Genomic DNA, 72,089 nt, shown 5'->3' with positions numbered 1-72,089 from the left:
TCAATGGGGTTTAGGAGGCTGAAAAGTAGGTTGGGCCTGAAACGTGCCGAACAGCTCACGGGCCGGCAGCAGGCCGAAATAGACCCTGACCCATGATTGTGCTAATCACATCACAGGCCGTTAACAGGCCAAAATTGTCTCGGTCCTTGTTTGGCCCAATCAGATTATCGGCTGTGAGCAGGCCGGATGCAAACCGGGCCGTAGTTAGGCCTAACTATATGACGGGCTTTTAACAGGCCGAAATAAATATAGGGCTGAAATGTTAAATAGGCCTTTAACAGGCCGAAACTAATATCAGGTCGAATTACTAAATGGGCCTTTAGCAAGTGGGACCAAAAGCATAGCGTCCAGTTGACGGGCCGAATCTAATATGGGCCATAATTTAGCCCAAAGCCTCTTAAAGGGCCGGATCTGATCTGGGCCGTAATTGAACCCAAAACATGGTAGGCTTTTAATGGGCCGGATCTCATATGGGCCTTTATTGGGCCCGGAACATGGCATGTTGTTAATGGACCGGATCAAATATGGGCCAGCATTTTGCCCAAAACATGGCAGCCTGTTAACGGGCTGGCCCACTAGTTTCCTCAAAATCTTGTGGGCCTTTAGCTGGGCCGACCCATTATGGTCGGCGATATCTTGTGGGCTTTTAGCTGGGCCGACCAATTATGGTCGGCAAAATCTTGTGGGCCTTTCGCTGGGCCGGCCCATTATGGTCCGCAAAATCTTGTGGGCCTTTAGTTGTGCTGGCCCATTTAATCTTTATGGGCCACTTTTGGGCCGGTCCACGTGTCAACATATCATAGGCGCATCTCGCCCATTAGATGAGTGACACATGTGCCAATGCGGAGCTGACACATGGTTCCGTCGGCCAATGAGAATTTTACACGTGGAAAATCATCATTGGTCATGGTTGTTAGCGGGTTATCGGATCCAAAACCGGACCCGATAGCTTAACGGCGACCTGTTACGGTGGATGCCACGTGTCGGTCACCCTTGATGAAAGCACTTCCATGATGCGGCATTTATCGTCATGGAAGCGAACACTTCTGTGATGATAATTTTGGTAATGTCATGGAACACTTCTACGACAACACATGTATGACTATCTTGATTCTGTTATAAAATTGTCATGGATGTACATGCATGACAGAAAACGTGACCTACTGTGACAAACACGTATCATCACGGAAGTGTATTTTTTTGGTAGTGATGATTGGCCGAAGTGATACTCTGCGCGCACGTGCTCACCAGCAATAAAGGACGCGGCGGCGGTCTCGAGCATGGGCGGCAGCACTTCTCTGGTGGTACTCCAGCAAAGGCGAGGTGACGGGAGAACGTGGAGTGGAATGGCAGTGATGATGGTGTGGTATAGGGCGTGGCACATAGCTAGGGAAAAGGTGCTCACCCGAGCAGTGGCCGGAGACGAGGTTGATGATGGCGGTAGTAATTGGGCGTGGATGGTGTAGCCTCTCCGGTGGTCCGTGGGGACAGAAACATGTTTTGGCGTTTGCTTCGTGCGAAGCAGGAGACTATGGTGGGGTCGGTTACGTCCGCGGGGTCCTCCTGTGACGGCTGGAGCAAAGGCGACAGAAGCTTGCTTTGGGGCGAGCTTGAATCCGAGCATCTGCGACGAGGGAAGATGGTCAGGGAGAGGACTGATTGCGGCTTGAACTATGTCGGTATTTCCTCAAAGAGGAAGGGATGATGTAGCACAGCGATGGTAGGTATTTCCCTCAGTGATGAGACCAAGGTTAACGAACCAGCAGGAGAATCACGCAACACTATGTAAATAGTACCTGCACACAAAGAACAAATACTTGCAACCCGACATGTTAAGGGGATTGTCAATCCCTTTCGGGTAACACTGCCAGAAATTGTCGAGTTGACATGATAAAAATATGATAGATTGGATAAATAGATCGCGAATAAATGCAAAATAAAATAAAGTGCAGCAAGGTATTTTTAGGTTTTTGGATTAATAGATCTGAAAATAAAATCGAATAAAAATAGATCTTGAAGGCAAATATGATAAAGAAGAGACCTGGGGGCCGTAGATTTCACTAGTGGCTTCTCTCGAGAAAAATAGCATACGGTGGGTGATACGTCTCCAACGTATCTATAATTTTTGATTGCTCCATGCTATATTATCTTCTGTTTTGGACATTATTGGGCTTTATTATCTACTTTTATATTATTTTTCGGACTAACCTATTAACCGGAGGCCCAGCCCAGAATTGCTGTTTTTTTTGCCTATTTTAGGGTTTCGAAGAAAAGGAATATCAAACGGAGTCCAAACGGAATAAAACCTTCAGGAACGTGAGTTTTGGAATGAACAAGATCCAGGAGACTTGGACCCTACGTCAAGAAACCAACAGGGAGGCCACGAGGTAGGGGGCGCGCCTAACCCCCCCAGGCACGCCCTCCACCCTCGCGGGCCCCCTGTTGCTCCACCGACGTATTTCTTCCTCCTATATATACCTACGTACCCCCAAATGATCAGATACGGAGCCAAAACCCTAATTCCACCGCCATAACTTTCTGTAGCCATGAGATCCCATCTTGGGGCCTGTTCCAAAGCTCCGCTGGAGGGGGCATCGATCACGGAGGGCTTCTACATCAACACCATAGCCTCTCCGATGAAGTGTGAGTAGTTTACCTCAAACCTTCGGGTCCATAGTTATTAGCTAGATGGCTTCTTCTCTCTTTTTGGATCTCAATACAAAGTTCTCCCCCTCTCTTGTGGAGATCTATTCGATGTAATCTTGTTTTGCAGTGTGTCTATTGAGACCGATGAATTGTGGGTTTATGATCAAGTTTATCTATGAACAATATTTGAATCTTCTCTGAATTCTTTTATGTATGATTGGTTATCTTTGCAAGTCTCTTCGAATTATCAGTTTGGTTTGGCCTACTAGATTGATCTTTCTTGCAATGGGAGAAATGCTTAGCTTTGGGTTCAATCTTGCGGTGTCCTTTCCCAGTGACAGTAGGGGCAGCAAGGTATGTATTGTATTGTTGCCATAGAGGATAACAAGATGGGGTTTTCATCATATTGCATGAGTTTATCCCTCTACACCATGTCATCTTGCTTAAAGTGTTACTCTATTCTCTTGAACTTAATACTCTAGATGCAGGCTGGATAGCGGTCGATGTGTGGAGATAGTAGTAGATGCAGGCAGGAGTCGGTCTAGTTGTCTCGGACGTGATGCCTATATACATGAGCATACCTAGATATTCTCATAACTATGCTCAGTTCTGTCAATTGCTCAACAGTAATTTGTTCACCCACCGTAAAATACTTATGCTCTTGAGAGAAGCTACTAGTGAAACCTATGCCCCCCGGGTCTATCTTCATCATATTAAATCTTCCAATACTTAGTTATTTTCATTGCTTTTATTTTAGTTTGCATCTTTATCATAAAAATACCAAAAATATTATCTTATCATATCTATGAGATCTCACTCTCGTAAGTGACCGTGTAGGGATTGACAACCCCTTATCCCGTTGGTTGTGAGGATTTATTTGTTTTGTGTAGGTGCGAGGGACTCGCGCGTAGCCTCCTACTGGATTGATACCTTGGTTCTCAAAAACTGAGGGAATACTTATGCTACTTTGCTGCACCACCCTTTTCTCTTCAAGGGAAAACCAACGCAAGTGCTCAAGAGGTAGCAGTGGGTAAACAAATTACTGTTGGGAAATTGATAGAAGATCAAATAATCATGACTATATCTAGGCAATGATCTTTAAGGAATCACGTCCAAGATTAGTAGACCGACTCCTGCATGCATCTACTACTATTACTCCACACATCGACCGCTATCCAACATGCATCTAGTGTATTAAGGTCATGGAGAAATGGAGTAATGCAATAAGAACGATGACATGATGTAGACAAGATCTACTTATGTAGACATAGACCCCATCTTGTTATCCTTAATAGCAATGATACATACGTGTCGGTTCCCCGTCTGTCACTGGGATGAAGCACCGTAAGATTGAACCCATCACGAAGCACCTCTTCCCATGGCAAGAAAAATCGATCTAGTTGGCCTAACTAAACCAAAGATTCGAAGAAGAAATACGAGGATATAAGTAATCATACATATAAGATATCAAAAGACTCAAATAACTTTCATGGATAAAAACATAGATCTGATCATAAACTCAAAGTTCATCGGGTCCCAACAAACACACCGCAAAAAGAGTTATCTCCAAGAGACCATTGTATTGAGAATCAATATATATATATATATAGAGAGAGAGAGAATAGAGAGAGAGGAAGCCATCTAGCTACTAACTACAGACCCATAGGTCTACAATGAACTACTCACGCATCATCGCAGAGGCACCAATGAGGATGATGAACCCCTCCGTGAAGGTGTCTAGATTGGATCTGTGGTTTCTGGGACTTCTGGCGGCTGGAATTGATTTTCGTCGACTCCCCTAGGGTTTATGGAATATTGGGGTATTTATAGAGCAAAGAGGCGATGCGGGAGGCCACCGAGGTGGGCACAACCCACCTGGGCGCACTGCCTATAAATACCTCTTTGCTCTATAAATACCCCAATATTCCAGAAATCCTAGGGGAGTAGACGAAAATCAATTCCAGCCGCCACAAGTTCCAGAAACCATAGATCCAATCTAGACACCATCATGGAGGGGTTCATCATCCTCATTGGTGCCTCCCCGATAATGCGTGAGTAGTTCATTGTAGACCTACGGGTCCATAGTTAGTAGCTAGATGGTTTCCTCTCTCTCTCTCTCTTGATTCTCAATACAATGGTCTATTGGAGAGCCATATGATGTAACTCTTTTTGCGGTGTGTTTGTTAGGATCCGATGAACTTTGAGTTCATGATCAGATCTATGTTTTTATCCATGGAAGTTATTTGAGTCTTCTTTGATCTCTTATATGCATGATTGCTTATAGCCTCATATTTCTTCTCTAATATTTTGGTTTTGTTTGGCCAACTTGATCTATTTATCTTGCAATGGGAAGAGGTGCTTTGTGATGGGTTCGATCTTACGGTGCTTGATCCCAGTGACAGAAGGGGAACCAACATGTATGTATCGTTGCAATTAAGGATAACAATGAGCTCTATTTCTACATAAATAGAATTTGTCTATGTCATGTCGTCGTTCTCATTGCATTACTCTGTTTTTCCATGAAATTAATACACTAGATGCATGCTGGATAGTGCTCGATGTGTGGAGGAATAGTAGTAGATGCAAGCAGGAGTCGGTCTACTAATCTTGGACGTGGTGCCTATATAATGATCATTGCCTGGATATCGTCATGATTATTTGAAGTTCTATCAATTGCCCAACAGTAATTCGTTTACCCACTGTTTTCTATTTTTCTCGAGAGAAGCCACTAGTGAAATCTACGGCCCCCGGGGTCCCTTCTTTATTGTATTTGCCTTCGTGATCTACTTTTATTTGCTTTTATTTTCATATCTATTAATCCAAAAATACAAAAATACCTTGCTGTAATTTATTATTATTTATTTATCTCGCGTTCCTGTGAGATCTATTTATCCAATCTACTACATTTTTATCTATCTTTTTACCGTGAGGGATTGACAGCCCCTGTCGGTGTCAAAACCGGCGGATCTCGGGTAGGGGGTCCCGAACTGTGCGTCAAGGCCGGATGGTAACAGGAGGCAGGGGGCAGGATGTTTTACCCAGGTTCGGGCCCTCTTGATGGAGGTAAAACCCTAAGTCCTGCTTGATTAATATTGAAGATATGTGTAGTACAAGAGTAGATCTACCACGAGATCAAGGAGGCTAAACCCTAGAAGCTAGCCTACGGTATGATTGTTGTATATGGAGTTGATGTCCTACGGACTACAACCCTCCGGTTTATATAGACACCGGATAGGGTTAGGGTTACACAGAGTCGGTTACAATGGTAGGAGATCTTGAATATCCGCATCGCCAAGCTTGCCTTCCACGCCAAGGAAAGTCCCATCCGGACACGAGACGAAGTCTTCAATCTTGTATCTTCATAGTCCTGGAGTCCGGCTGAAGGTATAGTCCGGCCACCCGAACACCCCCTAATCCAGGACTCCCTCAGTAGCCCCTGAACCAGGCTTCAATGACGACGAGTCCGACGCGCAGATTGTCTTCGGCATTGCAAGGCGGGTTCCTCCTCCAAGTCCTTCATAGAAGATTGTAAACACCAAGAGTAGTGTCCGGCTCTGCAAAATAAGTTTCCACATATTGCCATAGAGAGAATAATATTAACACAAATCAAATCTGCTGACGTATTCCGCAGTGCGTCATCACACTATGGCCAAGTCCTTTACTCGAATCGTTTTTACTTTTCCACCTCAGCACGTTTTGCGAGGCGGTTTCCTTGGCACATCTTGTCAAAGCAGAGATCGTGTACCCCCTTTTATGGGATTCTCGTCAATACGGACGTGGGTAACCCAACCGCGCCCGTTAGCATGTTTCCTCGATTAAAGACGAGTCCCGAACGGTTACGGGGAGGGCTCTTGGTATTCAACCTCTTATAAAGAGAACAAGGCCTTACTCCTTTTTTCAATCTCAAGAGAGTTCGCCCGTCGCCTCGAGTTCCAACACCCTAGGCTCCAGATTCCAGGCGCTTCGGACCTTCGACAATGTCCGGTTCTGACCTTCAAGGCCGATGGACGCCCTCCTCCGTCATGGAGGATGACGTACTAAAGTTGAGGGAGGCTAAGTTCCTGACCAGCGAAATTTCGCATAGGTTGCCTGCTCAAGGGCAGGTCATTCCCAGTCCCCAGCCCGGTGAGAGCGTGGTGTTCATGTCTCACTTCCTTCGGGGGTTGGGCTTCCCAATGGATCCCTTTGTGAGGGGACTGCTATTTTATTACGGGCTGGAATTCCATGACTTAGCTCCGGAGTCCATCCTCCATATCTCCTTGTTTATTGTCGTGTGTGAAGCGTTCCTCCGTGTTACCCCTCACTTAGGATTATGGCTCAAGACCTTCAAAGTGGAGCCGAAGATGATCAAGGGACGGCACGCAGAGTGCGGAGGCGCTGTTATAAGCAAAAATGCTGATGCTCCATGGCCTGAGGGCTCTTTTCAAGAGGAGCTAGGCTTGTGGCAACGAGAGTGGTTTTATATCACCGCTCCCCGGAGCACCAAGTGGGTGGCGCCTCCTGCCTTTCGCTCGGGTCCCCCACCACGGCTAGCGTCATGGGTCAACAGAGGGTTAGATTGGGTTTGCCCAAAGACGTGCCCTTGTTACAGGGCCGCATTAAGGATCTCTTGGAAGGAGACCTCGGCCTGGTCAAGGTGACACGGGTCATGCTGATTCGCTGAATATTGCCCGGCAAACGTCGCTCCCTTCGCCTGTGGGAGTTTAATCCAGAGGGACCGCGAGCTCTCCAGAATTTCATGGGTGCAACGCCCGCGGAGATGTATAAATTGTTCTTCGGATCACAAGAGATGTGTCCGGATTTAACCGAGGACGCAGGCCTAAGCTGCAATCGCCCGGATACTCAAGTAAGCAACCTTGTGCCCGGACCTTCTATCCGTATAATTGTCATAAACTTGCCCCTAAAAGATCCGTCCTTTTAAACAGGAGTGGATAGCGAAGGCAAAGCTGATCAGGTGTCCGGCTCCCCTTCCCGAAACCAGGCCGGATCCCGTGCTGGTCAGGATGCTGGAGATAATGCCTTTGGAGGGAAGCAAGGGGGAGGACAAGGAAACTATGGCCTCCTCGAAGGAGGCTGCTCCGAAGGGAGGAACCGACAATTCCTCTCCTAAGGGGAAGAAGAGAGCCGCCTCTGACAACCCGGAAACGATGGCCTCAAAGCAGGGAAAAAAATCCTCGTCAGAGGGTCCGACACCGGGGAGTTCCTCGGCCGGACTACGCCCTCAAGGGGATCAGCCCTCCAGCGAGCCGTAAGTAGAGAAAGATTTTCCTTTTGAGGGATGAGGGAAATCCTTGATTTATATCTGAGAAGATTAACCGAATTTTTACCTTGTAGCTCGGACCTCAGCCCTTCTCAGCAGAGCTCGTCTTCGGGGGACCTCCTTCCGGAGATGATGGAGAGCGGGACGCCTCCCCCTGCCGTGCCGCCTAGCGAGGCGGGCGACCCTGGGGTGTCGTTGCGGAGGGTTTCTCCGAATCCGGCAGGGGCGGAAGATAGCTATGTGGCCCCCCGAGGTTCTCCGCGTCCGGCCTTCGAAAGAGGTCATGGGACAGGTCCGACACCGTCTGGTGCTCGGCCGGAGGAGCTAAAGATTCTGCTGGGGAGAGCTTCTATCTTGGAGGAGCACCGTGCATTGATGGGCATGGTGATTGAAAGGATCTCATCCGCAGAGAGCAGATTGCATGAGTCCGTCAAAAGTTTACTGACGGGTTTTGAGGTACATTAGATAATGTATACTTTTGTCAGTTGCGCATGAATAAGATGCGCCCTGTGTAGATAGTAGCCCCTAAGACTCTGCGTGTCGTCAAGAAATGACGGCACGCGGAGGATCATAATCCCAGGTCTAAGATGTCGCCTTTGAATGTAGGCGGCAGGGTGTCCGGAATCGAGCCGAACTGATGATTTTGCCGAACTAAAGCGGCAACTGGACGTGGCAGATGCCGACATCGTGCTTGTCAACAAGTGGCTTGATGAGGCTCAAGGTATGTAATTCCTTGGGCGGCATCAGGTAAGAAGAGTTTTATGCCAGTGTCTTACGATGTGTGTGCTTGACGCAGATGGTGTGGCCGCCGTGGAGAGTCTTAGGGCAGAACTTGCCCGAGCTAAAGAACAAGCCAGAGAAAGTGATGCGACTGCCAAGAAAGCCCTTGAAGAGCTGAGAGCCGAACAGGCTGCTCATTGCCGAAGCAAGGAAGAGATGGCCGAGATGGCCGAAAAGTTAAAGAGCGCTGCAGACCGTTGCAGACTTCTTGAGAAAGAAGACCAGGCGAAACAGACGGACTTAGAGAAAGCCGTTGCCAATGCTAAGGACGCGCGCTCTGCGATGAGAGCTGCGAAGGAGGAGCTGCGTCAAGCCGAACAGATTGTGGCTGGAAAGCCCTTTATGCTGCGAAGGAAATTTTGCGATCCGAAGTTTGCTCCGTTGGACCGGATGTGGAGTGTGGAGGATACCTATCTGGATTTGGCAGCGAGTGCTGCTGATGCGACCGAACACTTTCGAGATCAGAAAGATCGCGAAGTGGAAAAGCTTTTCTGGTCGCTGTTTCACAATCCAGAGCGTCCACTGGCAGTGGACGATCGTTTGGCTCAATGGGCCGAACTGAATAGGTTGTCCGGACTCGCCATGAAGTACGTCATGGGTCATCTGTGGCCGGGGAGATCGGAGCCGAAGAGTTATTTCAGCTTGGTGCAGCAAGTCCTTGACGCGGTGCTGCGTATTAATGCAATGAAGAGGTCAGCATGCATAGAGGGCGCAAGGATGGCTCTTGCCCGTGTCAAGACATACTGGGCAGAGATGGAGACCACCGTTGTTGCGTCCCGAGATTCGGACAAAAGCCGAGTACCCTCCGAGCACTATTTTCAGGAAGTCCTTGAAGGCGCTCATGTAATAGAGATGCAGTGCTCGAAAGATGCTATGTTATGATAGCATATGTAATTATAAAGTAATATTTTGATAAACTGTAGTGGCCTTTTTATACTTGTGCCTTCAAGTATTGGGAACACCTCCTGTGCGACCGTTTTAAGATATATATATATACAAAATGTGAAAGATGGCAGTCGTTGGCTTCAGCCCCCACGCACATAGTGCGGGGGTGCTCGCAGAAGACGCATTTTCACACTTAACCCAACGTCTTGGTCCTACAAAGGAGGTGATAGCGCAGCGGGCCAGGCAACCGGACTATAATGCTTTAACACTTTCACTTAGCCATAGGAGCTTGACAGTGAGACTATTTAGGTAGCCCCTTGGTGGCGACTGCGCTCGCCCGAGTTCGGGGCGCGTATGTGCCTGACCGGGAAGCGGCCCTTCATTAAAGCGGAGGAATCCGATAGATTCCGATAGGTCATCGAGTGGCTGACCAGTCTCACGCTACATTATGACAGTCAGTTTTCAGCTTTCTCTACTAAGGTGCTCGCCCGGCCGAACCGGGGCACAATCGCAGTAGTTCTCCTGGTGCTACCTTAGCCGATAGAGCGGAACGTAAGGTAGCCGAACTCAGGAGCCGGGCAACCCAACATTTGACCAAAGACATGATTCGGAGCTGATGCATATAATGCCAAAACTCGCGATGCCGACCACTCCCTAAGGTGTTCGGTCTTTATGAGTGCGGGTGAAACAACACTCTTTATTAAAAAAGCCCCTAGTGTCCAGGTACGTGCAAAAATTCTGACGTGGCCACATGCCAAGACGCCAGCCTCCTCCTTGGTTATATCAGAAAGAACCAGGGGATGTGTAGCAACGAGAGATAGTAAAAAAGGTTTACGCAGGGTCTTAATCTAAAAAGAATCCTTTAGGACAGGTCCCTACTGCACGTCTGCGCCTGTGTCTCCGTTGTGCCGTATCCTGGGCGGGCGCCGCACGACGTTCATCTGTAAAACAGAGGAACTGAGTTGAAAACGGGTCGTGCCGAACAAAAGTTTAAAATAAACAAAGTATAAAGTAAAATATATAAAATTGAGCTTTATTGTCTCTTATTGTATATGCATGGAGCCCCTAGTGCGGGGGTATATGGCCACTAAGCCTGCATCAATGATGATTTTGTACCGAACTCGTCTATCCACGTTTGTGGTCTTTAATGACCTATTTCGAAGTTTTTTGGCCGGTGAGGCCATTTTACTATGGGGCTGTCAAAGCGGCCGCACAGTCCTCCGCTTGGGGAGGCGCACTTTAGTGCTTCCCCTTCAAAGAGATGATGCCTCGTGGACCGGGCATCTTAAGCGTGAGAGATGCATAATGCGGTATTGCGTTAAAGCGAGTGAAAGCTTCGCGTCCCAGTAGTGCTTGATAGCGACTTGAGAACGGGACGATATGGAAGGTCAGCTTTTCGCGGCGGAAGTTATCGGCAGAGCCGAATATAACTTCGAGCCGGAGAAAACCCATACAATGGGTGTCTGGACCAGGTGTTACCCCTTGAAAGGAGGTTTTGCTGCGGCGGATTCTTGCTGGGTTTATCCCCATGTGACGGATTGTATCCTGATATATCAGGTTTAGTCCACTGCCGCCGTCCATAAGGACATTTGAAAACTGGAGTCCGCCAATTATTGGATCGAGTATCAAGGCAGTCCAGCCTGCATTCTTGATATTTCTAGAATAATCTAGCTGATCGAATATGATTGGCTTTGACAACCAGTGGCGGGACCCTTTGGGGATAGGTCGTGTGGTGCGTACCTTTATGGGCGCCGCACGTTTTGTTATGTGAAGTAAGTTCACTGTTTTTACTTCTTGTGGGAAGTTCTTTTGTTTCCTGGTGCTCTGCTTTTGGGGTTCGTCCTCGTCTTCGCTTGGTGTGTCGAGCCCCTTGTGTTCGGCATTGAGTCTGCCGGATTGTTTGAAAACCCAACAATCTCTGTGGGTATGGTTAGAAGGCTTCCCGGGAGTACTATGTATCTGACATATCCTTTCCAGGATTTTATTTAAATTGGATGGATCGTCCCTGTATCCTGGAGGGGCGGTTTTGTCTGATTTTGTCATGAGCCTTTGAATCCGTCATTGACTGCCGTGCTCTTCGGACTTTTTTCCTTAGTCCGGCGACGGTCCTTGTCGCGTCGCGGTTTTCTGTTTCCATCCCTAGTTTCGGATGTACTTGGGTCGCTGGGGCTGCACCTTGCCAACCAGCTGTCCTCTCCTGCACAAAAGCGGGTCATGAGGCTTGTTAGTGCGGCCATTGTTCTTGGCTTTTCTTGGCCGAGGTGTCTGGCGAGCCATTTGTCTCGGACGTTATGCCTGAAAGCTGCTAAGGCTTCGGTGTCCGGACAGTCGACTATCTGATTCTTTTTAGTGAGGAATCTATTCCAGAACTGCCGAGCTGATTCTCCGGGCTGTTGAGTTATGTGACTAAGATCGTCTGCATCCGGAGGGCGGACATAGGTCCCTTGAAAATTTGCTCGGAAAGCATCCTCGAGCTCTTCCCAACTTCCAATTGTGTTTTTAGGAAGGCTTTTAAGCCAATGCCGGGCTGGCCCTTTAAGCTTAAGGGGTAAATATTTTATGGCGTGGAGATCATCTCCTCTAGCCATGTGTATGTGGAGGATATAATCCTCGATCCAGACTCCAGGGTCTGTTGTTCCATCATATGCCTCTATGTTTACGGGTTTGAATCCCTCTGGAAATTCATAGTCCAGGACCTCATCGGTGAAACATAGGGGGTGTGCGGCGCCCCTGTATTTGGGTGTGCCGGATTCTGATGATGGCTTTATTGCATTGCTTACGAGAGCTTGCTTTCTTGGCCCATAAATGGACCTAACTGGGCCATGATGTGAATCCTTAGGTGGGTCGCATTCCGATTTAAGTGCGGTGCCGCTTGCCGCTTTATGGGGTCGTCTATCCGACCGTGTGGCTTTCTTATTTTTTGAATGCAAGGGCTCTAGGGCCTCTTCGTCGAATTCAGGCAGTAGCTTTCTTTTCGGATAGCTTTTAGTGTGGCGACCGTCGCCGTATTTATCTGCGGTATTCATTACTTTGCTCCATCTAGTCCGGAGTGCATCTTCCGCTGTTTTTAGCTTCCGCTTCTGCTTTTTCAGGCTGCGTGCAGTTGCAACGAGCCTCTTGTGGAGATTCTTCTGCTCCGTGGGTTTATCCGGCGTGAGGTCGTCCGGAATGCCATTTTCGCCGGGGGAGGGATGTTCGGTTTCTCTATCCGTGTTGCCCTGTTCGGACGGTTGCTCTAAGGCCTGCTCGTCGTCTACCGGCTCGTCCTGCTCTATGGCTGGGTTTTTATCGAGGCGGGGCTTGGGTCGGCGTTTACGCCGACGCTTTGATCGCTTCTCGGGGGGTCGATCTCCCGTTCCATCCCCTTTTTCCTCGTTGTCGCTTCCTTTAGGGGTATCCACCATGTACACATCGTGAGATGAGGTGGCTGTCCAATGCCTTATGGGCGTTGGTTCATCGGTATCTCCTGCATCGTCATCCATGCTGTCGATGTCTCCGGAGTCGAAGTTGAGCACGTCATTTAAATTGTCGACAGTGGCTACCAAGTGGGTGGTGGGTGGGCTTTGAATTTCTTCATCGTCCGTATCCCATCCTCGCTGACCGCAGTTCGGCCAGGGCTCTCCTGATAAAGAGAGAGACTTGAGAGAATTCAGGATATCGCCAAAAGGCGAGTGCTGAAAGATGTCCGCGGCGGTGAACTCCATTATTGGCGCCCAATCGGATTCGATCGGCAGGGGCGCGGGGGGTTCGGAGTCCGGAGAGGAGTCCGGATCCTCGGAGTCGTGAGTCACGCGGAGTGTGGGGCCGGCGTTCGGCTCGATCGCCTTTGAGATCGCAGCCCCCGAGGTGACGTGCAACCGCTCATCCTCGATTGACACAACTGGCTCCGAATTAAGGGTCAGAGCTGGTGCGTTTGCGGCCTCCGGGATACTGTTCGGTGACAGAGCTAGATCATGCCCTGTGAGACAGTGCAGCGCGCTTGGTTATGGCTCGAATCCGTCGAAGATCAAATCTCCGCGGATGTCTGCCATGTAATTTAGGCTTCCAAACCTGACTTGATGGCCGGGGGCGTAGCTTTCGATCTGCTCCAGGTGGCCAAGCGAATTGGCCCGCAGTGCGAAGCCGCCGAAGACGAAGATCTGTCCGGGGAGAAAAGTCTCACCCTGGACCGCATCGTTGTTGATGATCAAAGGAGCCATCGGGCCTAAAGGCGACGACACAGAGGAATTCTCAATGAAAGCACCAATGTCGGTGTCAAAACCGGCGGATCTCGGGTAGGGGGTCCCGAACTGTGCGTCAAGGCCAGATGGTAACAGGAGGCAGGGGACACGATGTTTTACCCAGGTTCGGGCCCTCTTGCTGGAGGTAAAACCCTACGTCCTGCTTGATTAATATTGAAGATATGTGTAGTACAAGAGTAGATCTACCACGAGATCAAGGAGGCTAAACCCTAGAAGCTAGCCTACGGTATGATTGTTGTATATGGAGTTGATGTCCTACGGACTACAACCCTCCGGTTTATATAGACACCGGATAGGGTTAGGGTTACACAGAGTCGGTTACAATGGTAGGAGATCTTGAATATCCGCATCGCCAAGCTTGCCTTCCACGCCAAGGAAAGTCCCATCCGGACACGGGACGAAGTCTTCAATCTTGTATCTTCATAGTCCTGGAGTCCGGCTGAAGGTATAGTCCGGCTACCCGAACACCCCCTAATCCAGGACCCCCTCAGCCCCTCTCTTACGTCGGGTTGCAAGTATTTGTTCTTTGTGTGCAGGAGCTGTTTACGTGGTGTTGCGTTGTTCTCCTACTGGTTCGATAACCTTGGTCTCATCAATGAGGGAAATATCTACCGTTGTTCTCTTGCATCATCCCTTCCTCTTTGGGGAAATACCGACGTAGTTCAAGCAGACATCAGCGGCGGCTGGAATTGTGTTTCGTCGACTCCCCTAGGGTTTCTGGAATGTTTGGATATTTACAGAGCTAAGACGCGATGGAGGAGACCCCCGTGGGCCCCACAACCCATCAGGGCGCTCCTAGGCCTCCTGGCGCGCCATGGTGTCTCGTGGGCTCCATGGGCCTCCCCTCTAGTGCTTCATTGGCTCCCAAATTGTCTTCTCACTACAGGAATTGGCTTATTTGCCATCTGCCATGGCGGACGGCAAAGGCACCAAGAGCGGACGGCAAAGCCCTTTGTCGTCTGCCACCGACGGCAAACCTACCCGGCAAAGAGAGTGGCGATAACCAGGTTATTTGCGTTCTACTTCCGCAAAGCGGACGGCAAAGTGCCTTTGTCGTCCGTGGTAGACGGCAATTGACATGGATGGTAACTAATAGGTGTTAGCCATGTTAGGTGGCTAATGGCAACCTTTGCCATCTGCCAGCAGATGATAAACATGCCACCCCTTTGTCGTCTGCCACAGACAACAAAGTAACCAAATGGTATAGCTCCCAGGTTGCACAGGTTGCTGCCATGTTGCCTGATGTCTACTATGCAACTTTATTCTTGTAGACTCGTGTTGGGCCTCCAAGCGCAGAGTTTTGTAGGACGGTAGCAATTTTCCCTCAAGTGGATGACCTAAGGTTTATCAATCCGTGGGAGGTGTAGGATGAAGATGGTCTCTCTCAAACAACCCTGCAACCAAATAATAAAAAGTCTCTTGTGTCCCCAACACACCAAATACAATGGTAATTTGTATAGGTGCACTAGTTTGACGAAGAGATGGTGATACAAGTGTAGTAATGATAGTGGATATCGATTTTTGTGATAGTGACAATAAAAAACAGCAAGCTAGCATGTAACAAAAGTGAGCACAAACGGTATTGCAATGCTTGAAAACATGGCCTAGGGTTCGTACTTTCGCTAGTGCAATCTCCCAACAATGCTAATATAATTGGATCATATAACCATCCCTCACGTGTGATGAAGAATCACGCCAAAGTTCTTATCTAGCGAAGAACATAAGAAGAAATTGTTTGTAGCTATTCTTTCCGATCGATCTATCCAAGAGTTCGTACTAAAATAACACCAAGTTATTGTTTCCGATTGATCTATCAAGAGTTCATACTAAAATAACACCAAGTTATTCTTTCTGATCGATCTATCAAGAGTTCGTACTAAAATAACACCAAAGCAAATTCAGATTCATAATACTCAATCCAACACAAAGAACCTCAAAGAGTGCCCCAAGATTTCTATCGGATAAACAAAAGACGAGAATGTGCATCAACCCCTATGCATAGATTACCCCAATGTCACCTCGGGAATCTGTGAGTTGAGTGCTAAAACATATATCAAGTGAATCAATATAATACCACATTGTCACCGTGGGTATTCATATGCAAGAAATATATCAAGTGCTCTCAAATCCATAAAAGTATTCAATCCGATAAAACAAAATCTTGAAGGGAAAACTCAATTCATCACAACAATATAGAGAGGGAGAACCACCATATGATCCAACTATATTAACAAAGTTCACGATACATCAAGATCGTGCCATCTCAAGAACACGAGAGAGAGAGAGAGAGAGAGTTTAAACACATAGCTACTGGTACAAACCCTCAGCCCCGAGGGTGGACTACTCCCTCCTCATCATGGTGGCCGCCGGGATGACGAAGATGGCCACCGGTTATGATTTCCCCCTCTGGTACGATGCCGGAACATGGTCTAGATTGGTTTTTCCTGGCTACAAAGGCTTGTGGAGGCGGAACTGATCATCTAGGGTTATTTCTGATGGTTTCTCTATTTATAGGATTTTTTGGCATCGGTTTCACGCAAAGATGGGCCTCGAGGTGAGCACAACCCACCGGGGCAAGCCGGGCCCCTCAGGCGCACCCTGGTGGGTTGTGCCCACCTCATGGCTCTTCTGGCCCTCCCACGAAGCTTCGGGGGTCTCTTTTGTTCAAAAAAATCGTCAAAAATTTTCCGCTCATTTGGAGAACTTTCATTTCTGCACAAAAAACAACACCACGGTAGTTTTGCTGAAAACAGCGTCAGTCCGGGTTAGTTCCATGAAAATCATACCAAAACCATATAAAATTGTTGTAAACATGGCATGAATGCTTCATAAATTATAGATACGTTGGAGATGTATCAACATCCCCAAGCTTAATTCCTACTCGTCCTCGAGTAGGTAAATGATAAAAGAAATAATTTATGAAGTGTGAATGCTAGCATAGTGCATAAGTTTGATCAATGATAATTTCAATCACTTTTCCTAGCATCATAACAGTAACTCTTTCTCTTAAAACTCATCATGACAAAGTAGAAAAAACACATAGTTATGATGGTATTCATGGCAATGCTAATGTATATAGGCATCACGCCCATGACAAGTAGACCAAAATGATTTTGCATCTACTACTATTACTCCACTTCAAGAGCGTTTCTATGCTTGCCTCTCTACGCATTAAGTTCATGATAAACAGAGTAATGCATGAGGTATGATGACATGATGTAGATAGAATAAAACCAAGCAATATGATTAAACCCCATCAGTTTACCCTTAATGAAAACTATAAAAATACGTGCCTCGCTACCCTTTCTATCACTGGGTGAGGACACCGCAAGATTAAACCCATCACAAAGCACCTCTCCCACTGTAGATAAATCAATCTAGTTGGCCAAACCAAATGGGTAGATCGGAGGGAAATACAAAACTATAACAATCATGCATAATAAAGTTCATAAAAGACTCAATTACTTTCAATGAATAATCTAATCATAAACCCACAATTCATCAAATCTCAACAAACACACTACAAAAGAAGATTACATCAGATACAACTCCATGGAGATCATGGAGAACTTTGTATTGAAGATTGGAGAGAAAGAAGAAGCCATCTAGCTACTAGCTATCGATCCGTAGGTCTGTGGTAAACTACTCACACATCATTGGAGGTGCATCAAGGATGATGTAGAAGCCATCTATGATCGATTCCCCCTCCGGCAGAGTACCGGAAAAAGGCCTCCAGATGGGATTGCGGAAGAACAAAAGCTTCCGGCGGCGGAAAAAGTGTTTTGGGTAGCTCCCTATTGGTTTGGGAATATTTGAGAATTTATAAGCTTGGAATTAGGTCAAACGAAGCTACCTGAGACCCACAAGCTCAGGCCCCCCCAGGCCACGCCGGGTGAGCTCGTCGCTCTCCCGTAGATCTTCCGGCCTCCTCTTGAATGTTCTAGTGTCCCTTCTTGTCTAGAAAAAATCACCGTAAAGTTTCATCGGGTCTGGACTTCGTTTGGTATTGATGTTTTAAAAAGACAAAAACAAGCAAAAAACAACAAATGACACTAGGCACTGAGTTAATAGGTTAGTTCCAAAAATGATATAAAATAACATAATAAAGCATCCAAGATTGATAATATAATAGCATGAAACAATAAAAAATATAGATATGTCGGAGATGTGTCAGCAGGATGTTTGGATGACAGATGACCAACATGTGGCTTTGCAGTATGCTTTAGACGCAATTTGATCTCATGGTGTGCAAAGAAACAACCCATTGTTTCCAGGTCCAAGAGTATAAAGCATTAGCTAATGCAACAACATATATTATTTGGGTTAAGTCCATGCTAAGGGGGCTAGGGATGAGGAATACCAAAACCTCATGTTTGTGGTGTGACAATCTAGGTGTGCATACTTGTCTGCTAATTCTGTTTTCCATGCAAGAACCAAGCACATTGAGATAGACTATCATTCTGTTCGAGAAAGAGTTGCCAACAAGGAATTAGAGATTCGGTTTGTGCCCTCTAAAGACCAACTTGCTGACGGTTTTACTAAAGCATTGCCTACATGATCATTTGATGAATTTAAGCGTAATCTAAACTTAGTCAAGTTCTGATTATGGGAGGATGTAAAACATACATGATTCTGGTTAGTTGGCGCACATATAGGCGCACATAACATGAGTAGTTAGTTGGCAGGACATTAGTATATATCCTATAATCTTATCTTCTGTTTAAACCTCTCATATACGATCTATTGGTTGTTCCTTACGTGAACACCATGTTCAATCTCTCCAATGTATGCGCTAGCAGGAGGTGTGCTGGTAGGAGCTAGGACCCTACCAGGTCTAGGGCGTAGGTTGTAGGGGAAGGAGGGGGTTGGGCGTGGCGAAGCTCGTGGTCGCCGGCGGCAAGGCACCGTCGTGCGCGAGGGAGGAGGCGGCGGCGCAAGAGCAGGAGGCGGCTAGGGATAGGGTCTGGCTCCTCTGGGAGCCGGGCAATAGATTAATTCTTATTGCTTAATTATCAAAGAGTCTTACAACTAGTATATATAACCACGATGGAAAATAAAATAGATAACTTGTGGTCTAAGCCCCTAACTAAATCTGCCCAATGGGCCTCCTACAGGCATAAGTCTGCCCGGTCATAACAACTCTCCCCGCCTGCGCAAACAGCTCGTCCTCGAGCTGAAAGTCGGGGTAGTGGTGGCGGAACTCGTCGCACTGCTCCCAAGTAGTGCCCTCCTCTGGAAGGCCGGCCCACTGAATCAACACATACCACACCCCGCGACGAAGTTGCGCCTTCAAGACCTTCTCTGGCTCTGGAAGGAGGCGCCCATCGAAGGTCAGAGGAAGCGCCAGAGGGGCCGCAGGTGGCTTCCCATGGAAAGGCTTCAGCAGCCCCACATGTAAGACGTCGTGGACGCGGGCACCCGCCGGAAGCTGAAGACGGTAGGCCACCTTACCGATGCGCTCCGAAACAACAAAGGGCCCGGCATAGCGAGGGCCCAGCTTGCGCTTCATGCGTGGGTCCAGCGACTTCGTAGAGCGATGAAGGAGACGCAGCCAAACCCAATCACCCACCGCGAACTCCGCCTCGCGATGGTGGTCGTCGTAGTAGTGCTTGGCCAGCTGTTGGGCCTGAAGGAGGCATTGCCGGACCTCGGCCAGCATCTCGTCACGGTGCCGCATGAGATTACCGGCCACCTCTATCCAAGCTGTCGCCGGATCAACCGACAGTATGGGCGGGGGCGGTCGGCCATAGACCACCTCAAATGGAGTGGCGCGCGGGGCGGAGTGATAGGAGGTGGTGTAGCAGTACTCCGCCCACGAGAGCCAATCCACCCAAGCGCGAGGACGGTCACCTCTGACACAACGCAAATGCATGGCAATCACCTTGTTGACAAGCTCAGATTGGCCATCCGTCTGAGGATGGAAGGCCGTGCTCAGGCGGAGCTTCACCCCCGCCGACCGGAAGAGATCGCGCCAGACATGGCCAGTGAACACCGGGTCCCGATCACTGACGACCGAAGAGGGGAAACCTGTGGAGGCGGACGATACCATCGAAGAAGGCATGAGACACGGATGCAACAGTGTAGGGATGACCGAGCATGATGAAGTGAGCATACTTGGAGAGGCGGTCGACCACCGTGAGAATGACCGATTTGCCGCCCACCTTGGAGAGGCCCTCAATGAAGTCCATGGAGATATCCGCCTAGACCTGAGACGGCACCTCCAAGGACTGGAGCAGACCAGCCGGCCGGAGTGTCTCCGTCTTGTTACACTGGCACATCACACAAGACAGGACCCAGTCACGGACCAGGGCCCGATCACCTGGGATGTAGAAGTCGGCGCAGAGACGATGGAGGGTTTTCTGCACACCCTCATGGCCCGCTGAGTGGGCCAGCAACAACACCTGGTGACGGAGATCATTGCGCGTCAGCACGAAGACCCGACGCCCATGAAGGAGCAACCCGTCGGCAAGGCGCCACGGCTCCTCTAGGTCACCCGCAGCCAGTTGCTGCTGAAGGAGGAGGGCGTCTGGCGCGGCCACTGTTGGCCTGCGGATGTGGGTGAAGAGAGCGAACATAGGCCCCGAGCGGATGCAGAGTGCCGCCCCTTCGGAGTCGCCCCCGGCGGTGTCGTGGTCGGCGTCGCGGCGAGGCAAGGCGTCGTCCATGGTGTTAAGGCGGCCCGGGCGGTACTCGATGGTGAAGTCAAAGCCGAAGAGCTTGTTGATCCACTGGTACCGCGGCACGGCCGAGAGCCTCTGGTCCAACAAGAACTTGAGGCTGTAGTGATCCGTGCGAATCCGAAAAGACCGACCCCACAGATAGGGCTGTTGATGGCGCATTGCCTACACCTATCCAATGAGCTCTCGCTCATACACCGCGAGCTTAAGATGGCGCGCGGCGAAGGGCATGCTGAAGAATGCGAGGGGTCCATCGCCCTGATGAAGGATGGCACCGAACCCTACACCGGAAGCGTCGCAGTCCACAATGAATGGCCGGTCGAAGTCCGGCATCTGAAGGACGGGCCCTATCATGAGTGCCCCTTTAGGGCCTCGAACGCCACGGTCGCCTCCTCATCCCAGGCAAAGGCGTCGCGACGGAGCAGGCGCGTGAGTGGAGACGCGATGAGGCCGAACTCCCGGATAAATTTCCGGTAGTAGCCCGCGAGGCCCAGAAACCCGCAAAGAGCCCGCAGTGAACGCGGGGTCGGCCAGGCAGCGATGGCCGCCACCTTGTAAGCGTCCATGGCCACCCCCTCAACCGAGATGACATGGCCGAGGTAGGCGACGGAAGGCATCCCAAATGAGCACTTCGAGCACTTAAGGTGAAGATGATGCGCGTGAAGCTCGTTGAAGACGATGGCAATGTGTTGAAGGTGCTCTGCCCACGAGGCACTGTAGATAAGAATATCATCAAAGAAAATGAGCACAAACCGGTGCAAGTACGGGCGCAGGACGTCGTTCATCAGAGCCTAAAAGTCACTGGTGCATTGGAGAGACCAAACGGCATGACCAAGAACTCGAAGTGGTCGTGATGAGTCTGGAATGCCGTCTTGGCAATATCCTCTGGGTGCACGCGCACCTGGTGGTAACCTGACCGGGGATCGAGTTTGGTGAAGAAGCGCGCCCCATGTAGCTCATCCAGGAGCTCATCGACCACCAGAATAGGAAACTTGTCCTTAAGTGTCAGGGCAATGAGGGCGCGGTAGTCGATGCAGAAGCGCCACGTGCCATCCGACTTGCGGACGACGAGTACCGGCGCGGAGAACGGCGATGTGGAGATCCGGATGATGCCCGCAGCGAGCATGAGTGCACACTGGCGCTCCAGCTCGTACTTCTGTAGTTGCAGATAGAGGTATGGCCAGACCGCCACTGGCGCCGATCCCGGCAGGAGATGAATGCGGTGATCGTACACCCGACGGGTGGAAGGCCCCGCGCCTCGTCGAAGAGGTTGCCATGCTGCTGCTGGAGGTGCTCCAAGAGTGGGTGCTCGGCCTCGGTAGTGGTCATCACCAGCTGAAGTTGGGGCATCGTCGGTGAGGCGCCCCCAACGCCCTACCACCAGAAGCGGCGGCCGAGACGCCAGAAGGACATCGTCAAGGTGTCGAAATTCCAAAGGATGGGACCGAGGGTCCGCAAGAAGTCGACACCAAGGATGAAGTCGAAGCAGCCCAAGTTGATGCCTGCGCACGTGATGGTGAAGTGCTCGTCGCCGATGGTGATGGGCACGTGCCGCGCGAGCCCATGACACCGAATACGATCGTCGTTGGCCACCGTGACCCGAAGATGCTCCCCGCCCGTTGGCGGAAGCGCTAAGCGGCGCATAGTAGCCTCGGGCAGGAAGTTATGTGTGGAGCCTGTATCCAAAAGGGCCACTAGGCGCTCGCCGTGTATCATCACTAGCAAGAGCATGGTCCGCTCATCGCGGATGCCGGCAAGCACATGGAGCGAGACCACGAGTGTCGTCGTCGGGGCGGCCGCGGGCGTGGCCTCGGTAGCCGCGGCGTCGAGCCCCTCGGCCGGGGCATCCTCCTCAGTGTAGTCGGCTGTCTCCAAGTAGAAGAGTCGCAGGCAGACATGGCCTGGCGCGTAGGGCTCATCGCAGTTAAAGCAAAGCCCCAGGCATCGATGCTCCAGCTGCTCTTCCTGAGAGAGGCGTCAGAAAGGCCACGTCGCAGCCGGGTTGGTAGTCACCGGGGGTGGCCGGACCGGTGCCGGGGACTGCCGGGCGGCCTGTCGGCCTCCTCGAGCTGGGGCTGCCTGCTGCATGGCCTGGGCACGACACTCGAAGGCACGTGCGTAATACATGGCCGTCTGGAGATCCTAGGGTCCCCGAAGCTCCACGTCCATGTGTATGTGATCCGGAAGTCCACCGGCAAAGAGGTCGGCCCGCTGCTGCGCCGTCACGCCCGACGCGTGGCAAACCAAGGCCTAGAAACAGTCGGTGAAGTCCTGCACCGTGGAGGTGAAGGGAAGGCGGCCTAGCTCAGCCAGGTGGCTCCCGCGGATCGGTGGCACAAAACGAAGGAGGCAGAGCTCGCGGAAGCGCTCCCAAGGGGGCATACTGCCCTCGTCCTGCTTGAGGGCGTAGTACCAGGTCTGTGCCGCGCCGCGGAGGTGGTAAGAGGCGAGCCGGGTACGCTTCGAGGCAAGGGTGCGCTGCCTGCGAAAGAACAGCTCATACTGGTTGAGCCAGTTGAGGGGGTCCTCCGTGCCGTCATAAGTGGCGAAGTCCAGTTTGGCAAACCGTGGCGGTGTCTGTGGCGGAGTGTCGTGGCTGACTGCCTTGGAGGTGCGAAGCAACAAGGACGGGGGCGCCTGGTCAGCATGGCCGCGGCCCGTGTAGTTCCCCGCCGAACCGGAGGGATCGCCGTACTGCAGAGTGGGCGTCGGTGGGTCTCCTGCCGACGTGTAGACGGTGGCGGTGATGATCCAGTCAGCAAGGCCGGTGTTAGGGACGGCGACGGTGGAAAGCGCACTTGTTGGATTGGTACGCCTCCCTGTACGGTAGACCCAGGCCCCGTGCTGGGCGGTGACAGGGCCGACAGCTGCGGCTGCGTCGGCACGGACCTGGGCGGTGTCGGGCGGCGCGGCGAGTGCCGGGGCCAGCCACTGCGGCCATTGGGGCGCGATAGCGGGCGGCAGCGGGGCCGACAGCTTAGGCTGCCCAGACCCGGGCGGTGTGGGGGCGGCGAGGGCCGGGGTCAGCCATTGCGGCCACTGGGGCGCGATGGCGGGCAGCGGCTGATGCGGCCAGGAGTGCTGTAGAGGCCCGATCGGCGCCGCAGTTGCTGAGTACCAGGGCAGGGCAGCTAGCTCGGTCACGGCGGTCGGCGGCAAGGGCGGCGGCTGCCCGTAGGGCCCGGCCAGGTAGAGGCGTATGCCCTTGACGGCAGTGACGAGATCATTAAGGACTCCGGTGATTTCCGCCGGGGAATAGACGGCGGCAAGCGGCGCGGTGAAGGGCGGCGACTGGCCGATGGAGGCCCCCGCGATGGAGCCGAGCGGTGCGGTGGTAAGTGATACATCTCCAAGGTATCTATAATTTTTTATTGTTCCATGCTATTATATTATCTGTTTTGGATGTTTAATGGGATTTAATATACCTTTTTATATTATTTTTGGGACTAACCTACTAACCAAAGGCCTAGTGCAAATTGTTGTTTTTTTGCCTATTTCAGTGTTTCAAAGAAAAGGAATATCAAACGGAATCCAAATAGAATGAAACCTTCGGGAGAGTTATTTTTGCAACAAACGTGATCCAGGAGACTTGGAGTGGACGCCAAGAAAAAACCAGGAGGCCATGAGGCAGGAGGGCGCGCCCAGGGGGCCAGGCGCGCCCCCACCCTCGTGGGCCCCTCGCAGCTCCATCGACCTACTTCTTCTGCCTATATATTCCCATATACCCTGAAAACATCCGAGAGCACCACGAAACCCTATTTCCACCGCCGCAACCTTCTGTACCCGTGAGATCCCATCTTGGGGCTTTTTCTGCGCTCTGCCGGAGGGGGAATCGATCACGGAGGGCTTCTACATCAACACCATAGCCCCTCCGATGATGTGTGAGTAGTCTACTGCAGACCATCGGGTCCATAGTTATTAGCTAGATGACTTCTTCTCTTTGGATCTCAGTACAAAGTTCTCCTCGATTCTCTTGGATATCTATTCGATGTAATTCTTTTTGCGGTGTGTTTGTCGAGATCCGATCAATTGTGGGTTTATGATCAAGATTATCTATGAACAATATTTGATTCTTCTCTGAATTCTTTTATGCATGATTTAATATCTTTGCAAGTCTCTTCGAATTATCAGTTTGGTTTGGCCTACTAGATTGATCTTTCTTGTAATGGGAGAAGTGCTTGGCTTTGGGTTCAATCTTGCGGTGTCCTTTCCCAGTGACAGCAAGGGCAGCAAGGCACATATTGTATTGTTGCCATCGAGGATAAAAATATGGGGTTTATATCATATTGCTTGAGTTTATCCCTCTACATCATGTCATCTTGCCTAATGCGTTACTCTGTTCTTATGAACTTAATACTCTAGATGCATGCTGGATAGCGGTCGATGTGTGGAGTAATAGTAGTAGATGCAGAATCATTTTGGTCTACTTGTCGTGGACGTGATGCCTATATACATGATCATGCCTAGATATTCTCATGAATATGCTCTTTTCTATCAATTGCTCGACATTAATTTGTTCACCCACCGTAGAATTTGCTATCTTGAGAGAAGCCACTAGTGAAACCTATGCCCCCGGGTCTATCTTCCATCATATTATTTTCCTTATCAATTTTCTATTTCTCTCGTTGTTTATTTTGCAATATTTATTTTCCAATCTATACAATAAAAATACCAAAAATATTTATCTTATTATCTCTATCAGATCTCACTTTCGTAAGTGACCGTGAAGGGATTGACAACCCCTTTATCGCGTTGGTTGCAAGGTTCTTGTTTATTTGTGCAGGTACTAGGGACTTGCCTGTTACCTCCTACTGGATTGATACCTTGGTTCTCAAAAACTGAGGGAAATACTTACGCTACTTTGCTGCGTCACCCTTTCCTCTTCAAGGGAAAACCAACGCATGCTCAAGAGGTAGCAAGAAGGATTTCTGGCACCGTTGCCGGGGAGGTTGCGCCAAGTCAAGTCAAGATTTTATCTACCGTCAACAAGCCATTTCTGGCGCCGTTGCTGGGGAGATCTACGCACAAGTCAAGACATACCAAGTACCCATCACAAACTCTTATCCCTCACATTACATTATTTTCCATTTGCCTCTCGTTTTCCTCTCCCCCACTTCACCTTTGCCTTTTCTTCGCCTTCTTCCCGTATGTATTTTTGTTTGTGTTTCCATGTGCCTTCTATTTTCTTGCATCTTTGCTTGCTAAAAATCTATTGATATGGATCCACTTAAAGTGTTCTACTTGGATCATCTTTGATCCTTATGTGCTTGTGCTGAAACCCCAACTAGCCTAGTTCATCGGAAATCTTTAGATGGGCATGCTCATTTTGTGCGTCATCATTTTTCTGAAAAGGGGAAGCTCTTATGGTATCAAATAAATAGTTTGCTATGCTATGCTTGGAATCTTTGTGAAATTTATGACTTTACTTGTTGCTCTAAGAACCCTAGAAAAAACCTTCCCTACCTATGTGAGTTTAATGATAATGAAATCTTATCTTCTTATGGAAAGGGTGTTTAGTTACTATGATATCGAACAAATTGAAGAATTTGTCGTTTTTAAGGGTGCTCATGAAGTTGCTTCTTTGATTGAAAAGTATGATATTACTCTCTACAAATCTGAAAATTCCGACATACTTAAATATTGCTATGAAAACTATGCTCACAATGCCTATGTTAAGGAATTTATTGAGAGAATGACCGTTGCTTTGGAAGAAAATAATGATATGCACAAATCTATAGATAATTATGATTCCGATGATTTGATTGAAATATCCCTTGATGAACATGATGCTTGCTATTCTTATAGCCATGATGCCAATATTTATGGAGATGAATTTGCTATAGGTCCTTATGTTAAACATGAGATCGTTGCTATTGCACCCATACTTGATAGTTCCTTCGATGAAAAACATGATTGCAATGATGCTATTATAAATTCTATTAATGTCAATTGTGCTAATAATATGCAAAACCCTAACCATGGGGTGCTAGTTTTGCTATGTCCTCTATTTGTTGCAATGATAATGATTGGGGTGATTCTTCTTTTGATCTTGAAAATTTATTTAAGACCAATGATGAATATGAGATTGATAATAGTGTTTGCAATATTATTGAAAGTGGGTTTGGAAGAGTGTCAACTTTAGATCCCACATATTTGGAGAATGTTCAATCTTATGAAATTTTTGATAAAAGTGGGTTTGGAGAGGCCATGACTTTAGTTAATGTTAATCCCACTATTTTGGAAGAGTGTCAACTTTGCATGCATGTGGATCGTGTTGAAAATATTTTATGTGATAGCTATTTTGTTGAATTTTCTTATGATCCCACATGTAATTATTATGAGAGAAGAAAATATGATTGTAGAAATTTTCATGTTACTAAATTACCTCTCGTTATGTTGAGATTGCTATTGTTTCTTTCCGCTTCCTTGCATATGCTAGTTTTTGCTTGCTATGATAATTTGTTTGCCTATAAGATGCCTATGCATAGGAAGTATGCTATACTTAGATGTGTTTGTCACGTGTTTCATGATGCTCTCTTTTTGCTTCAATCCTTGTCTTCCATGTGAGCATCACTGAAACTATCAATGCCTAGCTAGGGGCATTAAACGATAGCGCTTGTTGGGAGGCAACCCAATTTTATTTTTGTTTCTTGCTTTTTGTTTCTGTTTAGTAATAAATAATTCATCTAGCTTCTGTTTAGATGTGGTTTTATGTTTTTAATTAGTGTTTGTTCCAAGTAGAACCTTTGGGAAGACTTGAGGGAAGTCTTTGCGATCTTGCTGTAAAAAAAACAGAAACTTTAGCGCTCACGAGATTAGCTGCCACTTTTTACTGGAGAGTGAGATTGGGTTGATTCTTTTTGAAGATGATTAATAGACAAATTCCTCACGTCCACCAATTTATTTAAGAATTTTTGGGGTTACATAAGTATTCGAAACCTACAGATTACTACAGACTGTTCTGTTTTTGACAGATTCTGTTTTTCGTGTGTTGTTTGCTTATTTTGATGAATCTATGGCCAGTATCGGGGGGTATGAACCATAGAGAAGTTGGAATACAGTAAGTTTAACACCAATATAAATAAAAAATGAGTTCATTACAGTACCTTGATTGGTGGTTTGTCTTCTTATACTAACGGAGCTCATGAGATTTTCTGTTGAGTTTTGTGTTGTGAAGTTTTCAAGTTTTGGGTAAAGATTTGATGGATTTTGGAATAAGGAGTGGCAAGAGACTAAGATTGGGGATGCCTAAGGCACCCCAAGGTAAAATTCAAGGACAACCAAAAGCCTAAGCTTGGGGATGCCCCGGAAGGCATCCCCTCTTTCGTCTTCGTCCATCGGTAACTTTACTTGAGGCTATATTTTTATTCACCACATGATATGTGTTTTGCTTGGAGCGTCTTGTATGATTTGAGTCTTTACTTTTTAGTTTACCACAATCAACCTTGATGTACACACCTTTTGGAGAGACACACATGAATCAGAATTTATTAGAATACTCTATGTGCTTCACTTATATCTTTTGAGCTAGACAATTTTGCTCTAGTGCTTCACTTATATCTTTAAGAGCACGGTGGTGGTTTTATTTTATAGAAATTATTGATCTCTCATGATTCAGTTATATTATTTTGAGAGTCTTTTAGAACAGCATGGTAATTTGTTTTGGCTATAAAATTAGTCTTAATATGATAGGCATCCAAGATGGGTATAATAAAAACTTTCATAAAAAGTGCATTGAATACTATGAGAAGTTTGATACTTGATGATTGTTTTGAGATATGAAGATGGTGATATTAGAGTCATGCTAGTTGAGTAGTTGTGAATTTGAGAAATACTTGTTCTAAAATTTGTGATTCCCGTAGCATGCACGCATGGTGAACCGTTATGTGATGAAGTCGGGGCATGATTTATTTATTGATTGTCTTCCTTATGAGTGGCAGTCGGGAACGAGCGATGGTCTTTTCCTACCAATCTATACCCCTAGGAGCATGCGCCTAGTACTTTGTTTTGATAACTAATAGATTTTTTCAATAAGTATGTGAGTTCTTTATGACTAATGTTGAGTCCATGGATTATACGCATTCTCACCCTTCCATCATTCCTAGCCTCTCTAGTATCGCGCAACTTTCGTCGGTACCATACACCCACCATATACCTTCCTCAAAACAGCCACCATACCTACCTATTATGGCATTTCCATAGCCATTCCGAGATATATTGCCATGCAACTTACCACTGTTCCGTTTGTCATGACACATTACATCATTGTCATATTGCTTTGCATGATCATGTAGTTTACATTGTATTTGTGGCAAAGCCACCTTTATAATTATTTCATGCATGCCACTCTTGATTCATTGCATATCCCGGTACACTGCCGGAGGCATTCTCATAGGGTCATATTTTGTTCTAGCATCGAGTTGTAATTTTTGAGTTGTAAGTAAATAAAAGTGTGATGATCATCATTATTAGAGCATTGTCCCAAGTGAGGAAAGGATGATGGAGACTATGATTCCCCCAAAAGTCGGGATGAGACTCCGGACGAAAAGAAAAAAAAGAGGACCAAAAAAGAGGAAAAGGTCCAAATAAAAAAATGAGAGAAAAGAGAGAAGGGACAATGTTACTATCCTTTTACCACACTTGTGCTTGAAAGTAGCACCATGATCTTCATGATAGAGAGTCTCCTATGTTGTCACTTTCATATACTAGTGGGAATCTTTCATTATAGAACTTGATTTGTATAGTCCAATGATGGGCTTCCTTAGAATGCCCTAGGTCTTCGTGAGCAAGCGAGTTGGATGCACACCCACTTAGTTTATTTTGTTGAGCTTTCATACACTTATAGCTCTAGTGCATCTGTTGCATGGCAATCCCTACTCTCTCACATTGATATATATTGATGGGCATCTCCATAGCCCGTTGATACACCTAGTTGATGTGAGACTATCTTCTCCTTTTTGTCTTATCCACAACCACCACTCTATTCCACATATAGTGCTATGTCCATGGCTCACGCTCATATATGGCATGAAGATTAAAAAAGTTTGAGAACATAAAAAGTATGAAACAATTGCTTGGCTTGTCATCGGGGTCGTGCATGATTCAATACTTTGTGTGATCAAGATAGAGCATAGCCAGACTATATGATTTTGTAGGGATAACTTTCTTTGGCCATGTTATTTTGAGAAGACATGATTGCTTTGTTAGTATGCTTGAAGTATTATTATTTTTATGTCAATATTAAACTTTTGTCTTGAATCTCTCGGATATGGACATTCATGCCACAATAAAGAAAATTACATTGAGAATTATGCTAGGTAGCATTCCACATCAAAAATTCTGTTTTTATCATTTACCTACTCGAGGACGAGCAGGAATTAAGCTTGGGGATGCTTGATACCTCTTCAGCGTATCTATAATTTTTTATTGTTCCATGCTATTATATTATCTGTTTTGGATGTTTAATGGGCTTTAATATACCTTTTTATATTATTTTTGGGACTAACCTAGTAAGCAAAGGCCCAGTGCAAATTGCTGTTTTTTGCCTATTTTAGTGTTTCGCAGAAAAGGAATATCAAATGGAATGAAACCTTCGGGACAGTTATTTTTTGGAACAAACGTGATCCAGGAGACTTGGAGTGGACGTCAAGAAAGAAGCAAGGAGACCACGAGGAAGGAGGGCGCGCCCAGGGGGGCACGCCCCCCACCCTCGTGGGCCCCTCACAGCACCACCGACCTACTTCTTCCTCCTATATATACCCATATACCCTGAAAACATCCGAGAGCACCACGAAACCCTATTTCCATCGCCGCAACCTTCTGTACCCGTGAGATCCCATCTTGGGGCCTTTTCCGGCGCTCCGCCGGAGGGGGGATCGATCACGGAGGGCTTCTACATCAACACCATAGCCTCTCCGATGATGTGTGAGTAGTTTACCGCAGACCTTCGGGTCCATAGTTATTAGCTAGATGGCTTCTTCTCTCTCTTTGGATCTCAATACAAAGTTCTCCTCGATTCTCTTGGAGATCTATTCGATGTAATTCTTTTTGCGGTGTGTTTGTCGAGATCCGATAAATTGTGGGTTTATGATCAAGATTATCTATGAACAATATTTGATTCTTCTCTGAATTCTTTTATGCATGATTTAATATCTTTGCAAGTCTCTTCGAATTATCAGTTTGGTTTGGCCTACTAGATTGATCTTTCTTGCAATGGGATAAGTGCTTAGCTTTGGGTTCAATCTTGTGGTGTCCTTTCCCAGTGACAGCAGGGGCAGCAAGGCACATATTGTATTGTTGCCATCGAGGATAAAAATATGGGGTTTATATCACATTGCTTGAGTTTATCCCTCTACATCATGTCATCTTGCCTAATGTGTTACTCTGTTCTTATGAACTTAATACTATAGATGCATGCTGGATAGCGGTTGATGTGTGGAGTAATAGTAGTAGATGCAGAATCGTTTCGGTCTACTTGTCGCGGACATGATGCCTATATACATGATCATGCCAAGATATTCTCATAACTATGCGCTTTTCTATCAATTGCTCGACAGTAATTTGTTCACCCACCGTAGAATTTGCTATCTTGAGAGAAGCCACTAGTGAAACCTATGGCCCCCGGGTCTATCTTACATCATATTATTTTCCTATCAATTTGCTATTTCTCTCGTTGTTTATTTTGCAATCGTTATTTTCCAATCTATACAATAAAAATACCAAAATATTTATCTTATTATCTCTATCAGATCTCACTTTCGTAAGTGACCGTGAAGGGATTGACAACCCCTTTATCGCGTTGGTTGCGAGGTTCTTGTTTGTTTGTGCAGGTACTAGGGACTTGCGTGTTACCTCCTACTGGATTGATACCTTGGTTCTCAAAAACTGAGGGAAATACTTATGCTACTTTGCTGCATCACTCTTTCCTCTTCAATGGAAAACCAACGCATGCTCAAGAGGTAGCAGTAAGGTCGGCAGCGGCACGGTGGAGAGGGTGGCGGTGGTGGACAACGGCGAGGTGGGCAGCGGCGGGGTGGGTGGTGGAGCAGACATGATCGGACCCAAGTTACCTGATACCAAATTGATAGGAGCTAGGACCCTACCAGGTCTAGGGCGTAGGTTGTAGGGGAAGGAGAGGGTTGGGCGTGGCGAAGCTCATGGTCGCCGGCGGCAAGGCGTCGTCGTGCGCGAGGGAGGAGGCGGCGGCGCAAGAGCAGGAGGCGGCTAGGGTTAGGGTCCGACTCCTCTGGGAGCCGGGCAATAGATTTATTCTTATTGATTAATTATCAAAGAGTCTTACAACTAGTATATATAACCACGATGGAAAATAAAATAGATAACTTGCGGGCTAAGCCCCTAACTAAATCTTCCCAGTGGGCCTCCTACGGGCATAAGTCTGCCCGGTCATAACATGTGCCCTACTAGGCTAATATATACTCATGCGGGCCTTCTATTGAAGGTTGAGATGTTTCATTAATTTCCACAAATGTGACATATTGAATTTTGAGGATTGGTGTTGCGGGTATCCAGTTCGATGTCTTTGATCGAGGACAACATAATTCAAATTGACGAAGTCAGTTGGCAGTATCCAAGATATTTATTTGCTTGCTACTTGAGAATTTCAAAATTAGATAGTGATTTATGGGCAAGTCATCCTTCTTGCATTCTAGGACTTTGTGGGTGATAGATGAAGTTGATGAAAATAATATGCTCTGTTTTGGTCACCAATTATCATTGAATTTAGGTGAAGCAGTCAGTCAGTATGCAAGCAAACATATTTCTGAATTTGCAGTTCTGTGTTGATTCACAATAGAAAATTATCCTGCAAGCATTGTAGTTTTTAGTCCCTTAATATGATCTACCCTGCTGAACTAATATATTTTTCTAGCTTGCAGTCAAATGCTATTTGTAGCACGCATGAATTCTTCTTTTAGATCTAAGGTGATGTCTTCTAGATAACATATATGTAAAATCTCAGATACCAGCCTTGCTAACAGGTTCCACTCTTTATATGGAAAGATTTCTATTTATTTGACATCGCTTTTCCTTTTAGATAACAAACTATGATATCTGGACAACTTACAATCCATCTTTTATGTTTTTGGGTTGGGTTCCCATTGTTTCTTTGTATTTGATGTACCTTCTCCATCTGTCTACTGATACAAAAATGATGCAGGTCATATTGTGAGGCCATCTTCCATAAATTGTGAAGGGTGAGAAATTGTTGGTCTATTTGTGTGATGATGAAAAAAAATTAAGCATTGTTAAGAATGCTCAGATCTATGTTCGACTGGAATGCCTTTTGATAAAAAATTACTCCCTCTGTAAAGTAATACTATAAGACTTTTCAGATCACTGCATTAGTAATACTGAGATCACTACTGGAAGGGGGAGTAGTTTGTTACTTCCTTTTCACCATGACAGAGTGCAACAATTGAGATCTCAGTATGTATTAATCATTCCCAATCAAGAGAATTGTTGATCTCAAGGTGCAGGTGCTGCAGGGGGCGGAGCCGCTTTCTGAAGGGGACTCGGGGCGGGTGGCCCCCGTGTCGGTGTCAAAACCGGCGGATCTCGGGTAGGGGGTCCCGAACTGTGCGTCTAGGCCGGATGGTAACAGGAGGCAAGGGACATGAAGTTTTACCCAGGTTCGGGCCCTCTTGATGGAGGTAAAACCCTACGTCCTGCTTGATTAATATTGATGATATGGGTGTTACAAGAGTAGATCTACCACGAGATCAGAGAGGCTAAACCCTAGAAGCTAGCCTACGGTATGATTGTATGTTGTGATTGTTGTTCTATGGACTAAAACCCTTCGGTTTATATAGACACCGGAGAGGGTTAGGGTTACACAAGGTCGGTTACAAAGGAGGAGATATCCATATACGTATTGCCTAGCTTGCCTTCCACGCCAATTAGAGTCCCATCCGGACACGAGACGAAGTCTTCAATCTTGTATCTTCATAGTCTAACAGTCCGGCCAATGGAGACAGTCCGGCTATCTGGAGACCCCCTAATCCAGGACTCCCTCAGTAGCCCCTGAACCAGGCTTCAATGACGATGAGTCCGGTGCGCAGTTGTCTTCGGCATTACAAGGCGGGTTCCTTCTCCAAATACGTCACAGAAGAATTTGAATATGAGGATAGTGTCCGACCCTGCAAAATAAGTTCCACATTCCACCGTAGAGAGATTAATGTTTTCGCAGATCTAATTTGCTAGCTTGTTTCGGCAGCATGACGTTACGTCATGGCCCAGTGATTATTCGAACCGTTTCTTTTAACCAGCCCCGCACATAACGCGAGGCAGTTTTTCGACACGTCTTGTCAAAGCAGAGATCGTGTCCCCTTATTACGGGATTCTCATCAATACGGGCGTGGGTAACCCCAACCGCGCCATCAATTATAGCGCTTGGGGGATAAGTGAGTTTTACCAGGCAAGTGGGGACGCTTAATTTTGTCCGCCCATATAAAGGGATAAGGATTCACCTTTCTATCCACGCCTTCTTCCTCCTCTGCTCATCCGCTCCCGCACACTCGAGCTCTAGCGCCCAAGCTCTCACTTCCATCTCAACCTTCTCCAAACATGTCCCGAGCGGGAGGCAAGTGGATGGTCTCCTCCGTCATGGAGCGAGACGTCAAGAAACTGAGGAGAGCCGGATACCTGCCCGATGACATCGCGCACCGGCTCCCAGATGAGGGGCAGCTCATCCCCACCCCCAGGCCCTATGAGAGGGTGGTATTCCTCACCCATTTCCTCCGCGGACTGGGATTCCCTCTCCATCCCTTCGTCCGGGGGCTCATGTTTTATTACGGCTTGGATTTCCATGATCTGGCCCCGAACTTCATCCTCAACATCTCGGCGTTTATCATCGTGTGTGAGGCCTTCCTCCGCATCAAGCCCCACTTCGGCTTATGGCTGAAGACCTTCAATGTCAAGCCGAAGATAGTGAGCGGCCGCCAGGCGGAGTGCGGAGGCGCCATGGTGGGCAAGATGCCCAACATCACATGGCTTGAGGGCTCCTTCGTGGATACCATAAAGGGGTGGCAATCGGGGTGGTTCTATATCACCGAGCCGCGTGAACCCGCATGGGTAGCGGCCCCCGAGTTCCGATCTGGCATCCCCATGCGGCTCACCTCCTGGAAGACAAGGGCCTATCCTGGGGTAATTCAAAAGAGCTAACCGGACTCCAGACATGTATTCAAAACATGGTGGACAAGAAGCTCAAGCTTGTCAACATAGTCCAGGTTATGCTCATCCGCCGGATACTCCCGTGCCAACAACGGGAGTTCACCTTGTGGGAGTTCAACCCGGCGCAGCACCGAACTCTGAACAGGCTCTTCGACATGACTCATGAAGATGCCTGGAGGGTGCTGTTCAAGGGCGCCGCGGTCCCTCCCCCCATTACTGAGGATCGCGGATTCAGCGCGAAGCGCCAAGCCAGTGCGGTAAACTGTTTTACCTTTCATAGGATACTTGTTTTCTATATAGATTGACTCTATGCGGGATCTAAACTCCCGTGCCGTTAACAGGACTGGTAGAAAATGGCCGGACAAATCAACTGTCCGGCTCCCTTGCCAGAAGGCCCTGCGGACGCCCTTCTGGTGAAGATGTTGACTCCGGCCCCTTATAAGGTGCCAGAGAAGACCAAGAAGGCCAAGGGAGCTCGAAAGAGTTCCCGACGCCAGGCGTCGTCGGACTCACCGTCTGATGACTCTGCGGCGCACTCTTCCTCCGAAGACGAGGAAGAGGAAGAAGAGGCTCCCCCACCGACTGGGGGAGACAAGAAAAGGAAGGCCGCCCCAACTGAGGAGGCCGGAGGGTCCAAGAAGGGAAGGACTCTCCTTCCGGACAGCTCCACCGCCGCCGACGAAAGTGAAGACGAGTGGTTGCCCAGGGCCAAGCCCCAACGGAGATCGTAAGTATTCGGATACCAATGTAACCCATAGGATTCCTTTGTCGCATTGCTTTCCCTAATCACCGAACATAATTACGCAGGCCGCCACGAGCCAACATCGAGGTATCATCGGACGGCTCCCTGGGTTCGTCGGACATGGATAGCGATCCAGTCCCGACTGCCACCTCCCCTCATCCTGCCGACGACACCGAGGTGTTATCTCAAGAGGCACCGGATCGTGGGGAGACAGTCCCGGAGACGCCTCAAGGCGACCTTCCGGACTCCGGGAGCAGAGGGGACGGGGCCCCTGAGAGCTCCGAGTTCGGCCCTCAGCCGAACACCGCGCCGGAACCTCCAGCGGTTCCAGGCTCAGGCAGGCTGTCTCCTTCTAAGAGGGGTGAGACGCCTGTGCCGGTGACCTCTGTCCATCCAGAGGTGCCGGACAATCTGTTGGAAGCGCTTCGCAGCGCTTCCATCGAGGAGGAGCACCGCACTATCATGAGTGCGGTGATCCAGAAGGTTCAGTCCGCCAAGAGCGGATTGACTGAAGCCTGTACTAGCCTTCTAACAGGCTTCGAGGTAAGTGTTTTTAAAATGTAGTAGAAGTATTACTGCATAGATAGTAGCCCCTGATGCTTTGTTCGGTGTTCGCAAAGAAAAGCCGAACAGAGGATCAAATAATATCGCAGGAGTCTAATATAAGTATGTCAATATGCATATGCAGGCTTCTCTGCTGGCGTCCGCCACACTAACTGCAGAGGTCGCCGTATTGAAGCAAGACCTCGATGGGTCCAAGAAAGAGCTCGGCCTTGTCAAGAGGCAGCTCGAGGAGAACGAGGGTAAGTAACACCCCGTCTATAGATATATGTATATAAAAAAGGACGCGATTGCAAAATGACAGGATCATTGTATGTTTTGCCAGGGGCCACGACCGAGGTGGTGACCCTGAAGCAAGCGCTGACCAAGGCAGAAGATACAGCGGCCAAGGATCGCACCGAGCGAGAGAGGCACGAGGCTCGGGTGGGCGAGGTGCAGCAAGAGCTCCAGGCTCTCGTGACGATGCATGAGGCGTTGGAGCTTGACTTGAAGACGCGAGAGTCTGAGCTTGCCGCGGCCCATGAGAGTGCAAAGAGTGCCAAGACCGAGGCCCAGAAGGCCCTTCAGAAGATCAACGCGATGAAGAAGATAGCGGCGGGTAAGGCTTTCTATATGCAAAGCAAGCATGTAAAGGTGAATTACCGATTACTTACCCGAATCCGGAGCTCTTCAGGAGCATTCGCAGATTTGCCCTGCAGTGTGTCCGATGCCGCACAATTCTACCAGGCCGAGGACGGAAGCTCGACGGAGAAGCTGTTCTGGTCTCAGTATGCTGAGGCCAAACATCCGGTGCCAATGAGCGACCAGCTGAAGCAGATGGCCAAGCTACATAAGGCGGCCGATCAGGCCATGAAGGGCTTCATAGTCCGGTTGTGGCCTGGCGACACCCTTCCGAACAGTTTCTTCGGCCTGGTGAGGCGGCTTGTGGATGCCTGCCCCCGGCTGGAGGTCGTCAAGCGATCCGTCTGCATAGAAGGTGCACGCCGGGCTTTTGCCCGTGTAAAAATGCAGTGGGTCAAGCTAGATGCCGTGAAGCTGATCAAGGAGGGGCCACCGGAGGGCAAGGAGCACCGCCACCCCGAGATGTACTACGAGGGTGTTCTGCCGGGTGCCCGTCTTATCGCGGATGAGTGTTCGCAAAATGTAATATTTGAATGAGACTTGCTCATGTTGTCCTGTATGTATGAAAACTTGTATCATGTTCGCTATGCAACGCTTGTTAGAATTTAAAATATTACCTTCTGTTTGGCTGTTTATCCAATCTGAGAGATGGCTAGTCCTCGGCTTCTGCCCCCATGCCACTAGTGCTGGGGTGTTCGGGATAAACCTGAGCACTCTTGTTCCCATGTTTGGGTCATTCGAGGGAGGTGCGCAGCACAACAAACAAGGAAACCGGACTAATAATGCTTTATCACTCTCACTTAGCCATAGAATTTTATAATTTCAAATTTCGGCGAAGCCCCTGGTATTCGGAAGGCCGAATTCGGGGCGCGATACATGCCTGTAAGCCGGACGGAGGCGGCCCCTCGCCCTAAGCGGCATAAGTCTTTAGGGACTCGAAAAACCTCGCCGAACAGCGACCAGTCTCTCACCTTATCATGACCGTCAGTTTTAGCTTTCTCTACTGAGGTGCTCGGCCCGGCAGAACCGGGGCACAATCATAGTAGTTCTCCTAGCGCTACCTTAGCCGATAGAGCGGAACTTAAGGTACCAAAACATAGGAGCCGGGCAAACCCAACATTTGACCAAAGACATGATTCGGAGCTGATGCATATAATGCTATAAGTTCGAGGTGCCGCACTTGTGAAAGTGTTCGGACTTCTCAGACCATATTATGGGTAAGTAAGCCCCTGGTGTATTGGCCGTACCAGAGTGTACGGTTGCAAGGCATCATTAGTGAACACACACACACACACACACACACACATATATAACAAAAATGCAATAATAGTCATAATGTCATGCATTGTATATTAAAAAATTGCATTAAAGCAGAGTGATACAGATGGTGCAATGAGCAAAAGAGTAGGACTATGTCCCTTCCAAGGGCGAGCTGAGGAATGATATGAAATCTGTAACAACCTGGGAATTCCATTGTATAACATAGTTGTCTGCCTCCTTGGTTGCTGTATCATGTGTTCGGCAATAGAGCTGCCGAACAGTGTTTCCAGAGATTAAAGTCCTGAAAGAAAAAGAAAAATAACCAAACGGGAAGCCCCTAGTGCGGTTTAGGCCGCGTTTTGGGTCGTGCCGCAGTTGTGCCCCCCCTCCCCACGTGTGCCCATGGTATTTTTAATGCGCAATTATGTACACGTGGCACGAATAACGCCGTTGGGCTGGGATTGGGGTGGCCGCCGTATTGCTACGAGAGCTCAGATCACGCCAAGTGGTCTGTCTGCCGATTGCCCCGAGCGGGCTTGAAGGTGTCCGGGCTTTGAAACACCGAACTGGTAGATTGCCTTGAGAGGCTGCTTTGCGCTTCTGCTGCAAGGGCCGCGGTGTGCTCCTCTGTTCGAAGAGAGCGCTCTGTGTTTCCATTGACTGTAATAACTCCGCGAGGTCCTGTCATCTTGAGCTTGAGGTATGCATAATGTGGTACCGCATTGAATCTAGCAAATGCGGTTCGTCCGAGCAGCGCGTGATAACCACTGCGGAACGGGACTATATCGAAGATTAACTCTTCGCTTCGGAAGTTATCCGGGGATCCAAAGACCACTTCCAGTGTAATTGAGCCTGTGCAGTGGGCCTCTACGCCTGGAATGACGCCTTTAAAGGTCGTTTTTGTGGGTTTGATCCTTGAGGGGTGTATACCCATTTTGCACAATGTGTCCTGATAAAGCAGGTTCAGGCTGCTGCCGCCATCCATAAGGACTCGAGTGAGGTGAAATTCGTCGATGATTGGGTCTAGGACCAGTGCGGCGAATCCGCCATGACGGATACTAGTGAGGTGGTCCCTGCGATCAAAGGTGATCGGACAGGAGGACCAAGGGTTGAACTTTGGGGCGACTGGCTCCAACGCACATACGTCCCTGAGCGCACGCTTCCGCTCCCTCTTGGGGATGTGGGTTGCATATATCATGTTCACCGTCCGCACTTGCGGGGGAAACCTCTTCTGTCCTCCAGTGTGCGGATGCCGGGGTTCTTCCTCGTCATTGCTATGCGGCCCCTTGTCCTTGTTTTCGGCAATTAACTTGCCAGCCTGCTTGAACACCCAACAATCCCTGTTGGTGTGATTGGCTGGCTTGTCTGGGGTGCCGTGTATTTGACACGAGCGATCGAGTATACGGTCCAAGCTGGATGGACCCGGCGTACTTTGTTTGAATGGCTTTTTTCGTTGACCGGGTTTAGAGCCTTTGAATCCGGCATTGACTGCCGTATCCTCCGTACTTTCGCTGTTAATGCGGCGCTTATGCTTGTTGCGATGTGACCTGCTATTGTCGTCCTTGGTATCTGAGGTACCATGGTTCTTTGGTATGTTATTACTGCGAGCCAACCAGCTGTATTCTCCCGCACAAAAGCGGGTCATGAGCGTCATGAGAGCTGCCATAGATTTCGGCTTTTCCTGACCAAGGTGCCAGGCTAGCCACTCGTCTCGGATGTTGTGCTTGAAAGCCGCTAAGGCCTCCGCATCCGGACAGTCGACGATTTGATTTTTCTTTGTAAGGAACCGAGTCCAGAATTGCCTGGCCGACTCTTCTGGCTGCTGAATTATGTGGCTCAAGTCATCGGCGTCTGGTGGTCGCACATAAGTGCCCTGAAAGTTGTCGAGGAATGCGGCTTCCAGATCTTCCCAACGGCTAATGGAGTCCGCTGGCAAGCTATTAAGCCAATGCCGCGCTAGTCCTTTGAGTTTTAGTGGGAGGTACTTGATGGCATGTAAGTCATCACCGCGGGCCATGTGGATGTGGAGGAGGAAGTCCTCAATCCATACTGCGGGATCTGTTGTGCCGTCGTATGACTCAATTTTTACAGGTTTGAAACCTTCTGGGAATTGATGTTCCATTACTTCGTCTGTGAAGCATAAGGGGTGTGCGGCGCCTCTGTATTGGGCTATATCACGACGCAGCTCGAATGGGTCCTGCCCGCTGTGTTCGGCCCGGTCGGATTTGCTTTTACTGTATCCGGCGTGACGTTTAGCGTCTCGTAGAGAGGTGCACCCTCGTGATCCGTAGATCGATCTTGAATGCTTTGCTTTGTCCTCCAATATGTCTCGCAGGTCTGGCGTATCTCCCCATGCCTTTTTATTTGGATGGCGTTGGGGTGGAGGCGGAGCTTTTGGCTAGAATTTCTCTCTATCGCGGCCACGAGGTGGCCGATCAGCCGTGTCATACGCTTCTTCCTCCAGTCGGGGTAGTAACATGCGCCTTGGGTAACTCTTGGAGGGACGCTCGATTTTATATTACTCGACCGTGAGGACTTCAGTCCATTTGTCAGCTAGCAGATCTTGATCAGCTTGAAGCTGCTGCTGCTTTTTATTCAGGCTATTTGCCGTGGCCATAAGCCTGCGCTTGAAGCGCTCTTGTTCGACGGGATCCTCTGGTACGGCGAATTCATCGTCGCCGAGGCTTGCCTCGTCTTCGGAGGGGGGCATGTAATTGTCATCCTCCTCCTCTCCGCTAGCCGCTCTCTCAAGAGAGCTGGCTCCTTCATCCTCCTGCTCTAAATCTTGCTGGAGGGGATTGTTGTTGTCTTCGGCGCTATCTGGAGTGTTATTATCTCCTGTGCTGGTATCACCACTTTTGCTTTGGCGGGACTTAGGGCGGCGCCGCTGACGTCGGCGCTTGGGTTGCTTCTTGGAGGGTCATCCTCCGCTATCTCATCGCCATTGCCTTCATTGGGTGTATCCACCATGTATATGTCATACGACGAGGTGGCTTTCCAGTGCCCTATAGGTGCTGGTTCATGTTCTTCTCCTACATCGTTGTCCATACCGTCGATGTCTTCGGAGTCGAAGTCGAGCATGTTGGTTAAATCATCGACAGTGGCTACAAAGTGGGTGGTGGGTGGGCGTCGAATTTCTTCGTCGTCCGCATCCCAATCCTGTTGGCCATAATCCGGCCAGGGCTCTCCTGACAAAGAGAGAGACCTTAGTGAATTCAGAATGTCGCCGAAGGGCGAGTGCTGAAAGATATCCGCGCCGGTGAATTCCATGATCGGCGCCCAATCGGATTCGTTTGGCAGGGGCGCGGATGGTTCGGGGTCCGGAAGAGAGTCCGGCACCTTGGAGTCACGGGCTGCGCAGAGGATTATGCTGGTGTTTGGCTCGATCGCCGTCGAGACTGCAGCCCCTGAGGCGGTGTCTAGCCACCCGTCCTCGATTGGCGCAGCTGGCTCCGAGCTGAGGGTCGAAGCTGATGCGGGCGCGGCCTCTGGGGTACCGTCCGGTGGCAGAGCTAGGTCATACCCATTGCGACAGTGCGGCGCGCCCGGCTGTGGCTCGAATCCGTCGAAGATCAAGTCCCCACGGATGTTGGCTTTGTAATTCAAACTTCCAAATCTGACCTGATGGCCAGGGGCGTAGCTTTCAATCTGCTCCAGATGGCCAAGCGAATTAGCCCGCAGTGCAAAGCCGCCGACTACGAAGATCTGTCTGGGGAGAAAAGTCTCACCCTGGACCGCATCGCTATCGATGATAGTAGGAGCCATCAAGCCTAACGGTGACGACACAGAGGAATTCTCAATGAAAGCACCAATGTCGGTGTCAAAACCGGCGGATCTCGGGTAGGGGGTCCCGAACTGTGCGTCTAGGCCGGATGGTAACAGGAGGCAAGGGACACGAAGTTTTACCCAGGTTCGGGCCCTCTTGATGGAGGTAAAACCCTACGTCCTGCTTGATTAATATTGATGATATGGGTGTTACAAGAGTAGATCTACCACGAGATCAGAGAGACTAAACCCTAGAAGCTAGCCTACGGTATGATTGTATGTTGTGATTGTTGTTCTACGGACTAAAACCCTTCGGTTTATATAGACACCGGAGAGGGTTAGGGTTACACAAGGTCGGTTACAAAGGAGGAGATATCCATATACGTATTGCCTAGCTTGCCTTCCACGCCAAGTAGAGTCCCATCCGGATACGAGACGAAGTCTTCAATCTTGTATCTTCATAGTCTAACAGTTCGGCCAATGGAGACAGTCCAGCTGTCCGGAGACCCCCTAATCTAGGACTCCCTCACCCCGTGTCCTCTTCTCCTCCCGTGGTGGACGAGGTCTCGGCGGTGGAGGTCTTACCTTTGGGAGGGGGTTCGGGGCAGATGGCCTCGGAATCCTTTTCTCCCATTGCGTTGTCGGAGCTGCAGGTGGTGGCTTCGTCGTCGGGAGGGGCCCGGGGAAGGTGGCCTCGATGCCCTCTTCACCTGGGGCGCCTAAGGTGGCCGCCCCTCCTGTGCTGGGTGGGGAGTTCGGGCAGGTGGCCCATGCACTCCCCTCCCCCGGTGCGCTGCCATTTCCGTGATGTGGGGCGCGACCGACGTCTGCGGCGCTGGCGAGTGCCTCACCGCTTCCTGGTGTTACCGCTGGGTCGTCCATGGAGGCTGACCGGCGTCGCGTTTGGGGTGAGGCAGGAGGTCCCACCACGGGCAGGATCTCTCGGGAGGAGGTTATAGCGTTTGGAGGGATTCCAGATCCAGTTTCTGAGGGGCGATGGCTGAGTTGTCGTCTCCAGAATCATCCAGAGGTTGACGACATTCAGCAGCGATGCGCCATGAGGGTGGCCAAGCTTTGTGATGTTGGGGTCACTATTGGTATGTCAGTTAATACATCTAATTCCATTTTGCATTTTTCTAATAATGATATTATTAATAATGCAAACCAATTAGGAGTTTCACTAGGTAGTAATGATAGTGAAATTTCAAATTCTGTTAATGATCTCCTGGATTTAGAGGCTGAGCGGGCCTTAGAGATGATTCGTAACTTAGCAGCGGTTAAGCCCATGAGTGATTCCAACTTTGATGCTTTGGGGGTCAGGGTGCTCGATAATTTTGTGCGGATCTTATACCTCCCCTACCTGAGTCGGAGGAGGAGGATGATACATCTGAGCATGTCGTGGTTAGACCTTCTGAGACTGGTTGTGAGGACCGGCTGGAGAGTCAGAACATTCCTAAACGCAAATGGAAGCGGAAGGTTTACCCGGTGTCCGCAGGGCGTAGGAGTGCTAGGATCCGTACGGCAAAAAAATTCCATGATGAATTATGAAAGGAATCTTTTGGAATAGCAGAGGTCTGAAAGACTTGGCTAAAAGAAGGTTTCTTGCAGAGGCGTCTATTGAGCATAGGTTAGATTTTATCGCTTTGTCGGAAACTGGCAGAGATAATTTTGCGCCACAATTTCTGAATACTTTGTTGGGAGGTATTGATTTTGACTAGCACTGTCTGTCACTGAGAGGGAGATCGGGTGGGATCTTACTCGGAGTTAGATGCGATTCGCTCGAAGTTCGAAGTGTGGTAATGGGAGATTTTGTAGTTAAGTTTCGAGTGTGGTCGAAGGCAGATGGGTTCAATTGGGCTCTGGTGGCGGTATATGGTGCCGCACTGCCCGAACTCAAACCCGAGTTCTTGGCTGATCTGGTTAGGATTTGCAGCTCTGAGCAGCTTCCTATCCTGGTGGGGGTGATTTCAACATCATTAGAAGGCGTGAGGAGAAGAACAATGATAACTTTGATGACAGATGGTCATTCATGTTTAATACTATCATTGAAAGCTTGGATCTGAGAGAGATTGAGCTTTCGGGAAGAAAATTCACCTGGGCTAACGCATTGCCAAATCCGACGTTTGAAAAGTTGGATCAAGTGTTGGCTAGCGTCGAATGGGAACAGAAGTTTCCCTTTGTAACAGTTCAAGCTCTTTCCCATGGAATTTCTGACCACACACCTTTATTTCTGGACTCTGGTAAGGCCACCCACTTGGGAAACAAAAATTCGTTTTCGTTCGAGCTTGCTTGGTTTGAACGAGACGACTTCTTTGATCTCGTAGCCAGAGAGTGGGCTAAGGATGCAGGAGGTAGGACTACGCTTGAGCGCTGGTAGAATAAGATCAGGCACTTGAGAAGTTTCCTACGTGGGTGGGCTAAGCATCTTAGCGGGATTTATAAGGTTGAAAAGGAACGGCTCCTTTCCCTTATTCAGTCCTTAGATGTAAAAGCAGAAATCACAGTTCTGCCGGCCTCGGAGTTTCAGGCCAAGCTTGACGCGGAGATGAGGCTGAAAGAGCTTCTTCGTGAAGAGGAATTGAAGTGGGCGTTGCGGGCCAAGGTCCGACGAGTAGTCCAGGGGGACGCGAACACTCAATTCTTTCACATGATCGCTAATGGTAAACACAGAAAGAAGAGGATCTTTCAGCTTGAACAAGATGAAGGAATGATTTTAGGACAGTAGAACCTAAAATTATACATTACCGAGTATTACAAGCAGTTGTTTGGACCTCCAGAGGATAACTGTGTGTCTCTAGATGAGTCCAGGATTGAGGATGTTCCTCAACTAACTGCAGTGGAGAATGATATTTTGGCAGCTCCTTTTACTGTGAAAGAAGTGTTTGAGGCCATATCGCAGATGAAAAATAATAAGGCTCCCGGCCTGGATGGATTTCCGGCTGAATTCTATAAGAAGTGTTGGCATATTATTAAGGGGGGGTCTGTTGCCTTTGTTAAATGATCTATTCTCTGGACAGCTTCGGCTTTTTCAACTGAATTTTGGAACGATAACCCTGCTTCCTAAGAAAACAGTGTTGGGAAACGTAGTAATTTCAAAATTTTCCTACGCACACGCAAGATCATGGTGATGCATAGCAACGAGAGGGGAGAGTGTTGTCTACGTACCCTCATAGACCGAAGCGGAAGCGTTGACGCAATGTAGAGGAAGTAGTCGTACGTCTTCCCGGTCCAACCGATCCAAGCACCATTACTCCGGCACCTCCGAGTTCTTGGCACACGTTCAGCTCGATGACGCTCCCCGGGCTCCGATCCAGCAAAGCTTCGGGGAGGAGTTCCGTCAGCACGACGGCGTGGTGACGATCTTGATGTTCAACCGTCGCAGGGCTTCGCCTAAGCACCGCTACAATATGACCGAGGTGGAATATGGTGGAGGGGGCACCGCACACGGCTAAGGAACAATCACGAAGATCAACTTGTGTGTGCTAGGGTGCCCCCTTGCCCCCGTATATAAAGGAGCCAAGGGGAGGGGGCGGCCGGCCAAGGAGGGCGCGCCAAGGGGGAGTCCTACTTCCATCGGGAGTAGGACTCCCTTCTTTCCTAGTTGGAGAAGGAGAAGTGGGAAAGAGGAGGAAGAGGGAAAGGAAAGGGGGGGGCGCCGCCCCCCTCTCCTTGTCCTATTCGGACTAGGGAGGGGAGGGGCGCGCGGCCACCTCTTGCCTCCTTTCCTCTTCTCCCTTAGGGCCCATGTAGGCCCAATAACACCCGGGGGGTTCCGGTACTCCGGTAAAATCCCGATTTCACCCGGAACGATTCCGATATCCAAATATAGGCTTCCAATATATCGATCTTTATGTCTCGACCATTTCGAGACTCCTCGTCATGTCCATGATCACATCCGGGACTCCGAACAACCTTTGGTACATCAAAATACATAAACTCATAATGAAACTGTCATCGTAACGTTAAGCGTGCGGATCCTACGGTTCGAGAACAATGTAGACATGACCGAGACACGTCTCCGGTCAATAACCAATAGCGGAACCTGGATGCTCATATTGGTTCCTACATATTCTACGAAGACCTTTATCGGTCAGACCGCATAACAACATACATTATTCCCTTTGTCATCGGTATGTTACTTGCCCGAGATTCGATCGTCGGTATCTCAATACCTAGTTCAATCTCGTTACCGGCAAGTCTCTTTACTCATTCCGTAATACATCATCTCACAACTAACTCATTAGTTTCAATGCTTGCAAGGCTTATGTGATGTGCATTACTGAGAGGGCCCAGAGATACCTCTCCGACAAACGGAGTGACAAATCCTAATCTCGAAATACGCCAACCCAACATGTACCTTTGGAGACACCTGTAGAGCTCCTTTATAATCACCCAGTTACGTTGTGACGTTTGGTAGCACAAAAAGTGTTCCTCCGGCAAACGGGAGTTGCATAATCTCATAGGCATAGGAACATGTATAAGTCATGAAGAAGGCAATAGCAACATACTAAACGATCGGGTGCTAAGCTAATGGAATGGGTCATGTCAATCACATCATTCTCCTAATAATGTGATCCCGTTAATCAAATGACAACACATGTCTATGGTTAGGAAACATAACCATCTTTGATTAATGAGCTAGTCAAGTAGAGGCATACTAGTGACACTCTGTTTGTCTATGTATTCACACATGTATTATATTTCCGGTTAATACAATTCTAGCATGAATAATAAACATTTATCATGATATAAGGAAATAAATAATAACTTTATTATTGCCTCTAGGGTATATTTCCTTCAGCCTCCCACTTGCACTAGAGTCAATAATCTAGTTCACATCGCCATGTGATTCAACACTAATAGTTCACATCACCATGTGATTAACACCCATAGTTCACATTGTCATGTGACCTATACCCAAAGGGTTTACTAGAGTCAGTAATCTAGTTCACATCGTTTATGTGATTAACACCCAAAGAGTACTAAGGTGTGATCATGTTTTGCTTGTGAGATAATTTTAGTCAACGGGTCTGTCACATACAGATCCGTAAGTATTTTGCGAATTCTATGTATACAATGCTCTGCACGGAGCTACTCTAGCTAATTGCTCCCACTTTCAATATGTATCTAGATCGAGACTTAGAGTCATCCAGATCTGTGTCAAAACTTGCATCAACGTAACTTTTTATGACGAACCTTTTTGTCACCTCCATAATTGAGAAATATTTCCTTATTCCACTAAGGATAATTTTGACCGCTGTCCAGTGATCTACTCTTAGATCACTATTGTACTCCCTTGCTTAACACAGTGTAGGGTATACAATAGATCTGGTACACAGCATGGCATACTTTATAGAACCTATGGCTGAGGCATAGGGAATGACTTTCATTCTCTTTCTATCTTCTGCCGTGGTCGGGCTTTGAGTCTTACTCAATTTCACACCTTGTAACACAACCAAGAACTCTTTCTTTGACTGTTCCAATTTTTGAACTACTTCAAAATATTGTCAAGGTATGTACTCATTGAAAAAAACTTATCAAGCATCTTGATCTATCTCTATAGATCTTGATGCTTAATATGTAAGCAGCTTCACCGAGGTCTTTCTTTGAAAAACTTCTTTCAAAACACTCCTTTATGCTTTGCAGAATAATTCTACATTATTTCCGATCAACAATATGTCATTCACATATACTTATCAGAAATGTTGTAGTGCTCCCACTCACTTTCTTGTAAATACAGGCTTCACCGCAAGTCTGTATAAAACTATATGCTTTGATCATCTCATCAAAGCGCATATTCCAACTCCGAGATGCTTGCACCAGTCCATAGATGGATCGCTGGAGCTTGCACATTTTGTTAGCACCTTTAGGATTGACAAAACCTTCTGGTTGTATCATATACAACTCTTCTTTAATAAATCCATTAAGGAATGCAGTTTTGTTTATCCATTTGCCGGATTTCATAAAATGCGGCAATTGCTAACATGATTCGGACAGACTTGAGCATAGATACGAGTGAGAAACTCTCATCGTAGTCAACACCTTGAACTTGTCGAAAACCTTTTTGCGACAATTCTAGCTTTGTAGATAGTAACACTACTATCAGCCTCCGTCTTCCTCTTGAAGATCCATTTAATCTCAATGGCTCGCCGATCATTGGGCAAGTCAATCAAAGTCCATACTTTGTTTTCATACATGGATCTCATCTCAGATTTCATGGCCTCAAGCCATTTCGCGGAATCTGGGCTCATCATCGCTTCCTCATAGTTCGTAGGCTCGTCATGGTCAAGTAACATGACCTCCAGAACTGGATTACCGTACCACTCTGGTGTGGATCTCACTCTGGTTTTACCTACGAGGTTCGGTAGTAACTTGATCTGAAGTTACATGATCATAATCATTAGCTTCCTCACTAATCGGTCTAGTAGTCACAGGAACAGATTTCTGTGATGAACTACTTTCCAATAAGGGAGCAGGTACAGTTACCTCATCAAGTTCTACTTTCCTCCCACTCACTTCTTTCGAGAGAAATTCCTTCTCTAGAAAGGATCCATTCAAAGCAACGAATATCTTGCCTTCGGATCTGTGATAGAAGGTGTACCCAACATTTTCTTTTGGGTATCCTATGAAGACGCACTTCTCCGATTTGGTTTTGAGCTTATCAGGTTGAAACTTTTTCACATAAGCATTGCAACCTCAAACTTTAAGAAATGACAGCTTAGGTTTCTTGCCAAACCATAGTTCATACGGTGTCGTTTCAACGGATTTAGATGGTGCCCTATTTAACGTGAATGCAGCTGTCTCTAATGCATAACCCCAAAACGATAGTGGTAGATCGGTAAGAGACATCATAGGTCGCACCATATCTAATAAAGTACGGTTATGACGTTCGAACACACCATTACATTGTGGTGTTCCAGGTGGCGTGAGTAGTGAAACTATTTCACATTGTTTTTAACTGAAGGCCAAACTCGTAACTCAAATACTCTTCTCTACGATCAGATCGTAGAAACTTTATTTTCTTGTTACGATGATTTTTCACTTCACTCTGAAATTCTTTGAACTTTTCAAATGTTTCAGACTTATGTTTCATCAAGTAGATATACTCATATCTGCTCAAATCATCTGTGAATATCAGAAAATAATGATACCTGTCGCGAGCCTCAATATTCATCGGACCACATACATCAGTATGTATGATTTCCAACAAATCTGTTGCTCGCTCCATTGTTCCGAAGAACAGAGTCTTAGTCATCTTTCCCATGAGGCATGGTTCGCAAGCATCAACTGATTCATAATCAAGTGATTCCAAAAGCCCATCAGCATGGAGTTTCTTCATGCGCTTTACACCAATATGACCTAAACGGCAGTGCCACAAATAAGTTGCATATCATTATTAACTTTGCATCTTTTGGTTTCAATATTATGATTATGTGTATCACTATGATCGAGATCCAATGAACTATTTTCATTGGGTGTGTAACCATATAAGGTTTTATTCATGTAAACAGAACAACAATTTATTCTCTTACTTAAATGAATAACCGTATTACAATAAACATGATCAAATCATATTCATGCTCAACGCAAAAAACCAAATAACACTTATTTAGGTTCAACACTAATCCCGAAATTATAGGGAGTGTGCGATGATGATCATATCAATCTTGGAACCACTTCCAACACACATCGTCACTTCACCCTTAACTAGTCTCTATTTATTCTGCAACTCCCGTTTCGAGTTACTAATCTTAGCAACTGTACTAGTATCAAATCCTGAGGGGTTGCTATAAACACTAGTAAAGTACACATCAATAACATGTATATCAAATATACTTATGTTCACTTTGCCATCCTTCTTATCCGCCAATCACTTGGGGTAGTTCCGCTTCCAGTGACCAGTCCCTTTGCAGTAGAAGCACTTAGTCTCAGGCTTAGGGCCATACTTGGGCTTCTTCACTTGAGCAGTAACTTGCTTGCTGTTCTTCTTGAAGTTCCCCTTCTTCCCTCTGCCCTTTTCTTGAAACTAGTGGTCTTGTCTACCATCAACACTTGATGTTTTTCTCGATTTCTACCTTCGTCAATTTCAGCATTACGAAGAGCTTGGGAATCGTTTCCATTATCCCTTGCATATTATAGTTCATCACGAAGTTCTACTAACTTGGTGATGGTGACTAGAGAATTCTGTCAATCACTATTTTATCTGAAAGATTAACTCCCACTTGATTCAAGCGATTGTAGTACCCAGACAATCTGAGCACATGCTCACTGCTTGAGCGATTCTCCTCCATCTTTTAGCTATAGAACTTGTTGGAGACTTCATATCTCTCAACTCGGGTATTTGCTTGAAATATTAACTTCAACTCCTGGAACATCTCATATGGTCCATGACGTTCAAAACGTCTTTGAAGTCCCGATTCTAAGCCGTTAAGCATGGTGCACTAAACTATCAAGTAGTCATCATATTGAGCTAGCCAAACGTTCATAATGTCTGCATCTGCTCCTGCAATAGGTCTGTCACCTAGCGGTGCATCAAGGACATAATTCTTCTGTGCAGCAATGAGGATAAACCTCAGATCACGGATCCAATCCGCACCATTGCTACTAACATCTTTCAACACAATTTTCTCTAGGAACATATCAAAATAAACACAGGGAAGCAACAACGTGAGCTATTGATCTACAACATGATTTGCAAAATACTACCAGGACTAAGTTCATGATAAATTTAAGTTCAATTTAATCATATTACTTAAGAACTCCCACTTAGATAGACATCCCTCTAATCCTCTAAGTGATCACGTGATCCAAATCAACTAAACCATGTCCGATCATTACGTGAAATGGAGTAGTTTTCAATGGTGAACATCGCTATGTTGATCATATCTACTATATGATTCACGCTCGACCTTTCGGTCTCAGTGTTCCGAGGCCATATCTGCATATGCTAGGCTCGTCAAGTTTAACCTGAGTACTCTGCGTGTGCAAAACTGGCTTGCACCCGTTGTAGATGGACGTAGAGCTTATCACACCCGATCATCACGTGGTGTCTGGGCACGACGAACTTTGGCAACGGTGCATACTCAGGGAGAACACTTTTTATCTTGAAATTTAGTGAGAGATCATCTTATAATGCTACCGTCAATCAAAGCAAGATAAGATGCACAAAAGATAAACATCACATGTAATCAATATAAGTGATATGATATGGCCATCATCATCTTGTGCTTGTGATCTCCATCTCCGAAGCACCGTCATGATCACCATCGTCACCGGCGCGACACCTTGATCTCCATCGTAGCATCGTTGTCGTCTCGCCAATCTTATGCTTCTACGACTATCGCTACCGCTTAGTGATAAAGTAAAGCATTACAGGGCGATTGCATTGCATACAATAAAGCGACAACCATATGGCTCCTGCCAGTTGCCGATAACTTGGTTACAAAACATGATCATCTCATACAATAAAATTTAGCATCATGCCTTGACCATATCACATCACAACATGCCCTGCAAAAACAAGTTAGACATCCTCTACTTTGTTTGTTGCAAGTTTTACGTGGCTGCTACGGGCTTAAGCAAGAACCAATCATACCTACACATCAAAAACACAACGATAGTTTGTCAAGTTGGTGTTGTTTTAACCTTCGCAAGGACCGGGTGTAGCCACGCTCGGTTCAACTAAAGTTGGAGAAATTGACACCCGCCAGCCACCTGTGTGCAAAGCACGGCGGTAGAACCGGTCTCGCGTAAGCGTACGCATAATGTCGGTCCGGGCCGCTTCATCCAACAATACCGCCGAACCAAAGTATGACATGCTGGTAAGCAGTATGACTTATATCGCCCACAACTCACTTGTGTTCTACTCGTGCATATAACATCAAACCATAAAACCTAGGCTCGGATGCCACTGTTGGGAAACGTAGTAATTTCAAAATTTTCCTACGCACACGCAAGATCATGGTGATGCATAGCAACGAGAGGGGAGAGTGTTGTCTACGTACCCTCATAGACCGAAGCGGAAGCGTTGACGCAACGTAGAGGAAGTAGTCGTACATCTTCCCGGTCCAACCGATCCAAGCACCGTTACTCCGGCACCTCCGAGTTCTTGGCACACGTTCAGCTCGATGACGCTCCCCGGGCTCCGATCCAGCAAAGCTTCGGGGAGGAGTTCCATCAGCACGACGGCGTGGTGACGATCTTGATGTTCAACCGTCGCAGGGCTTCGCCTAAGCACCGCTACAATATGACCGAGGTGGAATATGGTGGAGGGGGGCACCGCACACGGCTAAGGAACGATCACGAAGATCAACTTGTGTGTGCTAGGGTGCCCCCTTGCCCCCGTATATAAAGGAGCCAAGGGGAGGGGGCGGCCGGCCAAGGAGGGCGCGCCAAGGGGGAGTCCTACTTCCATCAGGAGTAGGACTCCCTTCTTTCCTAGTTGGAGAAGGAGAAGTGGGAAAGAGGAGGAAGAGGGAAAGGAAAGGGGGGGTGCCGCCCCCCTCTCCTTGTCCTATTCGGACTAGGGAGGGGAGGGGCGCGCGGCCACCTCTTGCCTCCTTTCCTCTTCTCCCTTAGGGCCCATGTAGGCCCAATAACCCCCGGGGGGTTCCGGTAACCCCCCGGTACTCCGGTAAAATCCCGATTTCACCCGGAATGATTCCGATATCCAAATATAGGCTTCCAATATATCGATCTTTATGTCTCGACCATTTCGAGACTCCTCGTCATGTCCATGATCACATCCGGGACTCCGAACAACCTTTGTTACATCAAAATACATAAACTCATAATGAAACTGTCATCATAACGTTAAGCGTGCGGACCCTACGGTTCGAGAACAATGTAGACATGACCGAGACACGTCTCCGGTCCATAACCAATAGCGGAACCTGGATGCTCATATTGGTTCCTACATATTCTACGAAGATCTTTATCGGTCAGACCGCATAACAACATACGTCATTCCCTTTGTCATCGGTATGTTACTTGCCCGAGATTCGATCGTCGGTATCTCAATACCTAGTTCAATCTCGTTACCGGCAAGTCTCTTTACTCGTTCCGTAATACATCATCTCACAACTAACTCATTAGTTGCAATGCTTGCAAGGCTTATGTGATGTGCATTACCGAGAGGGCCCAGAGATACCTCTCCGACAAACGGAGTGACAAATCCTAATCTCGAAATACGCCAACCCAACATGTACCTTTGGAGACACCTGTAGAGCTCCTTTATAATCACCCAGTTACGTTGTGACGTTTGGTAGCACACAAAGTGTTCCTCCGGCAAACGGGAGTTGCATAATCTCATAGTCATAGGAACATGTATAAGTCATGAAGAAAGCAATAGCAACATACTAAACGATCGGGTGCTAAGCTAATGGAATGGGTCATGTCAATCACATCATTCTCCTAATAATGTGATCCCGTTAATCAAATGAAAACACATGTCTATGGTTAGGAAACATAACCATCTTTGATTAATGAGCTAGTCAAGTAGAGGCATACTAGTGACACTCTGTTTGTCTATGTATTCACACATGTATTATGTTTCCGGTTAATACAATTCTAGCATGAATAATAAACATTTATCATGATATAAGGAAATAAATAATAACTTTATTATTGCCTCTAGGGCATATTTCCTTCAAACAGAGGCTGTGAGAATTGAGCAATTCAGGCCCATCTGTCTTCTTAATGTTAGTTTCAAAAAATTTACCAAGGTCGGGACTAATAGGCTCACACAGATTGCGCATGCTGTGGTGCAACCTACCCAAACTGCTTTCATGCCAGACAGGAATATCCTCGAAGGGGTTGTGGCCCTTCATGAAACGCTCCATGAGATTCACACGAAAAACTAGATGGAGTTGTTTTTAAGGTGGATTTCGAGAAAGCGTATGATAAAGTCAAATGGCCTTTCCTTCAACAGGCCTTACGCATGAAGGGTTTTGATGAAGCTTGGCGACGCCAGCTAGAATCTTTCACGCAAAAAGGGAGTGTTGGAATTAAAGTGAATGACGACATAGGTCATTATTTCCAGACACACAAGGGCCTGAGACAAGGTGGTCCAATGTCTCCTATTCTGTTCAACATTGTGGTTGACATGTTGGCAATTCTGATAGGAAGTGCAAAGGAGGCCGGTCAGGTGGGTGGCTTGGTGCCTCATCTAGTTGATGGTGGTGTGTCCATCCTGCAGTACGCTGATGATACAATCATCTTTATGGAGCACGACTTGGCAAAAGCAAGAAATATGAAGCTGGTGTTATGCTTATTTGAACAATTGACCAGATTGAAGATCAATTTTCATAAAAGCGAGTTGTTCTGCTTTGGTAGAGCCAATGAGGAACAAGAGGCCTATAGGCAATTGTTTGGATGCGAATTGGGGGCATTACCTTTCACGTACTTAGGTATACCCATTCACCATCGTAAGCTGACAAACAGAGAATGGAAGTGCATCGAGGATCGGTTTGAGAAGAAACTGAGTTTCTGGAAGGGCAAACTCATGTCATATGGAGGCCGACTGATTCTTATTAATTCGGTGCTCACGAGTATGCCTATGTTTCTCTTATCTTTCTTCGAAGTCCCAGTTGGTGTTAGGAAAAGGCTGGACTTCTATCGATCCCGGTTCTTCAAGCAGAGTGATGAACTAAAGAGAAAATACTGACTCGCCAAATGGGATATCATCTGTCGACCAAAGGACCAGGGGGGCCTTGGTATCGAGAATCTTGAAGTCAAGAACAGATGTCTTCTCAGTAAGTGGCTGTATAAACTATCAGATGAGACTGAGGCCACGTGGGCGCAGATTCTTCGTAGTAAGTATCTGTAGTCCAAGACGTTGTCCCAGGCGACAGTGAGACCGACGGACTCGCCGTTTTGGAAGGGGCTTATGAGAGTCAAAGCTATCTTCTTTAATAGGACAAAGTTTATAGTCGGTAATGGAAACACCACTCGCTTCTGGGAGGATACCTGGCTTGGTGAAATGCCGTTGGCGCTTCAGTATCCGTCCCTGTATCGTATTGTTCAACGTCGTGATGCTCTTGTTGCAACGATTATGCAGTCCATTCCCCTCAATATTCAGTTTAGGAGGGCGCTTGTTGGTGACCGGTGGGAAGCATGGCTTCATTTGATGAGTAGACTGATGGAGGTTCAGCTATCTCATCAGCCTGATCAGTTGCGTTGGAAGCTCACTAGTTCTGGAGAGTTCACAGTTAAGTCGATGTATATCGATGTCATTAACTCTAGTGTCATTCCTAGTTCCAAAGAGGTTTGGAAAGTCAAAGTTCCTTTGAAAATTAAAGTGTTTATGTGGTTTGTACATAAACAAGTCATTTTAACAAAGGATAGTTTGGTTAAGCGCAACTAGACAGGATCTACTAGGTGTAGTTTTTGTGATCGGGACGAAACTATCAAGCACCTCTTTTTTGACTGCCCGTTGGCAAGAGTTTTGTGGCACACGGTGCATATTGCCTTTAACATTACTCTTCTGAATTCGGTCAGTATGTTATTTGGAACGTGGCTTGTTGGGATAGAGTCCGAAACAGCTAGACACATTCGTGTAGGAGTATGTGCTTTGTTGTGGGCAATTTAGAATTGCAGAAATGATTTGGCTTTTAACAGAACAACAAATATTCATTTTTTGCAGGTTTTATTCCGAACTACTGCGTTGATCCGTATATGGTCGTTACTCACTCCGACGGAGGCCAGGGAGCGTTTGGTTACTGGATCTGTCCGGTGGGAGATGGTAGCGCGGGATATCTTCAACCGGTTTGGATGGCGGTCATGTAATAGGATAGGCAATTAGTTTACCTATCTTTGTTGTGCCAGCCAGTTGTGGCTTTTGGGCCTTTTGTTTCTTGGCGTTGTGGCTCTTTGTGAGCTTGCCGTTATTTTGTTTTCAGACTTTAAGACCTTGTTGAACTTCTTTATTTATATATAAATGTGGTCGTATGCATCGTTCTGATGCAGAGACCGGGGAGTCCCCCATTTTCGAAAAAAAGAGAATTGTTGATCTTGCGACATTGTTTATTCACTATTAGGTTTGTAAATATATTACACAATTAGGAACTCTCTCGGCAAAACTTATTGGGACCTACAGATAAATTTCGCTTGAATTTTCCATTTTTAAAAAAAGGGATCTATGTGAGTGGTTTATGGGTACCGAACACTATTCAAGATTCAACACTGACAAACTTTCAAGATATGTGTTTATCTTCCTCTGCCAGTCTTTTCCCATCGATAACTCTATGTGGCTGTTTCAGAGTGACATCATGAAGAGGATTAAAAAGTCTCCTTGAAGATGATCATTGAGTTCCTAAAAATGTGACTAGAAATATTGTGTACTAGGAAATCATCTATGCACTCTAGCAGTTGTTCTGGGATGCAGCCAGAGCCGTTTCTCACTTTGCCTGAAGCTGAGCTTCATTAATTAATTGCACCTTTTTTTTCTTTGCAGGAAAGAATATTGAACATCACTGTTCTTCTAATGACATGACTAACCTATTTCAGCTCTTTGTAGTTATCTAAAACCTGTGTTTGCATTTTGCCTTTTCATGGTGTGTTTATCTCTGTCCCATATTTCAGTTCTTTGCAGTTATCTGAAGCCGATATTTGTATTTGCAGACTAACCTATGTGGCTTTTGCCAGAATATGTTCTACTCCCTCTGTTCCTAAATATAAGTCTTTTTAAACATTTCAAATGGAATACAACATACGGATGTGTGTAGACATATTTTAGAATATAAATTCACTCATTTTGCTTCGTATGTAGTCACTAGCTAAAATCTCTAAAAAGACTTACATTTAGGAATGGAGGAAGTATCAGATATTCTACCGGAACCTGAATGAATGAGTAGTATTGCAATGGCACAGTCACTTTCGCAAAGATGGCCTGTTCTTCCATTAACATTACTACAGCTGCTGCCATTTTTCACTTGATCTTTCAAATAAGAATAACGACCGAATGAACGATAACTAATCTAACAATGGGCACTTACACATGTGGCGTGGCACCGCACTTTGCCTACTAGTTCAGTTTATGCGTACACAAACTATATCTAAAAGTATTAAAACATAGGCTGCAAACCTTAATTATATGGTGTGGTTGGACATAATAGTCACCATGAAGCACTGCCACTGGACGGAGGGCAGATGAAACACCTTCGCTCTCAAAATAAATTATAGACGCAAACTGCTTTACATGGAACCATATGACTATATGATTCATCAACTGGGAACATCCATGATGCACAAAAACTAAGCGAGAGATAACATGGTTCAGCTGAACCAAACATCTATGTAGCGAAACAAGCTAACCAACATAGTTGCATCATCCATGCATATAGAAGTACTTCCGATGACATAATCTGTTCGATACATATATCTAGACATATATGCGCGAAATCATCTCACGTCTCAAATCCAGCTCATTACTACTGAATCACCCCACAAGTTTTTAGTAGTGCTACCACAACATTATCTCAAATAGAAGTAAACATCTCTCCATCAGGCCATGAGGTAAACATCTAACCATCATTGGATGAACCAACGATAGTGAGATCCGCCTTCACAATGCAGCTCGATCCCACAACATAGCCTCCCGACGGGTCCTTGAGTTTCATGAGTCCAAGGAAATCAGCCCATCCCCAGCCGTGTCCACCAGTAAACACCAAGAGACCTGCGATCACCATAAAAGTAAGATGAACTGTAATCATCATGAAGTTACAGATACTAGCTGCTAGCACTGATACTTGCTAAGGAGAGCTGAACCTGAAGTTGCAGTCAAGCGTTTCCCATTCTTTTGGTCCAGGATGGACAGGGTCATTACAACCACCTTCTTGGACTCGAGATGGAGCTCATCCGATGCATCCAGGAATAAGTACAAGCTGAGGCAATCAGTGCTGTACTTGTCACCACGTGGATAGATGCGGATGTACCTGTGAAGAAAATGAGAACTGTAACTTCAAAAATAATTTGGTACCCAGGAAAATGTATTTGAAGAATGTGGTTAGTTACTGAAATCATAAAGTTGTGGCTGAGCTTGGCTGTAGGCAGGTTAACTTTGGACAGGACATGGTGGCATTACAATTGTACAAAAAAATCTAAACAAAACATCACTAGTTCACTACAGTACAAGATAATGGAGTACAATGTTGCACAAAAACAATCTGAGAAAATAATCGATGGTATGTGGCACATACAAGAATGGGTGGTACCAAATATATACATGAAAATGAAATTTCTAGCTTTTATTCAACATATATTTTAGTACTACATTGGTTTCAGAATTTTTGGTGCAGCATGATTCCAAAAACCTGTTTCTCCTAAAACTGGAATGCGCTACGCATATCTGTAAATATACTAACAGTTCTTTGGTTGTATCAAGCTAAAATGTCCAGTTATAATATCTGAAGGACCTCGCCTTGCACAAAGATCTGGTCATTACTAATGTCCGTTGTCATAAATAAAAGAGTAAAAAAGAAGTTTGTACAGTGACCAGGTATGGTAAGCTAAGGATACGTATAAGCTAAAATGTTGGGTAACACATGCATACCATTTATATAAATCATTTGTGATGTAACTGTCTAACTGGTAACAGGTGCATACCATTTATGCCCGCCAACTTCAAATGTAGGAGAACGGACAAAGTGATCCAAGTCCAGTTCAAGGAAATTGTTCATGTTCCAAGTGTATGTCCCTTTGACGAACCCCTTCTTCTGAACAAAGAGGTTCTGAACTGTGGTATCCTTCTTCTGAACCACAACAGCCTTCTTTTCAGGAGAAGAGACATCAATTTTTAATATCTCCACACCAAACACACAACTATCATCAACTAGAAAAGCAGATGATTTCAGTAGCTCCTGAAGAGGAATCAAGCATTGCTCCTTCGAGTAGGTATTCTTGAAATGGAAGTTGTAGGTATCTGCGGTTAGTTAAAGGTTAGAATATTAGAGAATGAAGAACTTGTATGCAAGACGCAAATATACCAAATAATACTAACCAACCTTCACCCTATATAGCTAAGAAAGCAAGGTAGTGAATTACATCCGAATAATGATAATCAAATTTAAAGAGAAACATGTGTATGCCATCTGAAACATAATAGTCCCAACTGTGAAACTTGTAATGTCTACAGAGAAACTTGTAATGTCTCAAGTGAGAAACATGTCTATGCCATCTGAACCTTCCAAATTCCTGAAGGTCTACAGAGAAACTTGACAGCAAAGAAAATACAAAGCAACTTGTTAACGGTAAAACACAACCATATTTCGATATTTCGATATTTACAGATGTTGACTTGTAATGATGGAATCATGGTATTTAATTCTCAAACTTATGACACACAGAGGACTATGGATTCGTAGCTGTAATATGATGGATGTGCTTGAAAAAACACAACCATGAGACTACCTTTGCATCCGCAGTACATTCCTTTTGTATGGTTGTATATTGACAACTCAAAAACCACATGCACCGTGTGACCTGGCACCATATTTGCTTGGGATATCTTCAGACAAAGAGCAACATATGGCGTTTCAGAACCAATTTCCTTATGCATTGGACTCACTTGCAGGTACCTGGTGAATGAAATCATGCAAGAAACCAAAGTCAGTCTAGCATTCATAATAGAAGTAGGAATGAAGTCTAATTTCTTCACTTCATGCACCATATCAAGTTTTAGCCTGTGACTGTTTGTTTATGAGACTGTGATTGCTAATTTGATTACATCAATGATCGATCAAAACAGTAAATGGCATCCTAAATCAATGTGTATATGGATAACATATAATTACCTTTTCTACTAAAACAAGCCAGGTGGTATTTTTACAGCTAATACATGAATATTGTAGAGTTTCTCCTGCAATTATGGTGCATACCAGTTATACCCAGAGCAGTGAAAAGCGTCAGATTTTGCTGACTTAGCTCCTGTCTCAAGCAGCGATGAGAAGTCATTAATCCTCCATTCTAAATCAGGAACATGGGTCTTTCCAAAGTCCTGCATCCTCCATTCTGAATCCGGAACGACATGGGCCTTTCCTAGGCGTGCACGAGCTGATATTTGCACAAATGCAATAACTCAAAATTAGAAAACAAAGAGAGAACATGCTATGAGAAAAGTCATGTGCATGTTGCAGTTCCAAGTGAACAGAGTACAATATCAACAACCCTAAGAATGAACAACAGCACATAAGTTTTTCATGTCCTGATTAAATGAATCAAATCTTGAACGCATATAGTTATTCATGTCGCCAATCAGGTACTTTCTTATAGTATGTCATTAGCTTGTACTACCGCTTCTAATCAACAAGACATCAAGACCAGCACTCAAACAACTTTGTGTTTCTAGATAAGGAGAGTGATATACTCAACATACTAGCTAGCCATCTTCAAGTAAGAGCTAGGATTTCATATTCCTGCCTTGACTTTTGCCAAGGATTTAATGCTGTAAATTACATCTAACTTTAATAACAGCTTAAAAAGACAGAGTCCAAGCATCTAACTTTTATTTGGTTTTTAAAAAACAGAGGCCCAACATCTAACTTTTATTTTTTGGTTTATTAAAGACAAAGTCGAAACATCACGATTGGCTAGGCATACATACATGAACTCTTGCAGTTGCCCATAGATCTGCCCCTTCCTCTTCAATCCTCCTCTGCAAGTGAGATTAAATCATCAGGTAGAGCCAATCTCAGGTAAAGGTAGCACATCATCATATAGACTACTGGTACTAAGAACCACGGTAGACCAAAAAATTAATTATCATGCCATACTGTTGGGTCAAGAACATACTACAGAATCTTGAGAGGCAGAGCCAATCTTGGTGAAAAATGATGACCATGGCATGTAAAAATCATTACCCGCCAAAATAAAGGAGAGAACGAGAAGTAGAAGTCTCTATACACGAACAGATCGACTATTAAAAACCTACGCGCTTTACCCCTCGATCGATTACGAAAAGAAGGCCAAGAACTTGCATCCCAAAACCCTGAATCCCTGTTTTGGGAAAAATAATACTGGAAGTCTGAAAAAACATCAACTCCAGAAGAAAAAGTGAAAAATAATACTGGAAGTCTGAAAAATCCAAAAGGTCTGGATGCCAAGCGCGCGATCCGCCGTAAAGAGACGAGATTTGCGACTTCCATGAAGAACCCTGAATCCTGTTTCGTGAAAAGAAAAAGAAAAACCGGAAACCCTCAACTCCAGAAGAAAAAGTGAAGAGACGGGATGCGATAATCCGCGCTAAAGACACGGGATTAGCGACTTCCATGAAGAAGCCAAGGAAGAGAGAGACCTGGAAACCCTGAATCCCTGTTTCGTGAAAAGAAAAAAAGAACTGGAAGTCTGAAAAACCCTCAACTCCAGAAGAAAAAGTGAAGAACAGCGTAGGATGCGATAATCCGCGGTAAAGAGACGGGATTTGCGGCTTCCATGAAGAACCCTGAATCATGTTTCGTGAAAAGAAAAGAAAAACTCTGGAAACCCTCAACTCCAGAAGAAGTGAAGAACAGCAGTATGCGATAATCCGCGGTAAAGAGACGGGATTAGCGACTGCCATGAAGAAGCGGAGGAAGAGAGAGACCTGGATTTGGGGGCGGACTGAGAGTACCTCACAATGGCTTCCTCGGCGTTCGTCGGGGTCCCGGAGCCGGAGGTGCGAGGCAGGGGAGTGGGGTTTTAATGGAAGTGTAGAAGGGGCTGGTGGCCTCTCCACGCAACAAAGATACGAGTCACAAAGAGGAACAGCGCTTGCCCCTCACTTTCCTCTCCTCTGTCTCGGCCCGTCCGTCCGTCGCTCCATTTTCCTTCCCGTCTCTTTTCTTTCTTCTCAGCTGCCATTTTACCATTTTGGTGCAAGGTTCCTTTTCCTTGCATTAAAGCTGACTGGCGCGTTCACCATTTTTACTTCTGGGCGACGGTCACAGGTCACACAGAGCAGCGAGAGCACTTGGCCGCCACTTTTCTATCCTCTGTCCCTCCTGCGTCCGTCTCTCCGTTTCTTTTCTCCCTTATCCCTTATTAAAAGCAATAAGAAGCCATTTTCTTGCAAGTTTTTTCTTTTTTTACAATACACTAAAGCAGACTGACGCGTTCACTATTTTGCTTCTCTCTTTTCCCCCTCTCTCACTCTGATTTACTACGTCTCTCGTGTAATCTTGCTGGGTTGGTAGCTGCTCCCTGAAGGAAAACTGATAGTGCGAATGGGAACTCATATTCTCCTCACTTTCCTACTTTTTTTTGAAAGGAGGCGTGCCTCCGGCCTCTACATCTGAAAGATGCATACGGTCATCTTATTAAAAAGTCTCAGAAGTACCATAAAGTCATAAAGGTATTACAGCTCGCAAGCGGAGTAAAAAAGAAAAAAATGTAAATGCTCAATATTACAACCGTTATGACAACATAAAGGACAAGCTCCCTAGACTCATATCTTGTTATGTGACCGCCATCCAAACCGGTTGAATATAGGCCGTGCTACCATCTTTCACTGGTTGCATCCAGTAACCAATGACTCTTTGGAATTCGTAGGAGTGAGTAAGGACCACGTACGAATCCATATTGTAGCTCTGAAAATTACATGCAAGAAAGTTAAAATACGTTGTCTGTTAAAAATCATATCATTCCTACAATTCCGTATAACCCAAACAAGCGCACATATTCCAATCCGAATACGAGACGCAATAAGATGATCAATCCCAGCTAACCACGTCCTAAATAACGATTCAATGCTAACTGGAGGAGTAATGTTAAAGGCTATATGGATCGTTCTCCAAAGTAATTTCGCGAGTGGGCAATCTATGAATAAGTGTTGTATTGTTTCATCATGATCACAAAAACAACAACATGAACTGTCTGCCCACCGTCACTTTAGTAAATTATCTTTGATGAGGATCACTTGCTTGTGGACAAACCACATAAAAATTTTAATGCGCAAGGAAACCTTAACCTTCCAAATATGTATCGATCTCGGGATTGGGCCAGAATTAATTAGATCCATGTAAAAAGATTTCATCGTAAACACTCCGATTCTAGCCAACTTTCAGTGTATCGAATCGGGTTTGGTCGGATAATTGAACATCTATCAATCTCCGTACCAAGTGCATCCAAACATTCCAACGCTCCCCAACTAACGCTCGCCTGAATTGAATATTCCTTACGTTGCACAATATTATACATGGTGGGGTATTTTAAGGCTAGTGACGTCTCCCCTAACCATATATCCTCCCAAAATCTTGTTGACATCCCATTGCCCACCAAGAATTTGACCCTCCAAAAGAACAAATCTTTCGTTCGCATGAGCCCCTTCCAGAATGGCGAGTCAGTTGGTCTCGCGGTGACCTCGGTTAGCGTTTTCGATTGTAAATACTTGTTGAGTAATATTTGTGCCCACATACCATCCGTCTCTGCTGCTAACCTATAAAGCCATTTACTCATAAGGCATTTATTCTTAATTTCCAGGTTTTCAATACCGAGTCCCCCCTGGTCCTTGGGTCGGCATATTAAATCCCATCGTGCGAGGCGGTGTTTCTTCTTAGTATCATATGACTGCCAGAAGAAACGAGATCGAAAGAAATCAAGTCTCTTCTGCACCCCCTTCGCAACCTCGAAGAAAGATAACAGGAACATCGGCATACTAGTAAGTACTGAGTTAATAAGTACTAGCCGACCTCCATATGACATTAGCTTGCCCTTCCAGCAGCTAAGCTTTTTTTCAATTCGATCTTCGATGCATTTCCATTCTTTATTAGATAGCTTACGGTGATGAATCAGTGTGCCCAAATAACTAAAGGGCAAAGAACCCAATTCACAGCCAAACAATTGTCTATATGTGTCTTGCTCCTCTTTCGCCTTACCAAAGCAGAACAACTCGCTCTTGTGAAAGTTGATTTTTAATCTAGACAATTGTTCGAAGAGATAGAGTATGAGTTTCATATTCCGAGCTTTTGCGATGTCATGTTCCATGAAAATGATAGTGTCATCAACATACTGTAAAATGGAAACTCCCCCATCAACCAGATGTGGGACAAGTCCATCCACTTGGCCGGTTTCCTTGGCCTGCTGATAAGAATGGTCAACATATCTGCCACTATATTAAATAAGAGAGGATACATCGAATCCCCTTGTATCAATCCCTTATGGGTCTGAAAATAATGACCGATTCATTAACCTTAATTCCGACACTACCTTTTTGGACTAGAGAACCCACTTGGTTCCGCCATGCCTCATTGAAACCTTTCATGTGCATTGCCTACTGAAGGAAAGGGCATTTAACTTCATCATATGCATTCTTGAAATCCACTTTGAAGATAACCCCATCTAGTTTCTTCGAATGAATTTCATGCAGCGTTTCATGAAGGACGACCACCCCTTCTAGAATGTGTCTCCCAGGCATGAAAGTTGTCTGACTCGGTTGCACCACCGAATGGGCGATCCGTGTCAATCTATTGGTACCCACTTTTGTGAATATTTTGAAACTCGTGTTGAGAAGACATATTGGCCTGAACTGCTCGATCCGAACTGCCTATTCTTTCTTTGGCAACAACGTAATCATGCCAAAGTTAAGAAGAAACTGTTCTAAGTGACCATTAAAAAAATCTTGAAACATAGGCATAAGATCGTCCTTAATAATATGCCAACATTTCCTATAGAATTCCGTAGGGAACCCATTGGTCCCGGTGCTTTTATTCGGTTTCATTGTGATATTGCATCTAGAACCTCTTTCTCAGTAAACGGTGCAGATAGAATATCATTCTCCTCTGACCGAAGCTGAGGGATATCTCCAATAACAAACTCATTAAGGGAAACCATGCTCTCTGTCGGAGGCCCGAAAAGTTGTTTACAATAATTAGAGATATATGCTTTTAGGTTCTCATGAGCCACTATAGTCCCTTCGTCCTGTTCAAGCTGGATTATTTTCTTCTTCCTATGTTTTTCATTCGCAATCATGTGAAAGAATTGTGTATTATCACCCCCTTGGACAACCTTGAGAACCTTAGCACGCAATGCCCATTTGAGCTCCTCCTCTCTAAGAAGAGCTCGTAAGCGTTGCTCAGCTTCGGATTCCGTGGTCTGCACCGCCGCATCAAGAATATTCACTTCTGCTTTTAAATCTAGAGCATATATTAACTCGGTGAGTCGCTCTTTTTCTTGTTTGTAAATCTCACTCTCGTTTCTGGCCCAACCCCGTAAGAATTGTCTCAAATGTCTAATCTTGTTTTGCCATCTCTCTACACTTGATTGTCCACTAACAGGCTTCGCCTCACTTTCCTACTATTCATCTGTTTTGATAGTTTTTCCTTAAACACAGGAAATGTCCATTATATTGGATAAAAAACCGTTAAACAGCTGGCTCCCATTTAGTAAAATACCTTGGAATAATCTTTGCAAGAATTAGAGTGAGGTGGCGAACTCAGGTCAAAAAAAATGCCGACAACCATTGGCCCCGACAATTCTTCCCAAACACTTATTTTAATTAAGATAATTAGCATGGTGGTGATGCTTACTCTACTGTCGCCGGGAGGTTTGGGGGTCCCCGTTTAGGAGTACGCCGGCACTCACCGTGTTGGTGTGCCGGTGGGGTTCCGTTTCTCTAGTTTGTGCAGGCGTGTTCCTCTTTGAAGAATCGCTCTCATGGGTCTTGTTCTTTGCTTGCTTTCGAGGATCCTCTCGTCACTGGAGGCGACCACCATAAGAGGCCAGCCCTCGTGGCTTGGTGTGGTGAAACCCTAGTAAAAGATAATGCAACGAATAAAGAAGCAATGGCTTTTGCTCTCTCTTTTTTTTTGCTTGCGACGAGGGTGTCTAGCCAAGCATAGGTGTGCCTTCCTTTGGTGTTGGGTGTTGGATCCATCAAGGTGCTGGCTTTCGTGAGGAAGATGATTTGTGGCAAACAGTGGTGGGGGTACACATGGATCCTATACTGCCAAACTGTGCCAAGATTCTAACAATGGTGTATGTATATAGGTTGTTGGTTGTTCGTTATTGTGTGTAATGGATTCGTGTATCATGACTGTATACATGTTCGTGTGGAGTCGCATACTTGTTCCATGGGATCGCCTAATAGTGGAATACAGAATCGAACATACAAATATAACAGGGATGAGAAAAGGCGGTTCATTATGCGCATTCTTGTTTTGTTCTGGTAGGTTCTTGTTTGTTCTTATCTTTGTGTTTCCTCGAGAAAGAACATTTGTATTAGACCTCCATTTCTGTCAAAGAAAGGGAAGAGATCATCAGTTTTTCTTAAGGATTGTAGGCCTTCAACGATATCAACAAACAAAGCGGTATATTTGCTGAAAAGCCCCAAAGATTTTTTTGAGAATGTTCGTTCTTGCTTAGCATGTTTTGTTGTGGTACATCTATTTAATGTCTCTAATAGTTGTTGAATTGTGACGCCCGGATAATCAAGCTATAGTAATCCTCTGCTAATGATGCCACATCACCACGATTACTGTTGTTCAACTCGCGTAGGATCAAAACCGGTCGAAATTCGAATTTAAAATAAAGTCAAAAATAAAAGTTTTCAAATGTCAAAACTAAAATGTTCTATGTGTGGCAAATAATCTTTGTTTATTTGTCATGTTGGAACCCATAATTTATAATGTGCTTTTAATGCCTAAAATAAATAACACATGGCTAAAATAATTATTAAATACTTTTTAATTAATGCATAAACACAAACTATTTAGTTAATGTGTCAAGTTATTTAAGGTAGTGGAGTTATTTAATAACTCTAATTTAGGTGCTTCTTTGGTATTTTATAAAACTAAAACAAAATAAGCTAGAAAACAAGGAATGTAAAAAGAAAGAAACAACACTCTCCGGGCTTTGACCCACCAAGCCGTCCCACCTACCTCACGCGAACTGGCCCAGCTTCCCTATCCCGTGCCTTCTTCACTGTGCGGGTGACCGAGCGCCCGCGCCAGGTTTCCACCAAGCGTCCTTGCCAGCGTTGGCGGGGGGATAAGGCTCCGACGCCTCGGCCTCCCCCTGCCATCTCTCCCACTCTCCCACTTGCCTCGCTCGCTTGCCTCTCCCTCTCCGCCTCCCCTCTTCAGATCTCCCTCCTCCCCGAGCGCATCTGGCGCCACACCGTCATCGACCGCGAGGCCAAGGACTTCACCGCGCCGCCAAGTGATTTCGAGGAGGACCCCCGTCGCCGTCTGTGTCGACCAGGAGCACCAAATCAACCGGGGCTGTACCACAACGTCGCCATCGACCACCTCTTCTCCGCCGATGCCCTCCGTCGATCTGCACCACCACACCGTCCCGAGCCTCCCTCGAGCCCGCTGCCCTCCACGACCGGCTCCCCGGTGAGCATGCACCCCTCCGCCTCGTCATTAGCTTGCCCATGCCCTGTAGTCGCCCCGCCGTTGTGCCGAGCTCCACCGCCCGCTGTTACAGTCGGACTCGCACCACCTGCTCAGGCCTCGACCCGTGCCTCTGCGCACCCCACCACGCCCGGCGGCCTCGCCTCACGCCCCGCCCCTATTGTTGAGTCAGCCCCCGCTCCTCGCTCCCCTCGCTGACTCCTGCGTAGCCGACGCCCCGCTCGCTCACCCGCTCACCCCACCGGCCTCTGCTACTGCTGCATCGCAGCCCGCCGCCGTGCACCTGCGCGTGCCCCGCCGACGACTGGCCACACCTGCCAAGCCGCTGCCGCCTACGCGCTGCCCGTGCTCACCCGCATCCCCCCGCCTCTTCTCTCTCTAACCGCCGCTCGGGGCCGTGTGGCCTCTGCCGTCCCGGGCGCCGCTGTCATCGGCATCCGCACCGCCCGCCCTCGCTGGGCCTCGCGCCAATTCCCCCTGCGCGTCACCGCCGCCCTGCGCCGTGCCGCTCCGGCTTCCCGCTCCACCCCGCCGGCCATTGCTGGCCTCCTGCGCCCCCCGCCACCCCACTCCCCGCGATGCCTGCGCCGCGCTGCCCCAGTCTGCCACGCGCGCGCCCGCGCACCCCTCTCGGCCACCAGAGTCGGCCGGCTAGCGAGCCCGTCGTGGCCACGACCTCCCCCCACACCCGGCGGGTTGCGGCCTCCACCCGCACCCACGCGCCCAATAGCCCGCCCCGCAATGGCCTATGGGCCACTACCCAATAGGCCCCACCAGCCCCTTTTCCTTAAAAATGTAAAAAAGGAAATAAAAAAGTGTAATTAATTAATTAGCTCAATTAATTAAACATAATTAGCCTAATCACCTTGTTTAGTTAACTAAACTGTTATACTAGATTGAACAGTGTATGACAGGAGGGCCCACCCCTGTTGACCAGTCAAACTTTGACTGGTCAACTGGGTCCCCCTGGCCCACATGTCAGCCTCTGTGTACAATCTGTGTACACAGGGCTGGGTACACCTAGCATTTAACCTTTATTTTTGAATTAAAATATTTTCAGAATATTGCTAAAACTTTAGAAATTCATAGAAATTAATCCGTAACTCGGATAAAAAAAATTTATACATGAAAGTTGCTCAGAACGACGAGACGAATCCGAATACGCAATATGTTCATCTACCACACGTCCCTAGCATAGCAAACATGCAACTTTCCCTCTCCGTTTCTTCTGACCGAAAATGCCAAACTTCGGGAGAACTTTCCCGGATGTTATCCCCTTCACCGATATCGTGTAGCACTGCGTTAGGACACCCCTAGCTCTGTCTGTTGTATTGTTACACCTATGTTTTCTTTGTATTTATTGTTTCTTCCCCCTCTTCTCTCCGGTAGGCCTCGGGACTAACGCTGCCGCCGAGTACGACTACGCCCTGACGATCAGTACTTTTCAGCATAGCTTCCAGGCAAGCCCCCCTTTGATTATCCCGATATCGCCCATTCCATTCTCTCATGCTTGCATTAGATTTTTCTACTATAATTGATTGCTCCTATTCTGATGCATAGCCTGCTTTTGTAACCTGCTTATTGTTACCTACCTGTTTAACCTAAATTGCTTAGTATAGGTTGGTTAGTGATCCATCAGTGGCCCCCACCTTGTCCTTGTTGCCCCAACTTCATCATCGACGACTCGATCAATGTGATTGACGACCAGAGCCCGGCACCTCACATCACATCATGCCCCTTTTGTTGCTCGACTCTACAGAGCTACTATCGAGTGCCGAGGGTGATACCTCGCAATGCACTCCTGATGACAACTCTGTAGTGTAGCTATTTGATCGTGGTCAACAAGGGTGGTTCCTCCTTCACCATTCCTGATACAGATCTGTCGTGCAACATCTCAAGTGTGAACCTCGAGGGTGGTTCCTCATATGTTCACCTTGATGATTACATCGAGTGGAATCCACCAAGGGTGATTCCTTGGGTTTTGCCCTTGATGTTTGGACACACGATTACCCGTACTTTACTTGAGACCATTGTTGAAGTTGGGTCGGCCCTGAGGGGTACCTGCGAGTTGATGTGAAAGTCGGGCAGGCCCGTAGAGCACCCGCGAGTTTTCTACGAGGCACGGCCGGGCATTCTGGGCCCTTGCCGTAAGTCCATGAGACGGGGCGACGGGGTCACATTATCGTGAGTCTCTGCTCGTCTCCGCGAGCCCCCAATGCAATAACAGGTTTGGGTATTTGTCCTAAGTTGGCCTTTGGCCTTTACGCACTAACCACCACGTGAGAATAGTTATGGGCCTTGACGTCGCAGTATCAGCCGAAGCTTTGTCAGACGTCCAGTTCAGCATCACGGCACGGTCAGATCGTGCTGGCCATCCGAGGTGGTGCTGGTATTCACCCTGCGTGCAACGATCCGGAGTGCAATGGGCGATGGGCCCAAGACCCCGAAGCGCTTAGGATGTAGACCGGCAGGGACCTCTCTGCTGAGCCTAGGTAGGGTTGCGACGTGTTGATCTTCCGAGGCCGGGCATGACCCAGGAAAGTGTGTCCGGACAGAGTGATCGAGCATGTTGGGTAACATGGTGCACCCCTACAGGGAAGATATATATTTGAATACCGTGTCCACGGTAATGGACGTTCAGACTTGTATCCTGATCTATTACGACTAGAACTGGTTACTTGAGACATGTGATGGATATGTGGCTCCGGGATTGCTTTCTTGTAGGGAGTCGAGGAAGGATCTCTGGGCGTTAATGCTACAACATGCTTGTTAATTATAAATTGTTATTCTTTACTCTTCCACATGCTGCAAGATGCTTAGAGCTACTTGAAGATGCTAGTCTTCGATAGGCTAGGACTTCCCCTCTATTCTGGCATTCTGCAGTTCAGTCCACATATACATACCTTCCTTTGATACCAATGCATACTTAGTATAGATCTGATGCTTGCGAGTACTTTGGATGAGTACTCACGGTTGCTTTGCTACCCCTTCCCCCCTTCTTTCTTCTTTCCGGTTTGTTGCAACCAGATGGTGGATCCCTGGAGCCAGATGCCAGCGTCGACGGATACTACTACATGGAGGCCGCCGAAGACCAGGAGTAGTTTAGGAGGTCCCAGGCAGGAGGCCTTGCCTTTTCGATCGTTGTTGCTTCTGTGTTTGCCTTCTCAAGGCATCCTTGTTTAACTTATGTCTGTTCTTAGATATTGTTGCTTCCGCTTATGCTTGTGCTTCGAGCTTATGTATTCGAGCCCTCGAGGCCCCTGACTTGTAATATAAAGCTTGTATTATTTCTTTTTGTGTCTAGAGTTGCGTTGTGATATCTTCCCATGAGTCTCTGATTTTGATCGTACACATTTGCATGCATGATTAGTTTACGATCGAATTGGGGGCGTCACATGAATCTGATCATTGATGTTTATGTTGCGTCCCATTTTTCTCAAATACACAAGAGCGTGTGTATCATTACTCTTATAAAGAATGCTGGAGTACCAACCTCCCGAGGGATTCAAGGGTGAAGAGAACCTTTGTGCCACCCATTTCCAGTTGGCATGCCACGAGGGCGTCTCGTGGGCTCTCCCCATTGTCCGATCTTCAGGGACGACACGCGCCCGGGTGACCTACCTCCGTGGCCCATGATGTGTAGACCAAGGGTGCACCCGGAGCCACCGTCATTGGCGGCAGAGGGCGCGTATGTGATGGCCTTTTCGCGTGCGGTCTCGCTCATGATGGGTGAGCCTGACCCACCAGTTGATGTCCCCACCCCGCGTCGGGCTGGTCCAATCGAGGTAGGTGGAGCGTGTGGCATGTCCGCCTATGTCGGCCCATGCGTGAGGGCATGTGTTGCGCTTGCGTGAGTCGGCACGCGCGTGGGGTCAAGCCGGCCAGGGGTCTGCGTTGCGCCCGTGGCACCGGCTAACCAGACCGTTGCGTCCAGAGCATCGATGTCAGCACCGCTGGCGTCGGCTGCCTTTGGCCCCGGCCGGCTTGCCTCGCTCGTGAAAAACGCTCAACCGGGTCGAGAAAAAGGAAATCAGCAGGACAAAAAACAGACACCTCCACTAAGGTGTTGGCCATGGTGTCCCAAGCATTGTCCTGTGCACGGCAGGCCAGTCGGACCCGCTTGTCGGCAACCTTTGCCCCGCACCGGGCTGGTGCTATCATGACAATCGGGTCATACATGCCACCCGTGATGTTATCTCACGCGCAGCGGTACAGCCAGACCCTCATGTCGGCGCCTTCACCCCGCATCGGGCTGGTTCAATCGCAACAAGCTGTCGTGTCTGCCACCCGCGAGCACCCCACCTCGCCAGCGCGACCCGAACGCCGCTGCGAGTGTTCATTCGCTCTCCACATTGTTTGGCGGTGGTGAGGCGATGGTGGAGCTGGCCTGCCATTCTGTTTGACCTGGGCATGCGTGTGCACCCAGCTCGGCGTTCTCTTGATGTTTTTAAACAGGCTTTTGCCCCGCTTTATATATAAAGAAACAATCGAACAGATTACATGACCGAATGATACAAGATCATGTGGTAGCCCTCATACAATGCCGATCCCAAGATAAATGGATCAGGCAAGACGCACGCGACTACGCAACTGAAAGAGAACACAAAGAGATATGATAACAATGCCATGCAATGCCCTAAAACACCTAAGCTCCACGGCAACGCCCTCACAACGGCGTGAAGCGTCGCCGCTGCCGAGTCCATATTGATACGTCCATTTCGAATCATGTTTTCCTACTGTTATTTATAGTGTTTTAATCAATATAACACTTTGTGGAGTAATTCTAATGCCTTTTCTGTCTTAATATGCAAGATTTACATGAAGAGGGAGATTGCCTGCAGTTGGAATTCTGGACCTGGAAAAACTATGTTAGATATACCTATTTTGCACATCTCCAAATGAGCTGAAATTTCACGGAGATTTATTTTGGCATAAATAAAAAATATTAGAGAAAATAAGCACCAGAGGGGGCCACCTAGGTGCCCACGAGGCACCAGGGCGCCCCCAGGGCGCGTCCTGGTGTCTTGTGGGGCCCCTAGCAAGCCTCCGGTGCCCATCTTCTGGTATATAGGCCCATCTATCCTAGAAAAAATAAAGGGATGACTTTCGGGATGGAGCGCCTCCGTCTCGAGGTGGAACTTG

The 72,089-nt window shown here is 47.0% G+C and overlaps 1 protein-coding gene across 2 annotated transcripts; it reads right to left on the bottom strand.

Moving 5' to 3' along the window:
* Positions 1-56,889: 56,889 nt before the first annotated feature.
* Positions 56,890-61,418, bottom strand: LOC125508029 (uncharacterized). 2 transcript variants are annotated; one of them, XM_048672576.2, is made up of 7 exons: positions 61,229-61,418; positions 60,224-60,274; positions 59,499-59,673; positions 59,032-59,198; positions 58,228-58,543; positions 57,391-57,557; positions 56,890-57,298 (listed from the first exon to the last, which is right to left on the bottom strand). In XM_048672576.2, the coding sequence occupies exons 2-7, from the start codon at positions 60,243-60,245 to the stop codon at positions 57,147-57,149; spliced, it is 999 nt and encodes a 332-aa protein (XP_048528533.1). In that variant the 5' UTR covers positions 60,246-60,274; positions 61,229-61,418; the 3' UTR covers positions 56,890-57,146. The 2 variants fall into 2 exon arrangements, with proteins under 2 accessions (XP_048528533.1, XP_048528541.1); XM_048672584.2 differs by having other exon boundaries at positions 61,202-61,401.
* Between the last annotated feature and the right edge of the window lie 10,671 nt (positions 61,419-72,089).

This window comes from Triticum urartu, chromosome 1A, assembly GCF_056163025.1.
Source record: "Triticum urartu cultivar PI428250 chromosome 1A, HENAU_Tu73, whole genome shotgun sequence".
Lineage (NCBI taxonomy): Eukaryota > Viridiplantae > Streptophyta > Magnoliopsida > Poales > Poaceae > Triticum > Triticum urartu.
This window is presented reverse-complemented; position numbering and strand designations above follow the sequence as displayed.

Coding starts and splice junctions, on each gene's coding strand:
- LOC125508029 (XM_048672576.2), bottom strand. CDS start 60,245: ATGGGCAACTGCAAGAGTTCAT. Junction 58,544..59,031: donor AATGTACTGCGGATGCAAAG/GTAGTCTCATGG, acceptor AACTAACCGCAG/ATACCTACAACTTCCATTTC. Junction 57,299..57,390: donor ACGCTTGACTGCAACTTCAG/GTTCAGCTCTCC, acceptor TGGTGATCGCAG/GTCTCTTGGTGTTTACTGGT.